At 36.7% G+C, this 72,089-nt stretch overlaps 1 pseudogene; it reads left to right on the top strand.

The window, feature by feature from the left end:
* Positions 1-19,329: 19,329 nt before the first annotated feature.
* LOC124238682 (ferritin heavy chain-like) lies at positions 19,330-38,291 on the top strand (annotated as a pseudogene).
* The last annotated feature ends 33,798 nt before the right edge of the window (positions 38,292-72,089 follow it).

Genomic DNA, 72,089 nt, shown 5'->3' with positions numbered 1-72,089 from the left:
ATCAATAATCCTGTAAACTTAAGAATAAAGGCACTCCGCGTCTTAACCACTACATTTCACCCTTGTTACTCAAAGTGTAGTCTGCAGACCAATAGTGTTGTCATCATAAATCTTGGGCCCATTACAGACCACCTGCTTCAGAGTATTCATTAAAACAAACAAACAAACAAAAATAAAAATCAAGTGATAGCTGGAAACATTTAATTTTGTAAAGCATTGATCTACAATCTTTTTTGTTTTTGCTGAGGAAGATTCACCCTGAGCTAACATCCATTGCCAATCTTTCTCTTTTTTTGCTTGAGGAAGATCAGCACTGAGCTAGCATCTGTGCCAATCTTCCTCTACTTTATAAGTGGGACGCTGCCACAGCATGGCTGATGAGTGGTGTAGATCTGTGTCTGGGATCCGAACCCACAAACTCTGGGCCACCAAAGCAGTGTGCGCCAAACTTAACCACGAGGCCACAGGGTTCGCCCCTCTACAGTCTTAATATACTGAAAAATGAATGGACTTAGGAGTTAGAGCTGATCTGCCATTAACAGTTTGTGTAACCTTGGATAAGTTATTCAATCTGTCTATACTCAGGCTTCTCATCTGTCATGTGGGGATAATATCTACTTCCCTAAATTGTTTTGAGGATAGAATAAATAGCACTTGTGAAGTACATCCATGTTTCCATTCATGCAACTGTTCATGAACTGCTTCAAATAATAAATTTTACAGTACACTACTGAATAACATATTTCTCATTTCCGCTGCCCATACGACAGTAATTCCTGTCACAAAGATTACAGAAAAGAAAACATAACATAGAAAATGCACACTATCGTTAACTGAATACACTGTATGTTTACCCTCAGAATCTCTGGTTTTCCTCAATATGCAAAACTTTTCTCAACTCTAGCTTCTTTCATTCTGTTCTCAGCTGTGCATGTGCTAAGCTGGGCATGTGCTAAGCTGGGCACTCATGTCTGGGTTCAGCCTTCACATTTCCCAGCACATGTCACTTCTTAGAAGTGGTCAGAAATTCCTTCTCAGATGTGTCTGAGATGGTTGTCTCTCTGCTCTGCCAGTGCTGATCCCTGCTTGCAGACATTTCTCTTCTCACCTGCAAAAATGATATGAACTTTCCACGATAGCAATCACACAGGCATTGCTAAACTTCTCTGTTGGCCATGTAGAAAGGGAAATTATTGTGCCTTATCAGTATCTGCCTCATTTCTCCTCTCCCTTGGCTTTTCATTAATCCCAAGACATTAACTTCTCATTGCCATGATCCTCCATGAGGCCCTCTGATCACTCTGTGTTGACATATCTGTATTTATAGTCTCATTGCATAATTATAATACCTGTCTTAATGCCTAACACTCATTTGGTGTTGTTTTCCTTTTTCAATCCAGGCTGCTATTGGAGGTGTCTCAGAGTAATACTATCACTAGAAATATAACTTAGGTATTTTTTTTAGTAGTTGTTTATCACAATCTTATTACAGAGACCAACTTGGCATGTTTAAATTTATAAATGTTAATTACTAGCACATGACCACTAAAGCTTTTGGACTGAAAAAATCTCCATTCATTTGCCTTCTCTGAGTCCTTGTTCTGCAATTTGAGTAGAAGATCCTTTGCACTACAAATGATTTTTTTGTGTGTGTGGAAGATTAGCCCTGAGCTGACTACCACCAATCGTCCTCTTTTTGCTGAGGAAGACTGGCCCTGAGCTAACATCCATGTCTATTGTAGGGGAGGAAGACATTTCCTCTTCCCAAATGTGGGTTCGTCTGGCTGTAGAACAAATTAAATTCACATGAGACAGAATAGCAAGAGAAAATTAAACAAAGCTTTATGAGGAACCATGGCCCAGGGCCTTTCTTCCTGAAGGAAGAAAGGACACCGAAGAAGTGGGGTGCACAGAGTGGTTATATACCCCCAAACAGGGTGTTTCACATATGATTGAAATGTCCCTTTTACAATAGTCACAAGGCTGCTCTGTCAGCACAGCACTTGATGGAAGTGGCAGATACGTCTGCTGTCTCAGTGTACGCCGTGGGGTGGCAGGTGTTGCCTGGCCTGGGGGGTCACAGATGAGTGCTGCAATCGGTTCCCAGCCTAAAGAAAGATGCTTCATCTTTAAGGAGATGCCAACGTTGGGAGGGGGAGGGAAGTCAGTTACAGGAGGTTACCAGAGAAGCACAATAAAATGCAGATTTAAGTCCATGCCTTTGGTATTATTAAGAGTTTATAGAGAGAAGGTCATCCCCTTTCTTCTTCCTGGTACAAAGAGGGAGGCATCTTGTACAGATAGAGATTTACCTTACAAACGTAAATGTGTCCTAACAAAGGGCAAGTTCCATTCCTCAGAGTCTCCTTCCCTGTCCCAGTTTATCAAAAGCAATCAGCCTCAAATAATCCTGATGCCAAAGAGACATATCTTGGGGTGGCCAATTTCAGGTCCCTACACTATCTTCTCCTACTTTATACATGGGATGCCTACCACAGCATGGCTTTTGCCAAGCAGTGCCATGTCTGCACCCGGGATCTGAACCGGACAACCTGGGCCGCTGAGAAGTGGAATGTGAGAACTTAACCGCTGCTCCACCAGGCCAGCCCACAACTACAGGTGATTTTTATGCATTTATTCTCATTAGGAGTGCAAAGATATTCATTACACATAATTCAAATAGTATTTCTGCCTAAAATACTAAATCTGTCCTTCAAGTCTCATGAGTTTATTCCCATTCAACTTAACACATTGGCTATTGACATAGTGACACTCAAATACGGAGACTCTTGAGAATACAACCAGGTGCTGTTAATAATTACCTGGGGATAACAAGCTTAAAGCAGAACTGTCTTGGCAATGCAGCTGGTGTGATCACCCTTGGTATTGATAATTTGACCACTGGAATACTTATGGGCCATCCTTGATGCAAAGTTATTCCAAGGATGGAAGAGTCCTCCATCCAGGCAACAGTACAATGAGGTGCTGGATATGATCTAAAGAACTGTCTTGGGACACATACAACTAAAAGCCTAAATATGAGACCCTGGAGAGGAGTCTTCAATCTAAAGGGAGAGGCAGCAAACAGTGCCAAGGGGATGAAAACCAGGGAGACTTGATAGGAGAAGGAGGGAAGGATTGACAAGGATGACGATGGGTGTTTTCAAGAGCAACTGATGAGAGGAAGATTACTGTAGTGCTTAGACAATATGAGTGGCTTTGGGAAGAATAAGAAAGAAAGACTTCAAGGGTGTTCATCTACACAGACAAATGCCATCTTTGTATCAATTCTCTATTTTCCATTTTTTTAATTAACAAGAAAAGCTATGTGATTTTCATATAGCTAATTAATAGTTTTTATTATGGATTATGAATAGATTTCTGACATTGAAAAGACATGATATCAAGGAAAACTTTAGAATATGAAGGAATTTGAATATCTATTTAATATGTATTATACATAATATATATATGCATTTGTGCATATATATATTTCCGACACTGATGGTTAGAAGTGAGCTTTAAATGGATATAATCCGGTATTCAATAGTAAAGAGAACTAGGGTCTGAGTGGTCATATCATTAAATCCTTTCTTTTAGAAATAAATATGTGTTAAAAAGTAATGACATGAACTACTTTTTAAAGTGATGCTACATATTTTATACATGCCCCTGGTAGGATTCTTTATGTGCCTGTGTTTTGAAATGAACTGGAGCTAAGCAGATAGATAAACAGGATGGCTGAGCTGGGAACACCTTTCTTGGCTGCCCTGCATTTTTTTCAGGCCAGCAAAACCCCTAAGGAGAGTATTTAAAGTTAAGTAAGAAACATTTGTAAGTTTAAAGTTTTGTAAGGAGGGAAAAGAGAATTTCTTTTGCCTGTTTAAAAGTGCAAATTCTAGCGTTTTGGGCATCAAGGGTGCAAAAAGCAAATGTAATTGTTTTGTGAATTTAGCCCTCGGGTTTTTTATTCAAACCTAAGCACTGCAACCAGATCAGAAATTTCAACAATGTGGCATCTCCATGACTTTCTCTGTGAAATCTAATGCTCTCTTTCACAGACATAATATAAAACACTCTGTAGGTCTGCATTATGTAAACTCCAACCATATAATTCCTTACTTGGCTCAAAATCTGAAATTTTCTCTGGGAAAAAATATAAAGAAATAATAATAATGTTAAATTTGAAGTCATTCACATTTAAATATATGAGAACATTACCTTAAAAGCTGAATACTTTTGACTATCTGCTTTAAATAATACCTAATCTGGACCAGCTTAATACAGTTTTTGATACTGTTCACTTCATATTCAATTTTGTAAGTCTCTGGTTTTGCATATTCTTTGAATTTTGTTCTTTTGATATTAAATAAAATTTAGAGAAATGAATTTACCCAATTTAGCAAGGCAAATATTGATTTTGTTATAAAATCGATGCCATTTGTTAGGCTTCTTCAAATTAAATATGCTAGAGAACACATGATTTTATTAACCCACCACTAAAATCGTATTTTACATAATCAAACCCTTTTCTGAGTTCTGAATTCTCTCAAGGATTCAGAAAAATGTTTAAATGAAGAACTAATAAAAACATCTCCAATTTTGAAATTTAACTTCCTCTTGGAATAGAGTGTTGATTGTGCTGATTATATGTATATCTAACTTATTAGTTCTCAAAAGACAACGATTTCTTAGGAAACTGTTCCCATTTCAATGGGAGGGGAAAGATTTTGTTCTGAAAGGTCATGAACTCTAAAAACCTTGGCTCCATTTTGACACTAAAATGAAATAAATTTAAGTATGCCATGAGATTAATGAGAATTATTTTATTCAAACTAGTTGCCTTTTGGAGTTGTATACTTAGATGTTGTCATTAGAGACAATTATAAAGTTATTTTATGAGTCAGTGATGTTAACCTCAGATTAGCAAAAATAACACATTAGATCAGAGGTCTGAAGAGATCTTTGTAGTCTCAACTAGCTTAGTCTATCTTCTCTAGCAGGAAGAACACGTTTCTTACCAAAACAATAGCTATTTTTAGACAGATGAAAACCTCAGCTCTTATAGTAAACAAGCAAACAAACAAGAATGATAATATGAACAAAATCTCTTTTTTCCTCCCTGGTAACTTTTCATTAAGACCTTGCAAAGTGTCTTAATGTGTCATCCTCGCTCTTTCTCCTCTATCTTTGATTCATTTTTACAATTCCTACAAAATTTTACATCATGGAGTTAGTATACATCAACATTTACATTTTGAAGTTAATAGATATTTCACCAAAGAGAAAATTTAATTTCATATTATCCTTTAAAAAAAATTGGTAATGGATATTTTGGTTAGGAAGTCCTTTAGTATTTTCGAGAATAAAATATATTAATTTATTAGTACCTCAAAGATAAATGCAATAATTCCCATAGTTGACTAATTGAGCCAACAAACCGTACTAGAATTACTTGAGATCAAGGGTATTATGTAGATAATGCTCTACTATGTGCATGTTAACTCACTGATGTAAAATCATAGCCTTTGGAGTTACATGGACTTGGATTTGAATCCCAGCTTTATCATGTATGATCTCTGAGACAATAAAAACAAGTCTGCCATCTAACAGTAACACCAAACTTGCAGAGTATGTAAAGTTCACAGCTCATTGCTTAGAACAGAGGTCCCCCAAATCCTCATCCTCTTCCTCTTCTTTCTCCCTCCCTTTTCCTCCTCTCCCTTCTCTTTCTACTCTTTCCTCCTCCTCTTCTTCTTTATATATGTATGTATGTGTGTGTATATGTGTGTATAAATATATACACACACACACACTTTTTTTAGTTTTACTATTTTGCTTTTAGATATTTAACCTATTATATCAAACCTAAAAATTCTTTTATGTTGTTCCCAATTTTCAAATTCTTATGTTGTTTCCCTCATTTTCAAAGTGCATATTATTCCTATATTTCATATTATCAACAATATAGTATTTTTAAATGATTTGCAACATTCTTACATGTTACCACCTTGTCTTAAATTAAACATTTCTCCAAAGTCTTCACACCAATTTTATAATAACACCTCACAAATATAGCCTATCAGCATAGTGAAGAGCAAGTTTGTTAAGCCTAATCTTTAGAACCCAATACCAAAGGGATGAAGATCATGGATAGCCCAGTATCAATGGAGTCAAGGTCATGGATTTCCCCATCGAACTTCATGTAGGCAATGACTTTTTTGAGATGGCATACTTAAACCTCTAGTGGACATCATGTGTGTTTCATGGTGTAACTAATTCTTACCCTATTAAGAGTGAACATAAAGCATCCCCATAAGGATCAACACATACCTTCAGGCCAAATGATATTTCCTCCATTTATCTTTTAATTGCTTTTTTTAATATAAAAACACTTTTTTGAGAGAATAGTTTTAGATTTACAGAAAAGTTGCAAAGAATCCCCATGTACCCTACACTCAATTTCGTGCTATTGTTAACATCTTAACATTACTTCAGTACGTGTCATAATTAATGAGCCAGCATCAATACATTACTATTAACTAAACTCCATGCTTTATTTGGATTTCACTAGTTTCTCCATGTCCTTTATCTGTTTCAAGATCCCATAGAATACTACATTACATTTAGTCATCATGTCTCTGGAGTCCCATTTGGTCTGTATCACAGACATTCCTTGTTTTTGATGACCTTGACAAATTTTGAGGAGTACTGATCAGATAATTTGTAGAATGCCCCTTAATTTTGTTTTTTCTAAGACTTTTCTCATGGTTAGACTACGGTTATCAGTTTGGGGGATGTCTTCTGTTTGCTTTTATATTCTGATTGTATTTTGTCTGGCTGAGAGTTCAAAAAAAGCTTTTCCATGTGAGGCAACGTTTAGGACTATCCTGCTTTATTTAGCTCTCCTTGTTCAATTTTACTTAGTGGTTGAGATGAAAGCTAGTCAGATAACTATCAGAGGAAAAGAGATGATGCTAGCAAATAACCATGCAAAACAAAAGAAAGTAGTTTCCCCTATTTCTCCAAATATACCAAATCCTTCCCCAAGTATATTTTCTTGAAACTTCTTTCGCACCAAAGACAACTGCTCACCATATATTATTCTTCAGTATGTACGTTTCATTTTGCACACGAAAAGGTCAATCTGAAAATATACATCAAACCTGAACGAAAACATCCTCTATTCCAATGCGGCATACCAGTGCTTGAAGTTTGCTCTTCCAGCATTATTTGTTTAATAGAAATATTTTCCATACCACCTGGTTATGGCAGAAAGTCAAAATTTGCATTTATATGAGGTAGTTTATCAAATATAACATACAGAAGTCTGTTAAGTACACATTGCATTTTGTTTGTGAGAAAATCTGTTTGTATTTAATGTAGTTTTTAAATTAACCTTAATGAAAGCTTCTGAAAATTGTTGTTCTAAGCATTTGAAATATGCAACAAGAACTAGTGGAAGACATAAACATGTTTTCCATTATATGTTATCAGATAGCCCAAAATTACTACAAAGAAGAATGTGGGGCTATGTTAAATTAGAAAGATAAGCAAGCATTTAGTTAAAAGCAAAGGTCTTTAGAAGAGAAAAGCATCTAACATAGTTAACCCCAAACATTTTATAACAATCTTCAGTCAGAGGTATTTTGACATTCTTAAGTTAGAATGTTACTTACTATATACAGAAACTAAGATTATTTGCATCAAAACTTACCATTTCATTTCTCTTAGTCTAAGATTTGCTGAATACTCACAGACTTGCCCAAGGTTTTCTGAAATGCTGAAAAAGGTCATTTGAACATGAACTTACCTGAACGTGTCTTTTAAGATAATAATTCAATCTCTTCTTGTTTTTCCACTGTCTTTTCATTCCTTACAATATTGTCCTTAATATCTTTTTGAATTTCAATATATCCCAATGATTTTCACATAGAAGGCTCCCCTGTAGCAGATGTAGCATTAATATTTATTTCTGGTAGACTCTGTTTTTTATCAGTTGTGGCAAACTCAAGTGTCTTTAGGTCTTAGACAAGTTATTTACGTGAGTGAAGGAGGCTAGACAGGTGCCAAGGTGAACAGGGAAGTACAGAGCAAGTGTTTAAAGACATTTCTACCCAACCTCATCCCATCTTTGCTAAGTAAAAAAATTGTTCAGTATTTAAGGATAGTGGATTTTTTTCTTTTTTTCTTTTTTTTTTTTTTTGAGGAAGATTAGCCCGGAGCTAACTACTGCCAGTCCTCCTCTTTTTGCTGAGGAAGACTGGCCCTGAGCTAACATTCATGCCCATCTTCCTCCACTTTATATGTGGGATGCCTACCACAGCACGGCGTGCCAAGCAGTGCCGTGTCTGCACCCAGGATCTGAACCAGTGAACCCTGGGCCACCAAGAAGCAGAACGTGAGAACTTAACCACTGTGCCACTGGGCTGGCCCCGGATTTTTTCAATTAAAGCTAGATATCCATATATTTGTATAAAATCACATGATTTTTAAATGCTAGAAACTAACTTTGAAATCTTTTAAAATATTATATAAGCCAAACAAAATATGGTAGGGCCAGTTTGCTACCTGTCTTATAGAGTACAATAAATAAAGAATGTTAATGATCCCCTAATTCAAGCAAAAGCTGGGAAAATGTCTATTTCATTTAGCAAATATTATATTCCTTTGGCTGGAAAGCCATGGGACATTTAGAAGTAAATCCCCGATGTTATTTGGAGGTATTGCTCTTCAATGCTTATAGCATTTGACAAAGTCGGGATTACAGTCCTTAATCATAGAATTTACTACACCTTTGATCACAAATTTCTTTGAAGCCATTGCAGTGTTGTTTTGATAGTTTTAAAAAAGTCTTGCAACAAAATTTTTAGGCAATAAATTCCATCTTTGATTAAACGATTGAACAGTTCTGGTTTCCTAAGCCACTCATCTCCTAACCTTAAATTTGTTTATTCATAATTTTTATCATATGCAACCCTGATCTAAAAATATTTAATTTACTAAAACTATACACAGAGGGTCTGATCCTTCATATACTTCTCCTCTGATTTGCCATTCGTACAAGGCATGTTTTGCTCTAAACCATCATATGTAGCAGTTACCTCTTAGATTAGTGTCCACATGGCTTTGGTTGGGATAGAGAGAATATGAGAACCTGTGAACTTCTACGCTGACATCTGTCAAGAAAAGCAGTGCTCCCTTCATTCTTTCCTTACAGTCCCAAAGATGGAGAAAACTTTATGCAGGTTTTACTTTTCCCTTCCATCTTCATCAGGATGCTCTGAGAAGTTAGAAAGAAACTGATACAGCTGGATGTGAACCTTATGCCTCTTTTCTCCTCAACCTCAGCCAAACACAATTCTAATGCGGGATAAGCTTTGAATTCTTTGCTACCTTTACTACGTCCTCCAACCTTTCCATGTAGCAAAATCAACATCTTCAATATAAGAATGATCCCATACACTGATTATTATTATTATTTCTAGAATGCATTTGAAATGTCAAATGAGATGTCAAAGGATAAAAGATTTGTTTAGCAGGAACTTAGGAGTTTGATTTTGTTTTTCTGCTTTATCTCCCCAAATCCCTCCAAGACATAGTTGTATATCTTAGTTGCACGTCCTTCTAGTTGTGGCTAGAGTTTGATATTTTTTAATGTAAACAATTTTCTTTCCTAAATCTTTTCACCCTAAATTACATTTACCAGAAATTCAATCTCAAAATATAATGTAGAACTCCTACACCCACATGCTGGCAGGTCTAGGAGAAACTGTACCTTTGCACTTATGCAAATATGTGGTCTGTCTATCAAAATTTGTAAGATGACACATGGAACATATGTTCGTGTATTATTGCAGAACCTGGAATATCTCAAAAATTCATGTAAATAACTTCATAAACTCCAGCACATTTTTAGAACAATTTCAGGGGTAGAAATCTTTTCCTTTGTCTACACATAATAATTTTTTTGAAAATAGCCACATCTGGTAAATAAAATGGATAAACTTAAAGTGAGTCTCATACTGGCTTACAGGATAAAAGATTAAAGTCCAATTTCCCCATTTAACAAACATCCATTAAGTGCCTGTAATACGCAAAGAAAACAATACAAATGGCAGCCTTACCATAAAATCTTTACAGGTTTACAGTTTTGAAGAGGACAATACTAATTTGAAGGTATATTTTGAAATGCCCTAATTATATAATTAATTAAATTTTTTTAGTCATTATATAACACATAAAATATTATTAATACTGAAATTATTAAACCAACATACTAATTTGTATGGCTATTTTATAGATAGATTATTGGCACTTTGACTAGTAAAAATTTTATGAATTGAAATGTATTTTAAAGTCTCATAAAATCTGAGTTTGTTATTAATCTTATGTTTAAGGTGTGTGGTCTATGAACTATGTGCATTAGAATCACCTAACATGGGGTTGGCCCGGTAGCACAGCGGTTATGTGCACACATTCTGCTTCAGCGGCCCCGGGTTCCCTGGTTCGGATCCCAGGTGCAGACATGGAAGCACTTGGGCACGCCATGCTGTGGTAGGCGTCCCACATATAAAGTAGAGGAAGATGGGCATGGTTGTTAGCTCAGGACCAGTCTTCCTCAGAGAAAAGAGGAGGATTGGCAGCAATTAGCTCAGGGCTAATCTTCCTAAAAAAAAAAAAGAGTCAGCTAACAGTACTTGTGAGAAACATAAACGCTTGGGCACCATGCTAGAATTCATATTTTTCCATCATCAGGTAATTTTCTTGTATACAAAGAATTAAGAACTATTGGTTTACATTCAAGAACCCATTATGACAAGTTCATCACCTCTTCAATGGGTCCCAGACATCCTTCACAGCAAGGGAGAACTTCACCATTAACTTGTTTGTTGTATTGAGATGTTCCCATTTGCTAACAATTATATTACAGCCACTAAATTTTCTCTAAAAAATTCATTTGATGTATTTCCATTTTCTGTGAAGCACCAATTTACATCAGTTCGTGAATTCTGCTTTTTTTAAATGTATGTTTAACTGTAATATCTCTTCCATAGCCCATATCTTTAAAATAATGTCAGGTGGCTCGATACAGTATACATGATTACAAAATTGCAATTTTGGCAAATTCCCTTCTCTGAAAGTTTACGGAAAAAATATACCATATGATCCTTTGCCTTTCTGGTTTTCGATTCAGCTTTTGACCTAGTTTGACGGTCCCTAATACGCACATCGCTATGGTTATGTTAAAGATACAAACAGTAATTTTCCACTTCAGATATGTCCTTACAGTACATTTTGTCTTCTTACAAAATAAACTTTCATAAAATGAAGGAGTTAATATTTCCACACTTGATCTTTTCTGGTTACAAAAAGAAATGCAAATAATTTAATAACACTATTTGCTTATACCCCTCAAGGTTCAAATAACTAGTTCTTATATAGGAACAGCTAGGTGTAATCTGCCTTAGAAGAAACACACTCTGTTAGTGTACAATAGCTAATATCAGATCACTAATATATTTAACCTTGTAAGTTCATAGATATTTAAAAGTGTTATGGTTTGAAGGTCAACTTGTCTGTCTTACTGTAAAAGAAAGGGAAAGAAATGAATAAAAATTAGAAAGAATTAATTCTTCAAAAAGTTTTTACAAATCAAAACCCTGCAGTTTCACACTGAGAACAAAAGAAGCATATTAAACACCAAAGTTTATCAAGACAAATTAGGTCCCAGTTTCAAATTTTCTTTAATCTTTTGCATCTGAACGGTTTTTTTGCCTCATGCTGTTTTCCCTAGTTAAATGTTAAAATGAATTCTAGCCAATACCATTGACTTCCTCCCTTAAAAATATGGAGACACATAATAAAAAATTAATTACTTCCCCTAATTTCCGTGTGATTCTTTAAAAAGATGTAAAATTCATTTAAAGTAAGTGGTGACTTTGTCTTTGAAGATCACGACAATTAACATGGATCAAAGCTTAGGTTCTGTAACGATGATAGCTTATTAGCATAATGAAATTAACTTAGAGACAAGAATCTTTAATAGGTACAACAAAAACGCTTTAATAATACTTGAAGAAAATTATGTATTTGCTAGAAGTACAACAGTTTCAGATTTTCTATCCAATTAATAAGTTGTTAATTAACTCCTTTTCCAAACAATGCGCACTTTAAGTTAACATCTGCCCATTGGAATATTCTATCGTGCTTCATTTTTTGGAAGGATATTGCAGCTTTGCCAATGATACTTTGTATTTTTTTATTGTTAAGAAAATTCAAGTTTACCCTTCTATACCACAGATCCAGTATTTTCATCATTAAAATAAAAGAAGGCTTAATTTCATAGCTTGAGAAGGAAATGAAGATGTCAATAGATGATTGCATAATGTCCAGTAATTCACGCTTCAGGTCTTCTGCATTTCAAGGGTAAATACTGTTTTGGACAGCTTTGGGGTATCTATAAAATTCGATCCACTGTTTCAACGCAAGAGGAAAAAACTTATTAATTAAAAATAATAGTAATAATTTTGGTCTGAGTATACCTATTGGAGATCACTTAGATTTGAGGATAAATAAAAGAATGCTTTATTTCCAGCATTGTCTTAAAAAATGTTTTACCCAAGTGCTGTTAAAAGATTCACTTTGTCATTTATTTAACCATTCATTCATTAAGCCAATATTTATTGAGCACTAATATTTATTGAGTGTGCCATGCACTATGAGTCTCCTAAGACCAAAAAGAAGAGGCGCTGTGTTGTTATAGCTGGTGTTTTCACTGTTGCGGCTGTCATTGTTTCAGTTAAATGGTTGATTTCTCTTTGTTCATGTGGCAGAAATGGGCACTCTGTCTAGGTCCTCTTCCTCTTTTATTCCTGATTGCACACTATCTTTCTGACTGACATTACATGAGCATCATCTAAAGACAAAATCAAAACTCCACAATAGAACGATTTATTTTTTCATATCAAAATTTAACAGGGAATTTCTCCCTATTGCATCTATCTCCAAAAAAACCTTCCTCTTCCACATCCATATAGGAAATCTGCAGGGTTTCCAGTTCATATATGTTGGTAATAGTTTTTCTAAGTATTTTCTTCTCTGGATCCAGAAATTAATGGATAGCCTCTGATCCCAAAGTTATTATGCTGCTTCCAATCCACGTCATCAGTTCTGTTACCCCTGGTAAATATCAGGTCTGCTGGCCGTCCCTCTTACCATCTGATGACCTGTCTCTCTCTGCTCACACAGCTGTACTACAAGCTCGTTTCTATCAGATAAAGGCCAAAACAGGAAGCATAGAAATAGGACTCATAGCAGACATACAGAGAGAAGTACCAGGAGGTTAGGAATCTTATGAAGGTCAGTGATGCAATGGGGACATAACTCTGAGATGCTTTCAGCTGTAGCCCTCAGAATACATTAAATTATGAGTTGAGTGAATTCAAACAAACCAGCATATGAAACCCATTTCTCCTTTTTTGATCAGCTTAAAGCTCTCACTCTCTGCTTAAGCCCTAAGAATATTTTTCCCCTTTATTTTGAAACTTATCAAATTCTATCTTGCATATTTTTGGAGATATCTTACTACACTACTCAACTATGCTTGGGGCCCTATCTATTAAAAAAGAAAGACAGAAAGCATGTTGGGTCCTAAACTATAGTAAAAAAAAATTTTTTTGAGGAAGGTTAGCCCTAAGCTAACTGCTGCCAATCCTCCTCTTTTTGCTGAAGAAGACTGGACCTAAGCTAACATCCATGCCCATCTTCCTCTACTTTATATGTGGGATGCCTACCACAGCATGGCTTTTTGCCAAATCAGTGACATGTCCTCACCTGGGATCCAAACTGGCAAACCCCCAGCTGCCGAAGCAGAACTTGAGCACTTAAGCGCTGCACCACCAGGCCAGCCCCTAAACTGTAATAAAATTAAATAGTGTTTGGAGAAATACCCTGACTTCTCTCCTGCAATCTCACACGAGTAACTCCAATTGGCTAAACCTTACTGGAAGTCTAATGGACAAAGGAGTCTGGGAAATGTAGTTTGCAGGGATCAGCCACTTTGATTACAGAGCAGAGAAGGAGAAAGTCACAAAATGAATAGGAGAATGACTGACCATTTTGTAAATAACTTCTTATTAACCACAGATATTAGATACAAGAGAACATTACTGAAATAGAATCCTCACTGATTTTCTCACTACTCCTTTGGTTCTCTAAAGTCTACCACCATTCAACTTGAGTATGGGGATATCTTTGTGGAATTCATATCAGACCATATCATCCCTCTCATTTTAACATCCTTCAATTCATTCTCATGCTTTATAAGTCTTGATTTATATGGTTTATCACACAGACCCTTTGTTATTTAGTTATACAGTTTATCAGACAGACTCTTTGTGCATTGTGTCCCTTTCACATCTAGCACCTTCTTCTGGTCACCAAAATACACCCTCTGGCTCAACCCAAATACTCTCAATTTTAGAATGCTTCAAGGGTTTGCAGACCACCGTGTCTTACATGGGTTCTTCTGCTTAGAATGCCAGCAACCTGTCTCCACCCATCCCCACCATAGCTGTCACCATCTTTTTCTTTTTATTTCCATTAGAATAACTCTTCTAGTCCTTCAAAACTTAATTTAATCTTTATGTCCCTGGTATGACTCAGGGGCCCCTTTGAGCTCCCCTTGAACTCTAGGTATATCTCCAGTGATCCATTTCACTGTAATAATTGTTTCTATTTGATATCCAGCATCCCCTACAGGATTTTAAGTGCATGAAAATTGAGGACTGTATCTTCTTAATTTTGAACCATTAATGCCCATAACATAGCAGGGAACCATTAAAAGATTGTTGAATTAGTAAATGAATGAAGAATTTCTTCTTTGACCACATTAGGTAACAGCATATTCCTTTTAGACATCCTATAGCTATAAAGACACTCAACAAAATGAAGCAAAATTCCATTTTATCTTTAATGTAAGTGGAAGTTGTTCCATAAAGGTATTTTTAAACAGTAATTAAAATATCTTGCAATGGTCTCCTCTAAATAAAAATAGATTTAGTCCATTTCTTTTTCATTGAGCATTCTCTTTTATGTAATCCTTTCCTTGTTTACATGAGTGTTGCTACTCTTCACTGTCTAAGGTTTTACACAGCTGTGTCCTGGATTTGAATTTCCCTTGATGACTCTGTTCTTTTAATGTTGCTGTCCTTGTTAGTTTTCAGAATAATTTACATTTCACACTTAATTTGCATCGCTTTTTTTTTTCCAACTTCAGGAGTTTGAACAAGAGTATAGTTTTCTGGTCTCATATGACAACTCTGAAGGATAATGTACTGTACTTAAAAAAAATGTTTTGTTTTATTTTGTTTTCTTCCTGATCAAGTGCAAAAGATATTTGCCCTGGGTAACTGGATTTTTGTTGTTGTTGTTTTTAATGTATATTACTCAACTAATACCAAGGGAATCCCTAAGAAGGAAGGAAGGAAGGCAGGAAGAAAGGGGAAGATAGGGAAAAGCCAAAGCAGATAATCTCTCTTCCCATTTATGTTTACTTACTTTTTGACCATGAGAATCTTCAAAGCAATACCTTTAACTGTGTTACCATTAAACCTCAGAAATTAATTGAAGTCAGGATTCTTCAGAGGATAGATATACAATAGAGTGTCCAAGGGCAGATATAGTGAAAAAAACAGGGGTATGTTAATGTCTCAGCCTCTGGATGACAAATGCTATTGGAGAAGGATATTAGAAAAAATACAAGGGCATTCACTTTGTATGACTGACACAGTTTCAGCCAGTGTCTAAATAATACACTAATCCGGAAATAGAACACTTCAGCTGTTTTAAAATATTCTATGAAAAGCTGACAATCGGTTCTGATCTCTCTTTGTTTTTGCATGTCATAAATTAGTATATATGTGCATTTTTTTTGGTGGAAGATTTTCAAACATATGCAAAAGTATGAAGGATGATATAATGATCATTTATATGCCCATCTTCCAAATTCAACAATTACAAACATTGGCCAATATTACTCTATTATCTCCATTCTCCCACTTTGGTTGTCATTGATGATGTTATTTAGCTGGAGTGTTTTAAAGCAAATTCCAGACATCATATAATTTTACTCACAAGAAGTGCAATATATATTTCTAAAAATTAAGGGCCATTTTAAACATAACCACAATAACATCAAACACAAATAATAAAACAATTACTTCTTAATATCATCATTATTCAGTCTCTACTTAATTTTTGCTAAAACAGTGTGTTCCAATCAAATACAAACAAGATCTTCACTTTTCATTTGGTTAAAATGTCTCATTTCATTTAATCTTTAACAGTTGCTCCTTTCCGTGTTGAAGAAACTGGGTCATTTCTCATGTTGAATTGTTCTTATGCTTCATGTAACTATTTGTTTCCTTAAATCATCACTTAACCTCTTCCTCGGCTCCAGGTTTCCTATAAACTGGTGGATAGCATTATAGTTTTGAATAAATTCATATTGATGTTTTTGGTAGTATTTGCGAGGCAAAATCACTTCATAGCTGTGCTCTATGTTCTCTATTTTACCATATCAGGATCCACTTAACATCCAATGAACGATTTGTACTGTTTAGTTTGATAAACTGATGTTTAGGGAAGTCTTATCAATAGATTCAGGTGGTGTCAGCCTAATATATCCATTATAAAATTCCCCATCAAAATAGTCATGCAAATTTTGGTATAAAAATTACCTAGATAATTATTTTATTGGAGGTTGCGAACCAGTGATTTAAAAAATTATTTCTTTCTTTGTGGGATTTTTCTTTCTTATGATAAAAATCTTGGTTTCTTTGAAACTCACACTGGGATAAATTGGAACGAACCTAGGGGGCATCCATATTGGGCTTTGTGAAAATATTTAATCATATTTTTCTTTATGTTATACACCTGTGCTAAGAACAAATTTAAAATATTGGAGGATGGGGCCAGCCCCAATGGCCTAGTGGTTAATGTTTGACATGCTCCACTTTGGAGACCCAGGTTCACTTCCTGGGTGCAGAACCACACCACTTGTCTATCAGTGGCTATGCTGTGGCAGAGGCCCACTTAAAAAAACAAAAAAAAAGGAAAATTGGCAACATATGTTAGCTCAGGGTGAATCTTCCCCTGGAGGCAACAACAACAACAAAAATATTAGAGGGTGTATTAAATATTGAATTTTTTTAAATTTCTGTATAAAATCTTATAAAATGTTTATGAGAAAGTTGAGCTTCTTTCTATAAGTTTTTTTTAATTAATTTTTTTTGAGTTGAAGAAAATTGTAGATACACATGAAATTGTAAGTAATAATACATAAAGATCCCATGTTCCCTTTACTCAGTTTTCCTCAAGGGTATCATCTTGTAAAAGTGGAGTACCATATCACAGCCAGCGTCTTGACACTGATACAGCCAAGATACAGGACATTTCTATCACTACAAAAATTACTCATGTTTCGCTTGTAGTCTCCATCTGCTCATTCTTAAACTGTGGCAACCACTAATCTGTGCTCTATTTGTATAATTTTGTCATTTCAAGAATATTATATAAATGGAATCATTCAGTAAGTAACTAATCGGGATTGGCTTTTTTCATTCAGTATAATACTCTGGAGATTCACCAAAGTTGTTCTGTGTGTGAATAGTTAATTCCTTTTTAATTGCAGAGTAGTGTTCCATCCATGTAGCTCAGATTGTTTAACCATTCACCCACTGAAGGATATCTGGGTTGGTTCCAGCATTTGGCTATTATGAATAAAGATGCTCTGAAAGTTTGTATTCAGGTTTTTTCATGAATGTAAGTTTTCATATCTCTGAGATAAATGCCCAGAAGTGAAATTACTAGGTTGTATGGTATTTTATGTTTAATTTCCTTAAGAAACTGCCAAAATTTTTCCAGATTAGTTGTACCATTTTACATTCCCACCAGCAATGCATGAGTGAACGAATTTCTCCTTGTCTTTATAAGCATTTAGTTTTATCACTATTTTTTGTTTCAGTCATTCTGATAGGTGTGTCGTGATATCTCGTGTGTTTAGTTTGCATTTCCCTAATGACTAATTATACTGAACATTACTGAATGTACTTATTTGCCATCTATATATCCTCTTGAATGAAATATCTGATCATGTCTTTTGCCTATTTTTTAAGTTGATTGCTTGGTTTCTTACTGTTGAATATTAACAGCTCTCTCTATGTTCTACATGTTATTCTTTTGTAAGATATGTGGTTTTCAAATACTTTCTCCAAGTCTGTAGCTCATCTTTTTATCCTCTTCAAAGCATTTTTTGCAGAGCAAAAGTTTTTAATTTTGATGAAATCTAATTAATCTACTATTCCATCTATGGATCATGCTTTTAGCTCCCAAGTATTTTATCCCATGATTTTTTTCTAAAAGTTTTATAAATTTATGTTTTACATTTGTTTATGATGTATTTTGAGATAATTTTTATATAAGATGTGAGGTTTAGGTAAAGGTTATATTTTTGCCTGCGGATATCCAGTTGCTCCGGCACCATTGTGAAAAGGCTATCCTTCCTCCATTGAATTGCTTTCTTTTTTTCATTTTTGTCAAAAATCAGTTGAGCATATTTGTGTGGACTTAATTCTAGGCTCTTTATTATGTTTCATTGATCTCTGTGTCTGTATCTCCACCAGCACCACACAGTCTTGAATACTGTAGCTGTATAATCAGTTTTGAAGCTGGGTGGACCTATTCCTGCTTTTTCATTCTCCTTTTTTGAATTTTGTTAATTATTCCAGTTCCTTTGCTTTTCTATACAAATTATACAGTAATTTCTATATGTAAGAAATAATTTTGTTGGCATTTTAATAAGAATTGTATTAAACATATATCAATTTGGGGACAATTGAAATTTTTACAATGTTGGGTCTTCAAATCCATGAACATAGTATGTCTGTCTATTTATTTAGATCTTTGATTTCTTTCATTAGTATGGTTGTACTTTTCAGCATGTAAGTCCTGTACATATTGTTTTAGGGTCACACCTAAGCATTTCTCTCTTTTTTGAGCAATTATAAATGTCATTGCATTTTTAATTTTGGTCTCCACATGTTCATTGTTAACATATAGAACTACAATCACTTTTAGGATGTTTATCTTGTACCCTGCAGAATTGCAAAACTCAGTTTCGAGGAGTTTTTTAGTACACACCTTGGAATTTTCTAGGTTAGACAGTCATATCATCTGCAAATATGAAAAGTTTCATTTCTTTTTGTCCGATTAGATGATATTTATTTCCTTTTTACTCTTGTTGCACTGGCTAGGACTTCCAGCACTATGTCGGGTAAGTGTGGTTAGACCAGATATCTTTGCTTTCTTCCTGATCTTAGTGGGGAGGTATTCAAATTCTTCACCATTAAGTCACCATTAAGTATTGGCTGCAGGTTTTCTTATAGATCTTCTTTATCAAATTGAGAAAGTTTCCCTCTACTCCCATTTTTCTTGGAATTTTTGTCATAAATGCATTTTGTCAAATGCTTTTTGTATACCAGTTGATATGACCATATGGTTTTTCTCTTTAGCCTATTAATATGGTGGATTACATTAATAGCTTTTGAATATTGAACCAATCTTGTGTCACTGTAATAACCACATTTGTCATGGCATACAATTCTTTTTATATATTGCTGAATTCTATTATTATAATAAAGATTTCTGTGTTTAATTTCATGAGGGATATTAGACGTTAGTTCTCCTTTTCTTTACTGTCATTATCTAGTTTTGGCATTAGTGTATACTAGCTTCATAAAATGAATTGAGATGTATTCCCTTTTCTTGTCTTTTCTGGGAGACATTGTGTATAATTTGTTTTAATTTTTTTTTAAAATTCGGTAGATTTTCCCAGTGAAATTACTTGGGCCTGGCAATTCCTCTTTCATGAGTTTTTAAATTATGAATTCAATTTTCTTAACAGCTATAGGACTATTCAAATAATTTATTTCATATTTGGTAATTTGTGGCAGTTTATGCTTTTCAAGAAATTAGTCCATTTCATTTAAGTTGTCAAATTTGTCTGAGTAGAGTTGTTCAAATTATTCTATTATTTTCCTTTTATATCTGCAGGGTCTGTAGTGATATCCCCTGTTTACAAATGGTATTGGTAATTTTTGCCTTCTCCCTTTTATCTTTGTCAGTTGGTAAATTTTACTGATCTTTGCAAAAAAACAAGTTTTTGTTTCATTGTTTTACTCCTTTCCATTTCATTGATTTCTGTTCGTATCTTCATGATCTCCTTCCATCTGCATGCTTTAGGTTTCTTTGGTCTTTTTCTAGATTCTTAAGGTAGGACTTCAAATTATTGATTTGACATTTTCCCTCTTTTCTCATGTATTTAGTGCTATAAATTTCCCTCTTAGTCCTATTTAAAAGTGTCATACAAATTTTATGTTGTATTTTTATTCAGTGCAATACAGTTTTCATTTCCCTTGAGACTGTCCCTTTGACTCATAAATTATTTAAAAATCTGCTGTTTAAATTCCAAGTATTTGTAGATTTTCCTGATATTTATATGTTCTTGACTTATAGTTTGATTTCATTTTGGTCAGAAAACACACTTTGTATGATTTCAATCCATTTAACTTTGCTGAGGTTTGTTCTATGGCCCAAGATATGGTATAACTTTTAGCCCTGAGCTATTTCCCCTGTCCCTGCAGGACTCCAGTGACATGAATGCTAGATTTTTACAGTCCCAGAGGTCCTGAAGTCTATTTTATTTTTTTTCGGTCTATTTTCTCCTCATTGTTCAGATTGGGAAATTTTTATTGTCTATATTCAACTTCACTGATTCTTTACTCTATCCCCTCCATTCTGCTCTTGACCCATTCACTGTTTTTAATTTAATTTTATTTTTCAATTCTAAGTTTCCATCTGTTTCTTTCATTTATATTCTATTTATATGCTAAAACTTTCTATTTCTTTGCTGAGATTTTTTAAAATTTGTTTTAATCATGTTTTTAATCGGACATTGAAACATTTTTATGATGGCTCCTTAGAAATCTTTGTCAAATGACTCTAATGTCTCTGTCTTCTTGGTGTTGGCATCTATTTATTGTCTTTTTTCATTCTAGTTGAGATTTGTCTGGTCCTTGGTAGGACTAGTTATTTTTTATTGAACTTGGACTTTTGGGGTATCCTGTTATGAGGCACTGGATCTTATGTACATCTTCTATTTTTGTCAGCTTCCTCTCATGCCACTCCAGCAGGAGGAATATGGGGCACCACTGCATTACTGCAAGTTTGGGATAGCAGTCCAGATTCCCCACTCAGTCTCTTTTCACTCTCAAAAGGGGTTGAAATGACATGGTGCCCAGGTGCTATCAATAGAGTCCCAGCAGGTAGCCAGAACTCCCACTTATGCCCAGCAATACTGGAGGGCACTTCTATAACTTTTTATATCACATCTATACCTAAAATGATACAAGCACATCCCAAACCATTAATAGTCACCATTAACAAAACATATTACAAACAAGTGACATAATTTTAAAACCAACTTTTACAACCATTCAAAAATCAAAAAAGTTAAAATTATAATTAGAGAACCGAATAGCTCTTCCATTTATTGATAAATGTAATGCTGAATTTTCTTTTAATAATTTTGAATCCAACAGACTTTTTTTCCACCAAGATCCACTTTATGAACATACATATTATTAGAGCAGCTATTGTGCAGGTAGCATGGACATCATTAAAAGAGCACAACTGGTCCACAACAAGATAGATGAATTCAATATATGTAAATTAATGATGTAGGGCCACCCCACCTCAGCTCTGATACCAGGAGTCTCCACCTCGCTGCCAGTCAACCCACTGAGTTTCTACCTGAGGCACAATTCAAGCTACATAACTTTCCCCTTGGAAACCTAAAAAAGGATTCCTCCAGAAGTTCTGAAAGACAATTATTCAAAATGGATACAATGATCTTTGGAGCTGGCCACTGAAGCAGTTGTCTAGAACCTTCACTGCTGAGCCTAGAGCACCACAGTAAAGTGGTAAATACTGGACATTACTCACCCTGCTCACCATCTGTAGGTTTATACTATAAGACCCAGCTTGACATGGCTGCCTAAGGCCAAAGATATACAGCCTGGGGGCAACTGCCCATGAAGTCCAGCTACCCTGGTCCTGAAGAGAGGTCCACCAATCTGTGATGCACTGTGTACGTAGGGTTCCACTAGATTCTGTAACTTTTTGTGCACATATGGTTCCACTAGATTATGTAACTTTTTGTGCCAAAATCCATATACCATCTGAAAACATGCCTTTGTTTCTTCTGACATCACAGAATGCTCATATCATATGAGAGAATACAAGAAAACATTTACAACAAAGTGTATTTTTTAAAATACAAATCTTGTTTTCCTACTGATATTATGATAACGCACAGGGCAGAAAATGCTCAAAATGATCATGATGATGAATTACAAATCTTTCAAGATTTGATGAGGAAAAGACAAAGCTATTGGCCAGATCCATGCACACTAGTTAGTCAATATCAAGGGATGCATTGAGATTTTTAGTAGTCTTACTCACTGAGGACATCACTTTTTTCCAAGTGATCTGAAATACTGCTTCCTTAGTTACAAAATCATCACTTTAGCATGTCCATCAGGTCCCCCCTCCTGAATTGAACAGATAATTGACCCTCTCTCCTTCACACAGTGGTTCCTGAAATTTCTAGGTCGTCAACAAAGTTTGCAAGGGTGCATCTTGAAGAAAAAACTAAAGAGGACCTCACAGGCCTGAAACAATCAGAGAGACAGTTCTAGGCAGGCTGCCACTCCCAGGGCACTGCACAGACAGCAGAATGAAACACATCGTCAGTCTTCCTGTGAAAAAGGTCTATTTACTGGTCCTGGAGATTCAGTCTGTGGGGCAGGCTTCAGGGTTCCCACACATCTAGAAGCTACAGAATTGCTCTAAAGAAACATAGGCAAGGGGATGCCGTCTGGGCCTTCTCCTTTGGCCTTGCTGCAGCTTGTTGGCACTTTTCAGAAAGGAGCTCATACCCTTGTCTGAAAGACCAAGTTTTGCAAATGTTGCCAAGCCATCACCTGATCTGGAGCCCAGCAAGGTTTATGATTGCAGTCAAACAGGACTGTATATACTTGGATACCTTAAAAGTTATCCCCCATAAGACCATCAGCTGATTGTTCAACAGAAACATTGCAGTTCAGAAGAACGGAATGACATATTCAAAGTGCTGTGAGAAAAAAACTTTCAAATAAGAATACTCTACCCAGCAAGGTTATCATTCATAGTTGAAAGAGAGATAAAGAGTTTTCTAAACATGCAAAAAGTAAAGGAATTCATCACTACTAAACCAGTCTTACAAGAAGTCTTAAAGGGACTTCTTTAAGCTGAAAAGAACAGGCACTAACTAGTAACAAGAAAATATATGAAAATTAAAATCTCACTGATAAAGGCAAATATACAGTAAAGGTAGCAGATTAACAATTTATAAAGCTAGCATGAAGGTTAAAAGACAAAAGTAGCAAAATTAACTATAGCTACAATAATCAATTAAAGGATACACAAAATAAAAAGGTGTAAAATATAACTTTAAAAACATAAAATGTAGATGGCTTAAAAATGCAAAATTTTTAGAATGCATTCAAACTTAAGTTTCTATAAACTTAAAATCGACTGTTCTATACATATAAACTGTTATATGTGAACTGTATGGTAACCAAAAAGCAAAAGCCTACAGTAGATACACGAAAGAGGACAAGAATGAAATCTAAACATAACACTAAAGAAAGTCATGAAATCAAAAGGGAAGAGAGCAGGAGAATAAGATAAGAACAGAGAGGAACTACAAAAACAGCCAGAAAACAACTAAAATAATGACAATAAGTGTATACCTATCAATAATTACTTTGAGTGTAAATGGACTAAATTAGCCAATTGAAAGACATAGAGTGGCTGAATAAATAAAAAAACAAAACCCATCTACATGTTTCCTACAAGATACTCACTTTAGATATAAGCACACATACAGACTAAAAGTGAAGGGATGGATAAAGATATTCCACGAAGATGGAACTGAAAAGAAAGCTGTTGCATCTATACTTATCTAAGACAAAATAGACTTTAAAACAAAGACTTCAATAAAAGACAAAGAAGAGCAATTCCTAATGATAAAGGTTAATCCAAGAAGAGGATATAATATTTGTAAATATTTATGCACCCAACATAGGAGCACCTAGCTATATAAAGCAAATATTAACAGACATAAAGGAAGAAATTGATAGCAATGTAATAATAGTAGGGAACATTAATACCTCATTTACATCAATGGATAGATCATCCAGACAGAAGATCAATAAGGAAACATTGACCTTAAATGAAACATTAGACCAGGTGAACTTAATAGGTGTATATAGAATATTCTATCCAAAAGCAGTGGAATAGACATTCTTCTCAAGTGCACATGGAACATTTGCCAAGATAGATCATATGTTAGACCATGAAGCAAATCTCAATAAACTTAAGAAGACTGAAATCATATCAATCATCTTTACTGAACAAAATGGTACAAAACTAAAAATCATTTACAGGAAGAATACTGTAAAAATTACAAATAAGTGGCAATTAAACAACATGATACTGAACCACCAATGGGTCAATGGAGAAACAAAAACATACCTTGAGACAAATGAAAATGGAGATACAACAGTCCAAAATCTATGGGATGCAGAAAAAGTCGTTTGAAGAGAGAAGTTTATAGCTATACTTGCTTACCTCAAGAAACAAGAAAAGTGTCAAATAAACAATCTCAATTTACACCTAAAGGAACCAGGAAAAAGGAGAACAAAGATAGCCCAAAGTTAGTCGAAGGCAAGAAATAATAAAGATCATGGTGGAAATAAATGAAATAGAGACTGAAAAAACAATAAAAAAGATCAATGAAACAAAGAGCTGGTTCTTTGAAAAGATAAAGAAAATTGACAAATCTTTAACTAGACTCACCAAAATAAAGAGAGACAGTACTCAAATAAATGAAATCAGAAATTAAAGAGAAGTTACAACTGATGTCACAGATATATAAAGGATCATGAGACTACTATGAACAATTATATGCCAACAAATCAGATAACCTAGAAGAAATGGATAAATTCCTAGAAACATACAATCTACCAAGACTAAATCATAAAGAAACAGAAAATCTGAATAGACCAATTAGCAGTAATGAGATTGAATCAGTAATCAAAAGTCCAGACCAGACAGTTTCACTGGTGAATTCTACCAAACGTTCAAAGAAGATTTAATATGTATCCTTCTCAAACTTCCAAAAAATTGAAGAGGAGGGAGCACTTCCAAACTCATTCTATTAGGCCAGCATTACCCTGATACCAGAACCAGACAAAAATACCACACACACACCACAAATTGTATGCCAATATGCCTGATGAATGCAGATGCAAAAATTCTCCACAAAATATTAGCAAACCAAATTCAACAATACGTTAAAAGAATCATATACCATGATCAAGTGGAATTTATTCCAGGGATGCAAGGATGGTTCAACATCCACAAATCAATCAACATGATACAAAACATTAACAAAATGAAGGATAAAAATTATGTGATCATCTCAATAAATGTAGAAAAAGCTTTTGACAAAAGTCAAGATCCATTTATGATAAAAGCTCTCAACAAAGGGGTATAGAGGTAATGTACCTCAACATAATAAAGTCCATATATGACAAACCTACAGCTGACATCATACTCAATGGTGAAAAGCTGAAAGCTATTCCTCTAAGATCAGGAACATGACAAGGATGCCCACTCTCACTGCTTTTATTCAACATATTATTGGAAGTCCTAATCACAGCAATTGTGCAAGAAAAAGAAATAAAAGGCATCCAAATTGGAAGGGAAGTATTAAAACTGTCACTATTTTCAGATGACATGATACTATACATAGAAAACCCTAAAGAATCCACCAAAAACTGTTAGAACTAATGAACAAATTCGGTAAAGTTTCAGGATACAATATCAATATGTAAAAATCTGTTGCATTTCTATATACCAATAACAAACTATCAGAAAGTTAAATTTTAAAAAAAAATCCCATTTACAATTGCATCAAAAAGAATAAAATGTTTAGGAATAAATTTAACCAAAGGAGTGAAAGACCTGTATACTGAAAACTATGAAGCTCTGATAAAAGAAATTGAAGAAGATACAAAAAAATGGCAAGTTATTCTGTGCTCATGCATTGGAAGAATTAACATTGTTAAAATGTCTGTACTACCCAAAGCAATCTACAGATTCAATGAAATTCCTATATAAATTCCAATAGCATTTTTTACAGAACTAGAAAAAATATTTCTAAAATTTGTATGGAACCACAAAAGGCAGATTTGAGAAAGAAGAATAAAGCTGAAGGTATCACACTGTCTGACTTAAAACTACTACAAAGCTACAGTAATCAAAACAGTATGATATTGGCATTAAAACAAACACATAATCAATGGAACAGAATAGAGAGCCCAGAAAGAAACCCCATATATGGTCAATTAATTTACAACACAGGAACCAAGAATATACAATGGGTAAAGGACAATCTCTTCAATAAATGGTGTTGAGAAAACTGGTCAGCCACAAGCGAAAGAATGAAACTTGACCACTATCTTACATCATAGACAAAAATTAACTCAAAATGAATTAAAAACTTGAATGTAAGACCTGAAACCATACAACTCATAGATTAAACACAGACACTAAGCTCCTTGAAATCAGTCTTGGTGTAGAACTTTTGGCTTCAACTCCAAAAGCAAAGCAATAAAAGCAAAAGCAAACAAGTGGGACTGCATCAAATTAAAAAGCTTCTGGAAAGCAAAGGAAACCATCAACAAAATGAAAAGGCAACCTTCTGAATGGAAGAATATATTTATAAATCTCATATCTGATGAGAGATTAATACTAAAAGATATAAAGAATTCAAACAAATCAATAGTATAAGAAACAAATAATCTGATTTAAAAATGGGCAGAGGATCAAAATAGACAATTTTCCAAGGAAGACATAGAGATGGCCAACAGGCACATGAGAAGATGTTCAACATCACTAATTATCAGGAAAATGCAAATCAAAACTACAGTGAGATGTCACCTCACACCTGCTAGGGTGACTATTATCAAAAAGACAAGAAATAAGTGTTGGAGAGGACATGGAGAAAAGGGAACCCTTGTAAATTATTGGAGGGCATGTAATTTGGTGCAGTTACTATGGAAAACAGTGTGGATATTCCTTAAACAATTAAAGGTAAAACTTCCAGATGTTCCACTTTTGGGTGTTTATCTGAAGAAAATGAAAACTAATTTGAAAAGATATATGCACCCCTACGTTCGTTGCAGCATTATTTACAATTGCCAAAATATGAAAATGACCCGAGTGTTCATCAATGGGTGACTGGATAAAGAAGATGTGATAAATATACACAATGGAATACTACTCAGCCATAAAAAAGAAGGAAATCTTTCTGTTTGTGACAACATGGATGGACCTTGAGGGTATTATGCTAAGTGCAATAAGTCAGACAGAGAAGGACAAATTCTGTACGATTTCACTTACATGTGGAATCTAAAAACAAAACAATGGACAAATAAAACAGAATAAAACTCATAGCTACAGAAAACAGATTGGTGGTTATCAGAAGGGAAAGAGGTCAGAGGGTGAGTGAAATGGGTGAAGGGGATGAATTGTATGGTGACAGATGGTAACTAGACTTATTGTGGTGATCACTTTGTAGTATGTACGAAGATCTAATTATTATGATGTATACCTGAAATGAAAGTGTTACATGGCAATTTTACCTCAATAAAAAAAATGCAAAAAAAAGGACTATGAAGATATAGACAAACTATTAACAATGGTTATCTTTGGATGACGGGACTTGGGGCAAGTTTTTCTTCCTTCTATTTTCTTTTGTTTTCCAAATTTTCCAAAATGATAATTTAAAAGAAACACTAAAGACATTATATTGTATTTTTCATAAAGCTAATTTTTAAAATTTTGACATTATATTTTTTCTGCTTTCTTGTTTTTTAAAAGTTCATACTGACGATAAACGATAGAATTGTAATAGGAGGCATTATATTTTCAATGCTCTTTTTATTAAATAGAAAATTGCTAACTCTATGTTAGTCCTTATTTTTATTTAATTTTACTGATCTAAAAACTGCAAGTCAGGAAGCCACATTACAAAATGAGTATCATCATTTATTTGACCTTGCATAACTTTCAGAAATATATTTCAAAATTAATTTCCCAAACTTAAGGTTAAAAAGAATGGGCTAAAAGATGCAACAACTAAAAGAATGGAGGTCAAATAATATCATTTGTAGGTTGTTTCAATATTTAAGAGTAGCAGTGCTGTCATGTGAAAGTGTTTGTAAAAATATACCTGAAAACTAAAAACACAAAGTCACCATGAGGTCCAACCTATCGGATGGCCTGAAATCCCATTGTATGTGAAATGGCTGGTGTTCACCCGAGATGCACAAGCTGATGGAATCCCTGTTAGCACAATACAGCAACTGGAGCTATATACTAGCATTCCCTCGGAGGATCTCCATTGACAGCTATAGAAACAAATTAATTCTCACTTTGCTTTTAATTTTCGTTGTCATTAACGATGCCTCCACCTTCTGGCTTAGCATCTCAATATTAACTTGCAAGCATGAAACAAGAACTTAATCAAGGAATGTTTGGGGATTTACTTTCCAGCAGCTGAGATACCGAAGGTGAGGTAAGAGCACACATTTGTTGGTGTGGGACAGCAATTAGGTTCAGACAGAAGGTACAGAAATGCAATGTGAGCTACATCTGTTTGTAATTGATGTCTCATCTCAATTAATGAAATATATATATATATATATATTGCACCACAACAGTGAATAGAGAGTTCTTACATAAGCGTCCTGACTGACGCTCTCTTTTAGCATTGTTGATATCTTCAAAGATGACAAGTGGCTTGTTCCATAAAATGCTATTTCTTTTGTGCTTTGCTGCTTCTGTTGCTTTTTCTTCTCTTTCTCCTTCTTTTTTTAAACTATTACCTGCCTCTGCTAAAAAGGTATGTTCAAGGGGCGTGTGTGATCCAAGTAAGACAGAATCCTCTTCCTAAATACCATGAATGAATAAAGATTGTAAATGGGTTGTTTTTCACTTATATACGTATAAACAAAAGAAAATAGGACTCTGAGTTGAGAGACAATATTAGTCCTAACTCTCCTGCTATCCAGCTGGATAATTTTAGACATGTAAATACACAATGCTTCTATTTCCACACCTGGACAAGGGTGCCAATATTCATCCTATATTTCTCACAAGGTGCTTGTGAGAGTTAATTAAAATTTTATTGATATTTTAAAGTATACAACTTCTAAACTGAAATCTTTTTCCTTTTAATAAGTGGAAATGGTTGTCTCCTACTTTTTAGGGCTATAATGGATAGGCCTAATTGAATTCCTACATTATAAAGATGAGAAAAACTGAGGTTTAGATCAATGGTTTTTCAAGGATCAGCGCATTAGTCCCACTGGGAATGTAAATGCACGGTGCCCAACTCAGACCTGCTGAATCAGAAACTCTTGGGGTGGGGTCCACCCAGGAATCTGTATTTTTAACAAGCTCTACCAATGATTCCAATAGTCACTCAAGTCTGAGAAGCGTTGGTCTAGACCTATTGGCAGGGAATAGAGTAGAGAGGCAGAGCCAGGACTAAATCCCAAAGCCCCTGAATTCTAAATCCAGCCTCTTTAAACTACAAAAATGTAAAAAATTCTATTATCTAAACCACAATTTAATTTTTTATGTTGGCTCTTTGGTTTTGTAAAGTGTTGCCATTAGAGATTACTCTTACAGAAAGGACCCTGGAGGAGACCATAGGGAAGGACTTTTGTTTGCTTGTTGTTTATAGCTTTTATACATGTAATCTGTATGCTTCCTCAAATAAAATAAACACTTTTTCACTCTTGCGGGCATTACCCTCAACCATAACTTTTTAGGTTTGTGCATTCTTACACAAAGTCAGAGGTCCTACTTGCTGCATTTGTATTGGACAAAAGACTAAATCAAGGAAAGAAGAGACTTATATTTCAAGTTTTCTAAAAACAAATTCTAAACCATTGAAGTATACGGTGTAGCTATCCTTAATAGAAAAAAAATGCCTAAGCAAGGTAATTCCATAGAACAAACTTATCCTTATCTCAGCAAGCAGTTTGCCATAACTAAAATGATGTTCTCTCTCTCTCTTTATGTTTGAAATGGAATTAAGTGGGAAAATAAGCAACAGTTCTATGCCCCTTGGAGCCATTTGTTTGTTCTTAAAAGTGACCAAGCTTCAGAACAATTAGCTTTGGTGATGGCTTTAAGTTACGAGGAAGTCCAGAATATTGCTTCCTTCTACCCTGAGACAAGTTAGGTAAGACTAGAGGAGCTGGAACCCTGGGCCAGTCACCTCTCATTGCTGGTAATCTTATTTTTTAACCTCAGTATTCAGAATAAGTGCCATTGTTTTCTATACACGCCTTTCTATTTTAAAAATCAAGAAGCACTGCAATCAGAAAAACAAGAGATAATGGTTTCCTTTCTTCACTATTTCAAAAAAGTAGAGTACCTAGGCTTTTTTTCTCAATAATCAAAAGTGAGAGTGGCCAGCCTGGTGGTGCATAGGTTAAGTTTGCACATTCTGCTTTGGCAGCCTGGCGTCCACTGGTTTGGATGCGGGTGCGGACACAGCACTGCTTGGCTTGACAGGCATCCCACATATAAAGTAGAGGAAGATGGACATGGATGTTAGCTCAGGGCCAGTCTTCCTCAGCAAAAAGAGGAGGATTGGCACCAGATGTTAGCTCAGGGTTAATCTTCCTCAAAAAAAAAAAAGTGAGAAATTGAAAAACCTATGGCATTTTCCTACCTTAAGACATTGGCGTCCTAAATTCTAATTTTCTTACTTCCCTAACTTCCTTATCATGCTGTCTCCTGTCTCTGGGAAGCATACTCTTTCAGAAACAAAATAGAAAAACAACTGCTTAAGGATTCATCATGTATTAGAAATTATATATAATCAAATTATATTAAATTCCTTTGCAAATACAAATGATATATACCAGGCACCTGGCCAAAGTACTTTAAGGACAATTTAAAAATTACAAGTAAAATGTCAAAATAGAAATAAAATGATTTTATAAATACTACATCATTCTAACCATTCATAACTTAATTCCTTTTCTTTCTAGAGTATTCAAATGAAACACAAATATAATACATAATTCAATAATAATAATAACTCAATACTAGAATAAAGAAATGGAGAAGGGTAGAATCCAGTAAGACAATAACAGGTGAGCATTTTCAATCAATTTAATTATCAGCATTTTTCGTTGCACCAAATTACACCCGTGTACTTAGGTCTGTAAAAAGTAAGATGACCTGAAGTCTAGAATAACTGAAATCAGATGTGATTGGTTTGGAAAGGCTATGAGGAAACTAAATTATTTAGCAGAGGTTGAGAGAAAAAAACTTAAGATTCAGTCAGTGATATGAGGAGAGAATCTGGTTAAGGTCAACAGAGTATAATATTCAGGGCCAGCTTCCCAGAAACATCATGAGATGGCCAAATTTGCCATTGCTTTTCTCCTGGCCCTTGGTGACTGTTGGCACTTCATACTATTGCTCTCACTGGCCATCCATGCAGTAATCAGGACACTTTGGTTGCATGTGACAAAAACCAACTCAAATAAGCTTAAATACAACAGTTAAATGGAGGGATGGGGGCTCAAAGAATAAACAATCTAGCGGTAAAGTTAGTTTTAAGCATGATTAGTTTCAAGAGCTTGCACGCTCCCATCGCACTCTGCTTTATTCTGAGTTGCCTTTATTTTCACATTAGGCTTTTCCCTCCTGATGACAAGAGGACTTCTAAAAGCTCTAGGCTTTTGTTGCGGGCTCTCAACAACTCTAGCAAAGAGACTCCCCATTAGGTTTCATTAGCCCTAACTGGCTGGTTTTGAATCATACACTCATTGCTTAACCAATCACTGTGGCCAGGAATGTAATGATTTTATTGAGCGAATCCATGTAAAGATTTCCCCTAGTAGTGGAGGATGTGAACCCCAAACGAATGAATTAAGAATAAGGGAGAGCTGGTCTTCCTAGAAAACTCAGTGTGATTTTAGCCAAAATAAAGAGAGAGAATGAATGCTGGATCAAAACAAATGTCCACTAAAGCCAGTTCTGGACAACATCCAGGATTCAGACCCTTCCTTACCTCTCACTCTTTAAAGAAAAGAGTCTTATATTTCATTCTCCATGGTGCTCCTAGGTGAATAAACTTCCTCAAGTACAAACTCGACCATCATAGCTCAATATCATAGCCTGGGAAATTCAGGAAGGATGGCAGGGAATCCTTTGGTCTTCCTTACTACATTCTTTGCTTGAGAACTCCCAGTGACGGTGGTCATGATTACTGTTGAATATATGTAGTTATAATTTTCTTTCTTATTTTGAGCTATCTGCCTCTCTATGGTTTATCCATTGGTTCTAATTTTTCCCCCTGGGGAAATTATGTCTATTATGTGTTCTACATAATAGATCTTCACATGTCCAAAGGCAGGTTTATTCAACTGCTGTGCATAGAAGTGATTTCCAGAGATCTGACACCCAATTATTTCTTTATTTATGCCCATTTTGTCTCCAACATTATGTTCTTTTCTCTTGGATTTCATTTTGGTTGGACCTTAGATTAGACAATCTTTTATTGTTGCTGTTGTTTTTCTTTTGCTTGTGTGTTTGTTTCTTTTCTTCACATAGTCAATTAAGGAAGTAAAAGTTCAAACAATGTTAAGCAAAGAATTATCTCTTTAAATCTTTTCTTATCACCTATAGGCTTTCTATGCTAAAGAGCAATAGAAATATACCAATTTCATCTGTGAAACAAAAATATTCTGCATTCCTGTATACTTTTCTCTCTTGTTTCATTTATCAGGTTGTTTTACTCCAAAACAAACAAACAGGCAATTTGAGTCTTATAGAGAGTGTATACTTTATAATCTTGGAGTCTACAAAAAATTTATTTATTGCTGCAAATGGTTGGATTCCTGCTTGTGTGCCATGGGAACTGAATTTCTGCCCTAATGTTTTGGCACATCTTCAGTATACTTACCTCTGTAGGAGTGGTGTGTATCCACAATTATGTTATTTGAAAAGAATCTTTGTACTGGAAAATCCCATTGAGATGTAGCATCGCGTTTCCAAGGGTGTCTTGGGACAAGAAAGAATGGGGCAGTAATACACAACCACTTGGTTACATCATTCATACCAGAGAAATTATCATCCTACTGCTGACGGGGAACACTTGTACTTCTCTATTATCAAAGATTTTGCAGAACTGCTCAGCCCCCTCTATTCATTTCATTCCAGCTGTTCTAACACAAGGAATGAAACAGATTGTTTCTTTCTCTAAGCATACATTAAAAAGGACAATGGCATCATTTGGGGGGCTTTGCAAGGGGTTTTTGCTCAATTTGGACTGTGTGTGGAGCAAGCTCACTGACTTATAACAAAAGCATAAAACTCAGTGGTGACAGGCAAGTCAAAGGCTAAAGAATTCATTAAAACGAAGAAGCCCTAAATGTTCAGCCATAAACAACAAGAGACATCAGAAAGAAAGCAGGGAAAAGGTAAAGGAGACCATGAGAAGGAATGTGCACTGGCTCAGCACTGCATCCTTTACAATCCTTTGGGAAAACTCACTCAGGGCTCCAACAGTTCTTTCCTGAATTTGTCCTACATCAAAGAGCCACAGACTTGTTCTTCCTTTGAACTTATTTTTAGGATCTTTTAAGTGTGCATAGATTTAAGGGATTTTTTGATACCAAAATACTCAAATTGTTTTAAATCAAGTATCTGATCCTTCTGGTCATGTGCTCTGGAAGCATAAGCCTTGCCCTCTCCTTGGGAACCTTCATTTCTTCATATGGTATTCCTGCTGTATCTTACTTTCTGTAAACACCACAAATTTCTACCCACCTTTCTTATTCTCTTCCTTTCTTTTCACTTCCTACTCCTATTCTTCCTGAATGTCAAATACATGAATACATAGTTCCAGTCCCTTTTTCCACACCAATGGCAGACACTGCAAGTTAATCACGGAAATCTTATGGTGTATGAATCATTTTCAATATATATTCCAGGAAGTCATCACCAAGAGAGCAGAACTGAAAAGTGAGATGAACCATATTTTCACATCCTGGATCAGGAATGTGAAAACTTAGAAATCTAGAAAGCACGCAAAATACTTCTCTGATGTGAATTTTGTGAAGAACATCTCTCTCTACTCAGCCCAATAATGATAGTAAAATCGATTCTCAATTCAAGATCACTGTAGGAGGCAATATCTTATCTTCAGTTTGGCTCATCATTTACTCCTCAAATATATATGGGTTTGGTACTTGAAGATTCTCCTTAATTTTTGAAACTGGTAATGTTCAGACAATTTTTTTTAAAAAGTACTATACTTTATTGTAAGCTATAAAAAGGAAGATAGTCTCTGTACGGGTCCCTTCTTCCTTCTACCCACATTCCATCCTCAAGACCTGTACTGGTAGTTAGCAGGGGGATTTGGTTTCACCTGTGAAAGAGGAGACCCTATTAGAAGCTCTTACCTCTATCTGGAAAGTTCCCTTTTGGGTGGCCTGTCTATTGGATCACATCCTACCTCAATCTTTCCATCCACAATACTAATGAGGTCTGTGGTCTTCTTCCTTCTAATCTAATAACAGACAAAAGGGATCCTTGAGGCCCACACATGGTCAAGTTTGGTTCAGGATGAATAAACTACACAGGGCATTGGTTTGCATCTGACATTACTGATAGGAATATACTTCTCTAGCATGTTCTCTTTCCTATGTATACTCCTGAATATCATGCAGTGGAGATAGGTAGTTATACTCAAAGATATAGTGATCCTGATCTTGGCCATATAACCACAACAAACATGACAATGTTTGTCTAATTAAGGTGCGTACATATAAGGTATGTGTGGGAGGACATGGGGTAGAAGAGTTTGAATATCTTGATTCTGGCCATAAACTAAGATAAACATCAGACAGTAAACTTAGGCAAGTCATTATTCAAGGAGGATCTTCAGTCTGAAAATAGATACCTAGGCAAGGCTCTTGATTTGCTGACTTGGGTTTCACGGTTATAAATAAACTATTGGTGTGCTATACTCTCTCCATGAGAGGTTAAGTCCCCAGCCTAAAGAACCTGGCTGGTTCTTTTTTTCTAGACCTGAGTTAATATTTCTTTTACTTTATTTCCTTCAACAAAATCACTTCCTCGGTGTCTCTGGCCCATGCTGCACACATCCACACCCAAATGAAAACACCATTTAACAGAAACAGCAACCCAAAAACCTACACAAGTTTTTTCCAAATGATTATGAGTCATTTCTGCCTCCAATTTCTAGTATTGCCTAAATTCTTGTGCACTGAATTGCTAGATAAAGTTATTTCTTTAAACCTGCCTTGGGTTCATCAAAACCCTTCCCTTTAACTTCCTACCTTCCCAATGCACTCTCAAACACATTGCTAATTTTGTTTTATGTTTTGTTTATAGAACTGTGGGTTTTTGAGTCATGGGGCAAGGGGTATTGTGTTAGCCAGATAAGTTTGGACATTCCTTTTCTTACATTCCATGGTGACCATTCTACCACTAAAAGAAGCTTCGTTGAGTCCTGAAGGAATTTGGTGAGAAAGCATCAGGATGGGGAAAGAACGAATCTTACACTATTAGTCAGTAGCGGGTTCGGCATATCCAAATACCTATTAGCCATCAAAAACTGCAGTCTTTACATGTCTATCTGGATCACTGATGCTTGAGGACATAGTGAGCAGATCTATCCTTCCTTCCCCTCCGTAACCGCTAACGCCTTTTCACCTTGGTCTAAACTAGGAACTTCACAGTGAGGAGATCAAGACAGACCAATGGGTAGTGTGAAGAAAATATCAGCAATTCTATTTGCTGATTTTCATCCTTTAAATTCTATTGTCTGTGTTTAACTGTACATTTATGAAAGTCGTAAAAAATAAACACCCAAATAAAATTACATTGTGAGAGTGTAACCCCAATAATTTTATCGACTCAAAATAGTTGGAAGTCTCAGTTCCTAAATTGCTTTCTGATGACACGCCTTTGGGAATGTGCTCAGGAGAGCGACAGCTTCTTCCCGACCTTATTAAAACCTCCCCAACAGTAATGACACTGGCCTGGGGGCCTTCAGAGGGTTTTTTCACACGATCTACTTTGCACACAGCACCGACATTTCTGCCTCCTTTTTGTGGTATCTCTCCTTCTTCCACCATCCTGCCTCCAGTTTCTCTCTCCTCAAAGAGCTGAGCAGAACAAAAAGCTATTACTCTCCTTTCTGAGAGAGACCTTGCGACTAAATAAATATTATGTTCCCTCTCTCTTTCCCTCTCCTGCTCTCATTAAGAGAAATTGGGTGTTCTGAGGTATTTTCCTGATCTGTGATGCTAGTAGGAAAGACAAACACCTCCTATCAAGACCTGATTCCTGGGCATGTGGGATAAGTCTCAAATGTTATGTAACAGAGATATCCTTGTATCCTGAATTGAATTACTTGCCATTTCTAACCCAGTTGAACTGGATTTTAAACTTAATGTTTGTATTACTTAACACAGTCCTTTCCCCTTTCTTATTTCTATTTAAACACTATCGACCGTCAGAAGGAGGAATCATGAGATCTGCTTTATTCTTTTAATTCTCTATTCACTGTGCACAGTATCTTGCACTTAGTAGCCATTCAACCAACATTTGTGGAGCTGGCAGGACTTTAAGAGAGTGCTTCATACTAATCTAAGGCATTGATTCTCCAACCTTACCATGAGTCAGAATCACCTGGAGAACTTCTTAAAACACAGATTACTGGACCTCAAGGACCTCAACCCAGAGTTTCTGATTCAGAAGGTCTGGGGAGGAACCTTACAATCTACAGTTCTATCAAATTCCCAGGTGATAATGATGCTGCTGGTTAGGGACCACACTCTAAGAACTACTGATTGGAGAAGCTATATATTCTTTGTAAGCAGAGAAGAGAAGGCAAGATCTAGGAATAGAGAAACAAGGTTAATTTCTTAATGTTCATTTTCCTTATGATAACATGGCCACGTTATATTTATAATTACTAAAAATAAACTACATCAAAACTAAAAGAAATAATGAGTAGATTTGGAATTATTTAAATTATATACGCTGCTATTTTTTGACAAAAATATCGATAACTAAAGATTTGGCTCTATAGTCAAAATAAAAAGGTAATATTTATACAGTATACAATTTTAAAGTTATTTTCAAAGAGGTAAAATTATTTATTTTGGACAACACCTTCCAAGTTATGGGTAATCATCCACATTTTACAAGCAAAGAAAAAGTCCAGAAAGGTTGCTTTAAGAGTTCAGAGAGGTTGAGTAAGTTCGGCTCAAAGCCAAACAGTTAAGCAGTGCCGTTCTCATTAGCACTCAGAGCTAATGGTTTTAATTCTAGTCTCTGTCTTCTATCCCACATCTCTATCTTATATCTGATGTTTCAGTTTTGTGATGTCCCCAAGACTACTTAGAGGACAAAACTGAATATTATGCAGGCCAAAATCAAAGGAGTAAGGGAATTAGAATTCCCTACTGGAATTAGAGTTCCCGGGTTCTAGACTCATCTTTTTACTAGTTAACTACCACCCCAACTGTGAGTCCTCTGTCAACAGCCAGATCAACCTGGAGCTCTACCCTCCTACCTGTATCCATCCGCTGCCCACTTCGACCCCAATGACGTGGCGTTGAAGCGCTTCACCCAGGCCTTCTTGTCGCAGTCGCGGGAGGAGAGGGAGCACGCGGAAAAGCTGAGGCGGCTGCAGAACTAATGCAGGGGCTGCATGAGTGTCCACAACACCGAGAAGCCAGACTGCTGGGAATGGGGGAGCAGCCTGAAGGCTATAGGGTTGTGCCTTCCACCTGGAGAAGAGCGTGAAGCAGAGCCTGCTGGATCTGCACCAGATGGCCACCCACAAGAGGGACACCCACCTGTGTGAATTCCTGGGGATTCACTACCTGCAGGTGCAGGTCAAGTCTAGAGTTCGGGGGCTGTGCAAGATGGGGGCCCCGGAAGCCGGCAGAAAGTACCTCTTTGACAAGTTCACCCTGAACGACTAATGATAAGAACTGAGCTTGGACTGCCTTCCCCATGGAAACGGAGTGACTTCTCCTGGTCACCATGCTGGGCATGCCTATTGCAATATTGCCCTTCAGAAGCCTTCACCTAAGTTTTTTTCTTCCAGTTTTACCATCTCTTCCAATAAACTTACATGGTTCGTAACGTAAAAAAACAAAAAGCAAAACAACAACAACAACAACAAAAAAACCTGAGGCAAGTGTGTGAACGTCTCTGTGCCTCAGGTTCATCACCTATAAATGAAAATAAAATCTGCTTTACCTTCTTCATAAGATTGTGTGAAAATCAAGTTTCATAATGTATTGTAACTCAATCTATTTATTCATACCAACCTCATTGCATAAAGAAGCCAGAGAGGTTTTGGTATATAGAAAATAACTTAGAAATCTGTGAAGTATACTAGAGATTTAAGGTCTGATTTAGGCAGAGTGTGATTATAACAGATTATTTTAGTTAGCAGTCTCTGTATTGAATACAAGATAGATTAGATTAATTGTTACTATTAAGGTACTTAGAGCAAGTTATAAAATAAACAAACAAAGAATATGGCATGACCTAGCTAGGGATGTGATTTACTTGTTGGAACTAGTAAGAGTGGGGAAAAAAATGCTACAAGTGGTTCCATATCCTGAAATAAGTACACAATTCTGGTATGAGGAAAGGAACATCAGTAATGCAGCTGTTTCCCCAAAGGGGGGAAAACTTTGATTCAACCTTTCTCCTACCGACTTCTCTTCTTTCTTCTCTTCCAGAGCTTTCCAAAAAGTTTTGAAATATCTGTCTTCTGAATTTCATATTGTTCAATATCCTCATGTAATTTATTTTGCATCTACTAATGTGATCTTCTAAATGGAATATAAATTTAAAGCGTTTCTCTTAATGACCCTAACAACCCTTACTTGCTAGAGTATGCTAATGTATTATTGCTAGAAGCCCAGTCCTCATCTAGTTATGTTCGCTTTCATTTAACTCAATTGAACCACAGGATGTTGGAGCTAAAAGCCACCTTAAAACAACACTGAGTTACCACTCCATCATTTCAAAGAGGAGGAAGAAAGGAGCCTAAACTAGTGGTTAAAAGTACGTAGCTAGTTAGTGACAAGGCTTCTACTAGAACTAAGGGATCCATCTCTCCCAAAACAACTTCCTCTTCACCATACCGTGCTACTCCCTCTGGAGTTTCCATCTTTACTTAGGAAACTGAAGAACAATGTTAAAGTCAAATCGAAGGCCCTCATTGAGAGGCAGACGATTCAGAAAAGAAGTGCAGAAGGTACTGAAAAAATTTAGATGGGACCAGACAATGTGCATTGGAATCCTGGACCTGTTTTTACTCAACACTGACATGAGGCATCTGGCTTCACCTCAGTGAGCTGTAACTTACTCTTTTTTGAAATGGGGACCAAAAACGCCTACACTGGAGGATTGATGATTTGATAGAACATGGCCTGGATGTAGTAGGTAAATAATAAATATATCCCCACTCCGTTCCTTATTTCTCACATTGTTCCATCTTACTGCAGGTAATACCTTCCAGTGAGCATTATTCCTCTCTCTTGCGTCTGGTAGAATTAAATTCTTGAATCTTTCCCTCTCCTCTGTGACTGTTCCCTTTTCACCTCCTATGCTGCTTCCCCTTCTGTTCAGTCCTTACCCTTTCAGCATGAGTGAGCCCAAGGTCCCCTTCTCTTTCTCCTCTACATTTCTTTTACACACTTCTTTCAGGGCATCTACAATGAGTGAAGGTAGCCTACAATGAAGAGGGGATGCCAGCTGTATCCTTCGTCCCCCTCTATTACCTTCCTCTGTAGTTTGAGGACCCTTTCAACAGTGCCTTAACTCTGCTCTTAGTAACCAACAGCCATTATCCAGGCATTTGGAAAACCGGTAATGACATATTCCCAACCTGGCTAAATAATGCTTCAACTGTGTGAACAGTAAATTTCAGAGTCTTCTGTCAATTCTCGTTTCATCCATTGTATTTTCAGCTTTAGGAAGTCTTCATTATATACCTGTTGCCTCAGTGAGATATGTGACACTTGTGTGAGTTCTGCTTTGACCTTCCACCCGTGTTGAAATATCAAGTTTGAAAGAACAAGTAGAAATAAAGGATATTCTTAATAGAGCCAGAGAATCATTCCCTTGAAAATTTCTCCATTATTTTGCAACTCTGAGAAGTCGCCAACATCATTGCGAGATTTGGCTTGTGTACACCTGGAAAATATGAGACTTGAATATTTCATGTTGACACTCTAGATTTACTTCCCCTGGGCTCGGGAGAGAGGTAAACTGCATGTGTTAAACCTATTGCTAAACTATAACTCAGCCTATGCCACAGAGGGCTTCCTGGGGCCCTCTTAGTCTTTCAATATTTACCCCCTACCTTTTCATCCTAAATGAGTTTATTTAGCCGTTTATATATTGGAACAAATACTCTTTAGGGTCAGCTTTAGTCCCAGGTAGAGAAGGCAGATGTTTATAGGTTATGATTTTTACAAAGTCCAAAAGCCTCCTACAAAAAATACTTTTCCTAAAACCCATATTGAAATCCCCATATTAGTCACTTCCTTGGAATGAAGCAGTGAGAAAAAAATTCTCTGATAAAATTTACAAGTTATCTTAAAGTCATGACACATAAAGCCCCTTTCACTTACTGATCAAACTAGATAATTAGTCACTGAGAAGGACTAAAGAGAGGAAACTTGTGATAGGAAAGGGGAGGAAAAACAACATTTGGAGTATGTCCAAGCTTGGAGAGGCAACACAATCTGAAGAGTTGAAGGAAATGATAGAAAGGAGATATCACTAGAGACACCCTTCATGATCTTAAAATACTTGCTTAGGACCATCCCCAGTGTTACCCATCCGTACTTTCATCTGTCCATCCATTCATCCATCCATCCATCCACCCATGTAATAAGTGTTTATTGAGTAACTTTGTACAGGGCACTGCACTGCTGCATGAAGGACACATAAATGAAAAGAACTCAAATCTTTATTCTTAAAGAGCTTGTAGAGAAATAAAAGCATCTAAATGAAATTTGCAAGTCAGAGTCTTACACATTGTAATAGATATCAGCTCATGGTGCTGTGATAAGAACTGACGTTTATTATCTTGTGGCAGACACTGTTCTTTAGAAGTATTGTTCATTTAATTCTTCCAACAATGCTCTAAGGTAGATGTTATTATCAAATCCACTTTACAGATGAGAAAATGGTAATAGACCTTAAGGAACTTGCCCAAAAGAGACAGGCTTAGGATCTGACCCCAGATTATCTAGCTCCAAAACCCATTTTCTTAACTCTCTGTTGCATAGCTCTTAGGAGCCCACAGGAGTTAGAGACAAACTAAATAAAGTCCTGCAGAAATAAACATGAGCAATATTACCCAGATTCTAATGGTCATCTCTATTTGAATCTTCAGCTCGTCAGGAAAGAAATAGAGCTCGTCAGCTGAAATTGGGAAGAATACAGGGTTATTATAGCCATTGCTTCATTCTCTAGAGCCTCAGTGTAATCAACATGACTGGTTACGAGCTTAAACATCAAGGCTATTATTCATTGGCAAACTGGATCCTCAAGGATTAAAAAGGGTTAGTAGGACACCTTTGAATTTTTATGATTTGGCCATTTTCCTTGTGAATAGAGACAGGCATTGGACATCTTTCAGGCTCCAAAAGAAGATAGATGACAAAAAAGAAAATCTAGGGAGGCCAGTGAAGATTTGTGAGCAAGACAAATTTTGTCAGTATAGGGAGGAGACCTAGGAGACTATAGCATCTAATTTGATACACTTATAAGCCACAAACATGTCTGAATGACCAAGAGCCAGCCACCACCACAAAATAACCAGGATAGGTCTGGAGTCAGCAGGGAAGAGCTGGGAAGAAGGCCAGGCCGATAATGAAAGGGGGCATTAAGGTACACATTAAACTCTCTAAAGGGAAAAAAAAATAAGCAAAATTTCCAAGACATCCCTAACAAAAAGTTGAAGTATTAACATTTTTGCTAAAGTAGCAAAAATAGCAAATTTGCTGCTTTTACTAAGTACATTATATTGCTTTTTTTTTTCTTGAAGTGGGGAGGTGGTAAAGCTCCACTGAGCAATAGTGAGGATGTAAGAGACTTTTCAAAAGTAGTACTTCAACCAATTATTTGGAGTTTGAAGGGAGCAGTTAATTTTTCTGGCATTGAGAGCTCAGCATATTTGGAGCTGGCATCCAATGGCTTAGTCCAGTTCCCTGAGCGACTTGGGATCCCAGATGGGAGAGAGGCTGTCTTATTTCAAGGAGTAAAACTGCCATTGGAACCCAGGGTGCTTGATTGAAATTTCAGACATCTGATTTTGTCAGAGTTCGGATCCCTTTCCTTTGAAATGCCCTGCCTTAATAACCACTTTAACCCATTGCCAATCTTTCCGGCAAACATGTCTCCCTATGATTGGGAAAATTAATGAACAGGCACTAGCTAATATAATTAAACCCAAACACTCCTGATTTCAGTCTTAAGAAAAAGCCACTGCCCTGATTTTCTCTTGACAACACAAAAGTCTTGCCATCCCTGCACTGTTTAATTATTGAAATGAACTGTAACAGTACACCGGATGGGGGCAGAGGTCGCTGAGCAGTGCTGGAAGTCAGAAAGCGGGCAGGGGTGACAGAGGGCCTGCCAACGCCTCAGGCTGCAGCTACAAACCCACACACTTGTTCTCAGGCAGCCAGCCTCTGATAGGTAGCCTGATAGCGGGACTAATTTGCTAGTATTCCAAAGGTCCAACGGTGCTTGCTTGTTTTAAGACAAGCCAAAATATGCTCTGGTGACCACCACGACATTGCAATTCCCATGCCCTACCACATTCCTCTTTTCAGATCCCAGGCATTTTTTTTTGTCTCTCTACGTGCAGTCCAGGATGTAGACAAAATGAATTCCAAGTGACCTATGTGGGGGTGGATTTTTTTTAGAAACAAACAGCAAATTAAGAGGAAAAAAAATCCTGTTCTCACTTTTTTTTTTTTATGGAGGGGGTGTATATGTTTATTTTCTCAGAGATACTTTCTGGCAGTGACAACAGAACTCAGTTCTATGGAAGTATCTTTTTTTTTCCCCAAATTTTAAAATGCTAGATATTAGCCCCCTATTTTTGTTTTCTTCTCTGCCTCCCAGACCTAACAGAATTATGAGAACTGCTTTCTTTCAACAAAGATGTCCAATGTCCAATTTTCTATGATTCTAGAATAACAACATCTCTTGAAAAGGTAGGAAGTTTTTTTCTAACATGTCGTTAGTAACATTTAGACTATTACCAAAGAAGATGGGGAAGAAAAAAGCTGGAAAAGGTTGTTAGAAGTGTTAACACTGGGTAAATCGGAGGAAAAGTGTGACTTTTCAAATATATTATTATTTAATTTTCAAGATTATTATTTAATAACTAAGAAAAATTATAAAAATAAATACATTCAATGCTTTGATAAAAAGATAATTTCTAAACATTTTGAGTGCTCTGAATTACAAACATAACTTTTTTTTTTAAAGAAAAAATAACTATCAGAAGTGATGGGATTTTTTTGTAGTATCAAATATGGCCTGAAACAAACTTGTCCTCAATCTTTCTATTCTACCCCATTCTCTTGGATGCTACCCTTCCTCCACTCCACACTTAGTACCACTGGGACTTGTTATTTCTCTCATCTTATTAAGGCTCTAAGCAACAATAAAGTCTTAAAGGGACTTGATAACCTTTCAATAATAAAATGTGGGTATACGGTCTCTTTTTTGTTTTTTGTGAGGAAGATTGGCCCTGAGCTAACATCTGTTACCAATCTTCCTCTTTTTTGTATGTGGGATGCCACTACAGCATGGTTTGATGAGCGGTGTGGAGGTCTGCACCAGGGATCCGAACCCACTAACCCCAGGCCGCCTGAGTGGATCACATGAACTTAACCACTACACCACTGGTCTGGCCCCTGTAGTCTCTCTTTAAGACCAGCAAAGATGACAGGAGGACCAGATATCACTGTATTTGCACATCATTTTTGTCCCAACTGTACACCTTCGAGAGCGAAAGGGGAGCAATTAATGATTGTACCAGTTCAAGAGGCCTAAACCAGAACTATCCCAGGAACAACAGGAGACCTTATGTCTCTATCTACATATTTGGTAATAAAGAAACTCATGTTTAGACATACATTAGATGGCTTTATCTTGTCTTGGGGTAGCCAGACTACCCCCCTCTCCTTTTGTCTTTCATTTACTGCCCCCATCCCTCAAGCTGAACTCCTGAATCAAGGCTGCTGGCTTTCTAGGGTCTCAACTCAACCTTTGCCATCACCAGATAGTCTCCAGTCTTACTAGATAGGTTTTGTGGGACCAGGCCAGACTTCCGGAGTGAGAGTGCTCTACCGTCACCCAGCCCCTTTGTCCCAGTCTAGCTGTCTGGGAACCAAGAATCCCCATGTGAGAAAAGCTTCACCGATTGTGCATCCTTCCTTGGGTGAAACAATAAGGACGTGTGAAAATGCAACAGGACTCTATTATAAGGTGATAGAGTAGTACACGAATTTAGCCAGGGGAAGAAATCCTATTCTCCATGATATTATAGTGCATGTAACAAGAACTTGGCACAGCCATGATGAATTTAGTTCTAGATGTCTCCACTTACAAATATGATACACAAAGTCCCTAGCAGTCCGTTTGGATAAGTTTTGTGAGAATGACTAACAGTGGTTTTCAAACTTTAGTATTTAAAAGAATCACATGGGGCCACTATTTAAATGGTTTCTGAGTTCCACTCCTCCGCAAGTTTAATTAGATGCCCAATAATCAGCATATTTAATAAGCTCATCAGGTGATTTGGATATAAGGGGTTTATGCAGCCAAAAGCCCTGGTAAAGGACTCATCTTTCTCAGTCATTCTCTTGCCAACACGCTGGATGCTGTGGGCCTATACGTAGCCTCTTCTGACAGCCTAGAAGTCCTCATATACTGGGAGGGATGTGCGGACCTACCTAAGACTGGAAAACAGACTTCCTCCTTCCTGTAAAAGTAGCATGGTGTACGTCCTGGGAAAATAGACCAATTTTGGCATAGGCTTAAAATTAAGGACTAAGGGACCTGGCCCCGTGGCCGAGTGGTTAAGTTCGCGCGCTCCGCTGTAGGCGGCCCAGTGTTTCGTTGGTTCGAATCCTGGGTGCGGACATGGCACTGCTCATCGAACCATGCTGAGGCAGCATCCCACATGCCACAACTAGAAGGACCCACAACGAAGAATATACAACTATGTATCGGGGGTGTTGGGGAAAAAAAGGAAAAAAATAAAATCTTTAAAAAAAAAAATTAAGGACTAAGATCAGTCTCCAGAGAAATAATGTTAAGTGTAGCCTAAACCCAATTCTGGAAGAAACTGTGATTCCCTTTATGATCCAGCCTTGGCAAAGAGAAGTTAAAATGTGGCTCAGCCACCTCAGTGATGTACGGGAACAGACTACAAGGAACAAGAATGGAAATTACTGTTAGGGGAGCATCTGAATTTTTCAAGCAAGGTGAGCTTTCCTCCTCAGTTGTCTAAGTTAACATTCGAATATGAGAAGAAATCCGGCCTCTGAAAACTGTACTTAATCCATTCTTTAAATAGCATCAGAGCCTTTTTCATTTCTCTCCACACTGCATTTTGTTGTTTTTGTCTCGGAGGCTTTAACGCAGGGCCAGGGCTTGTACTGGGAGGCCCGCGGCTTACAGGAAATAATGACCTGTATATATTTAGTTGTTCAAAGGAAATTAGAGTAGCCTGATTTTTATTATTCCCCATTGCCCCACGTTCTCTGGTGTAATAACTTGCCCTGTTCTCTAATTTACTTTTACATCATCGGAAATGTATACCATTTAGCCCAGATTCTCCCATGACCAATCAGGACCTGCTGCTAGCTAGGTTAACAAAACCTTCCAGGGAATGGGGAGCCCTCCTAATGCAGACCAGCCAGAGACACTGAAGAGCTGATCTTTCTGGAAAGTATGTAAGCTGGAGAAAGTAATTTCCCAACTTCTCTTAGGTAGCCGGTGACCACCATATGCCCCTGCTATTAAATGTGACAGCTAACCTTTTCAAGACTTTTCAAGTCCACTTAGATTAACCTTCTCCTGTAAAAATTTGTAGGCGATTTCCTTCTATTTCTTTTTTTAATTGTTAATCTATCAGTGTATTTCCAGTGGCGCTGCCTCCCTGTCCTGCCTTTCCTTCTTTCTTATCCCATCTCTTACCAGCAAACTCGTATATTCTCTTTAATGTTAATATCTCAAATGTAAAATTCATGTGTTTGTAGTTTTAATTTAGATGAAGAAACTTATCTGTCTGGGTTTTTTTTTGAAGTATGAGTAGATATTTAGATTATAAATGCATTGGAATTTTCCTGTTCCATAGCACCTATCATTTGTATTTGCTAGAATACTTGGTGATAGGAAGGCTACAGTGGGAAATATATCTTTTTTGGAGATAAATATCACAATATCTTCAGGACAATGGCAAGTTAGGTTTTTTTTTTTTCATTACAACATTACATATGGTTTACTGACTCAAGATGAAAGTAACATTTGAAAGGTAGGCAAAACTGATTTTTGTTGCCTTCGGTGTGTTTTGGGGGAACATTTAATAAAGTTTGGTGGATTCTCTGGATTCTGTTACAATAGTTTAAGTTGTGTGTTCTTTAACTGGCAGGATTTAGCAGGATAAAAATGAAGAGACATAGTAAGTAGTTTTAATAATCACAACTTTTGAAATTCACTCCAACATGATCATATTTTAAGAGCTCAATAAATTTGGCCTTTATAAACTTTTCTTCATCCCTTCCCAAACATTTCTTTTCGGTCTGGGCAGTTGCCTCATTATTAAATAGGTTCTCTGTTCCAAAACAAACTCAAGTCACTCATATTCATTTACTTTAATCTCCCTCAGCCTCAGATATTGTAAGATTAATTATTGGTGTTGTTGTGTCCCCTCCCTGCCCCTTCTGAAACAGCAGCAATCCACCTCATTTTCCTACTTACAATTTCTTAAAAAGAACATTTTTCTTTTTTAATACTCTCTCAAATTTGATACCTCTGAATGTTCCTCATTTCTTCCTAAATCTTAACTAAATCCTCCCAACCCTCCTAAAATACTAATCTCTGGTTCTGGTTCAGGGGACAATTTTTAAAACAGTTGCTACTTTATAGTGACTTTAATGACTGAACCATAGTTTTATGATGGGAGCTTAGGCAGTTTTTCTTACCAAATCACCTGCCTTGCTCTCAACCCTAATCCTGGGTAATATGGTAACTTGGCTGGATCTGTCTTCAGAGGTCACAGAAATTCTTTTGTGATACTCTGGCTCACTAACCCTCTGAGGACCTTTGAGCTTCAGGAAAATTTGGGATATGAATAGTTTATACCTCAGATGTATTTAAATCAGCTAATACTTGTCCTTTCCAGAGAGTTCACCAGGTGGTTGACAATGGAGCCAGGGGTTAGGGAGGTGGATAGGGAATAATGTAGTGGAGTGGAGAAGAGAAATACTGATTGTTTTCTCTGCAGTGACAAAAATATTCAATTGCCAAAAGTCAATTTGACAATATTCATTCCAATTAATTATATTCATTCCAAAATAATTTTGTAGAGAATCATTAAAAAAATATTATGGCATGATAGACAGATAATATATGGAATTATTTCTCTTAAGATAGATATAATGGGTTTTGCTCTATATGTATTTCCCTTCACCTTTTTCCTAAAGGTTTATGCATGGAATTTAATTCTATTCCACTTACCTATATGTTTATCTTTATGCCAATACCAAGCTGTCTTGATTACTGTAGTTTTGTAGTAAGTTTTTAAAACAGTATGTACGAGTCCTTCAACTTTGTTCTTCTTTTTCAAGACTGTTTTGACTCTTCTGGGTCCCTTGAATGAATTTAGGACCAGCTTGTCAACTTCTGCAGGAAAACCAAGTGGGATTTTGATAAGGGTTGTGCTGAATCTGTAGATCAATTTGGGGAGTATTGCCATCTTAACAATGTTAAATCTTCTGATCCATGAACATCACGTATCTTCCCATTTTAAGTAACTCATCTTTAATTTCTTTCAGCAATATATTTTAGTCTTCAGAGTATAAATTTTGCACTTCTTTTGCTAAATTTATTCCTAAGTATTTTATTCTTTTTCATGGAATTGTTTTCTTAACTTTGTTTTCACAACGTTTGTTGCTAGTGTATAGAAATACAATTAAATTTTGTATTTTGATGTGTACCCTGTACCTTTGCTGAACTCATTTATTTGCTCTAAGTTTTTTAATGTATTCTTTAGGATTTTCTATATACAAGACCATATTTTCTACAAATACAGATATTTAATATTTCTTTTCCAGTAAAGATGTCTTTCATTTCTTTTGCTTACCTAAATACTCTTGCTAGAATCTCCAGTAAAATGTTAAATATAAGTGCCAAGAGTAATATCTTTGTCCTTTTCTTGATCTTATGGGGAAAGCATTCAGTCTTTCACCATTAAGTGTGATGGGTAGCTACAGGTTTTCGTAGATGCCCTTTGTCAAGTTGAGGAAGATTCCTTCAAGTCCTAGTTTATTAAGTACTTTTATCATGACAGTGTTGGATTTTATCAAATGTTTTTTCTACATCTGTTGAGATGATCATGTAGTTTTTGTCCTTTATTCTACCGGCATATGTATTACATTAATTGATTGCTAGATGCAAACCAACCTTGTATTCCTGGGATAAATCCCACTAGTTTGTGGTATATAATCCTTTTTATAAGCTACTGGATCTGGTTTGCTAGTATTTTATAGAGGATTTTTGCATCTATATCTATAAGAGATATTGTTCTGTAGTTTGCCTGTGATGCTTTTTTCTGGTTTGGGTATCAGGGTAATACTGACCTCTTAGAGTGAGTTGGGAAGTATTCTCTCCAATTCTAACTTATTGAAAAGTTCATGAAGAATTGGTGCTAACTCTTATTAAGCATTTGGTAGAATTCATCATTGACGTCATCTGGGTTTGGAGTTTCCTTTGTAGGGAGGCTTTAAATTACTGAGTCAATCTCTTCACTTGGTATATGTTGCATGTTGCCCTGAACTGTATGTTTGCAGTTCCAAAAGTGGAGGCACTTTCTTCTTATTTGCAAAAGGAAAAACTCATTGAAAAATTATCTTTGGTGTTATGATGAGAGAAGGGAAGAAGGAGAAGTCCTCCAAAGGCGGCAGCAAGTAGAGAAGAGGGAGAGACTTCCCTGGACTGGGGAGGAATTAAGTGTATCAGGCACTGTTTGTGGCATAGTCCTGTGGAGGGGCTAACATACTATAGCAGGGATGTGATGCAAGTAAAGACAGTGGACATGAAGTTTGGACTTCTAGAATCTCCAACTTTCCCCTGCCACTAGGAAACCTGAGAGGTGCAGAGACCTGAAGGCGTCTATGTAGCCTGACACAGATGGAGCCTCAGCAATGCATAACATGGACTTTTGACTAATGGCTGGAGGAGTCCCCCAACAATTTGGCTTTACCTAAAACCTATGGTAGAATGAGGGCTTTGTTAGATTTGAATGTATTTAAATAGAATAAAGATAAACATGTTAGTTTGTTGACTAAAATTTGTATCTAATTCAGTAGGAAGTCATTGACATGCTACTTCTTCATAGTTCTCCACAGTAGACCAGCTAGACCTGACCAGTCTTGAAGGACTGAAATATTCAAAGCTAAGTCATCTAGAAATTGTTCTAGGATTCTAATTCCTTTTAGTATAACACAGAGATTATGCTCCCTGATTCTGGAGCCAGAAATACGGCATTATATGGCAATTGTTATTTATTTCTCAGTTACTGTTATAATTGATATTATTTCCAGACATAACTAGCTGAAGAGCTAAATTCTATGTGATGTGTGCTTCTTATTGAAATTACCAAATATCTTCCTTCTTCACTACTCCTGCCTCTGATATGGCATCTTCATCCTTGCTGTCACCAATTGTCAACATATCTGACATCTTTTATTTTTTCTTTTCCACATTTTTAAAGATCTAGAGACTCTTCTTTGACATTATCTTTCATAATCCTTTCTTTTTCTCCAAACCCTTATGGTTTTTACTCATACTATGGAGAAACCCTCTTAAATCTTTGTGCCTCCAATGTTGCCTTTTCTAGTGAACATTTACTGAGTGCCTATATCCACCAGGCTTAGTAGTGGACTTTAAAATGCACTGTCTCAAATCCACATTAGAGCCCTACAGGATAAGTGTTGCCATACCCATTTTACAAATGAAGAAACTGGTGAGGAAAGATTCGATGACCTACCCCAGTTCACTCAGCTAATGCATGGCAGTTCTAGCACACAGATTTGGTCTTCTAAGTCTTAAGTCCATGCTGCCTTTTATTCTTCAAGCTGCTGCCAAAGTAATTTTGCTATGGTGCAGCTTTGATTATAGCACACTCAGCTCAATGGGTCCCTATTGCCCATAAAATAAACCCTAATCTCTTAACTTTAAAATTCAAAGCCTGCTTTAATCTGGCCCAAATCTACATTTCCAGCTTCTCTACTCATTGATCCTTCTCAAACCCACTACATGCCAATCAAAACATATAGCTTTTCATTTCCAAGCATGATGTACTTTACTTCCCTGCAAGGATGCCCTTGCCCATGCCCCTCCCTTCTACTAGAGTATTCCACCCAGTGCCACGTCCACCATAAGTGCTTTAAGTTTCAGATACATGCAAAATCTCCTGCTCTGTGCTCCCATAGTAGTTTGTGTATAGCTGCCTTATAACTTCCATCTTTATGCTTAATGAAGAAAAAATACCAGAGCTTCTTTGTTGATGAACATGTACCAGTGCTAGGAGGATTGGCGCACCATTCTGCATTCCCCACAAAGGAGACAGCTCTGACCTGGAGCCCATTGAGTGAAGAATTGTGTTGCTACTTTTCTGCCCAATCATCCATCATTTCAGTAAATCCAAATGAGTATGCCCAGCCTGTGGGTATCATTGATGTGACCCCGTGGGGCTTTATTACCATCTTGCCCATTTCTTGGGCTTATATTAAGACAATGGGAGGCAAGAGCCTTAAACAGACCAAGGAAATAGCTACATTAAATGTCAACTGCATAGCCAAGTGATTAGAAAAACACTACAGAGTTTTTTTCAAGGGTTCAAGAGGGCATGCATCTCTTGAGTTTATTTTGGACACCAGGCCCTTCAAAACGTCTGCAAATGTTAAGGCTGTGGATGTAGCCAAAAGGCTCCAGTATCACAGTACCGTAACCTGTTAGTACAACTCCTTTCTCTTAACTCAATCTCCTGGCTAGTGGCTGAGTGATGGACCATTCAGGATAAGACTTCACTTCTTGGATGCGTTGGCTACATTACACATCTGACTGCAGCAGCATTTGCAGGAGGGAGAGAAGGGGCTTGGAGGGAGGTGGTGATTGAAGTTACCACCCAATATTTCCAAGTCATATTCCAGCTCCAACCTTGATATTATTTTGACATTTGATAGATGATTTTCACACTTGCCCAAAGCCCAGAATTGTCCAAGTGCCTGACACATAGTAGGCACTCAGCACATATGTGTTTAATAAATGAGAGAATGAATAGCTAGGTAAAAACAACAACAAAAATGAAACGATACAAACTCTGAGTCCTACAACTACTGAATCCAAATTTCCAGGGGAAAAGCCTAGTAATCTGTGCATTTGACAAGCACCCCCTGGATGAATGCCATCAGGCAAGTTTGAGGCACACTAGCCTAGGACAGAGGTTTCCAAACTTTAATCATCAGAATCACCTGGGCAGTTTTTAAGACTTACAGATTGTTGGGGCCCTACCTTTAACTTTGTGAATCAAGGTTGAATTAGAGGAATCTGTGTTTCTAAAATAACTCCTCGGACAGTTTCAGATATAGGAATCACTGGAGCAGAATATATTGTTTTGAATTTGCTCACATGCTGAGCTGAGATCAGACTTAATAGGTAATAAAACCAGCTTTGTTCTTTAAAAGAGAACTCTCTGGTTTGGGTGACACAGGTGTATGTATTTGTCAAAACATTAAACAGTACACTTAAAATTTGTGCATTTCACTGTATGTAAATTTTATCACAAAAAATATGTGAAGAAACATTAAATTCTAGTAATAAGATGCATGCTGAAGTGTTTAAGGTGAGGTATATTGACGACTGGCACATACTTTGAAATGCATCGAAAATTAAGGTGGATAGATGGATTAATGGATATGTGATAAAGCAAACAAAGCATCATTGTAGCATCTGGGTGGTGGATATGTAGGTTTTCACTCTATAGTCCTTTCAAGGTATCTTTATGTTTGAAATTGTTATAGTAAAATATTGAGGAGACAAAACATAGAAAAAAAAATGAATACCAGAAAGAGGTGAAATTGAAAGGATAGCAGGGGAAGAGAGTTTGAGGGAAAAGCTCAGAACTGGCTGGGAAGATAAGGCTGTGTGGGTTCAGCTGAAGCAGGTAAGTAAAGGAAAAACTAAGAGCAATGAGGAAGATGATGGCAATGGAAAGTAAAAATGCATTGCCCTGAGAATGGAAGCAAAGTGTTTCATATTCCAATTCATTAAACGTATGAATTATTAAGTGAGGTGAAGGATATGACTAGATAAGAATTTTGGCATCACGAGGACTTTGGCTTCCACATGAAATTACTGGCTTGGTGTGTTTTATACATTATTTCTGGATCTTAGTTATTTATTTAACTTTTTTTTAGGGGAGTGCCTATCCAAAATTGAAGATATTCCTTGGAATTAGGAAGGAGGGACGAGGCCAGCAGTAGCCATTTTCCATGTAATTAATTAGTTGGACAGATTCATGTCAGAGTAACTGATATGGATGTTATGTAGTCATCTGGGAACACATTTTATTTTCCATGTTATCCTAAAAGTACTGGAGCACAGAAAATATGTCTTTTTCCATGCCTAGCTTAGTGCCTTTCATATACTGATGCGGGGTTCAGGATTCTTTGGCGAGGCCTGGCAGTTGATTTTCAGTGCAGAGTATTCAGGGTGCAGCATTATATGCACCCACTAGTGGTGAGTTAGGCAGGTGAAGGGGTGTTGAGTGTCTCTTCAAGAGTCATAGAGAAAGGGGAGGCACAGCTTGCATTGAGGCAGAGTTGGGTGTGGCCCCATACGCTTATGGGCCATGATATGGACAGCATAAAGCAAAGTTTTTCAAACTTGGCACAATTTGCTTTTTGGAACAGTTAATTCTTTGTCATGTGGGCCAGTTCTGTGCCTTGTAGAATGTTTAGCAGCATCCCTGGCCTCTCCTGACTAGATGCCAGCACTCCCTCAGTTATGATAATAAAACATATTTCCAGACATTGCTAAATGTTCCCTGTGGGGCAAAATCACGCCCAATTGAGAACCACTGGCTTAAGGCAATGAACCAAGAAGAAGCATCTTGGGAGATTCGAATCCCAAAAGTCATATGAACCACCTGGATGAAACATCACTTTGAAGGAGCTCCCCAAAGAGGAAGAATCTCAGTATCAAAGAAACTAGTTGCAGGTAAAGTTTTGAAGGGAATGGTAAAAAGAGAAGCCTAGGGCAATTCTTTAACCCAACTAACATTGCTACTGAAGCCATGGCAAGTCTGTTTCTGCAGGATTTAGGAGCCGACGATGGTAGAAGGCCTGGCTGAGGTTAACAGCTAAGAAAAAAAGAAGTGTGCCCGTGGAATACAGCTACACATATTCATGATACAAGCTTAGTACCAGGGTCCAAGACACAGTGAAACTTGCTTAGAGATAGTCATAATACAGCATCAGGGAAGCAGGGAGGGATGGGATGGAATCTATGCAAAAGGTACTCAGATGTCGAGGCAAAACAGCATTCCTCTCTAGATTCTGGAAGGAAAGGTGCACAGAAAAGAGATCTAGGGAGGTATTATACCTGGCAAGAGCAAAGCCTGGTCCTTAGTACTGTACAAAGACAGAGTTCTGAATGATGACTCAGGAAGAATGCAAGTTCCAGGAACGATGGCACCTAGAGCAGGAATGGATCTGAGATTTCATGCGACTGGAGGCACTTCAGGGCTTGAGAGGAAAGCTAGATTCTGGGCTCAACCCTGGAGCTTAGAGGTAAGCAGGAGATGCCATGTCATGGGTGAGATAAGCACCACTGGTGATTCACAATGGGTGGGCTCACCCCTAGGGCTCCAGCACACACCCCTGCGCAGCCCTATGAACCCAAGAGAGTGAGTCAGGAGAGGCTAACACTCCTTGTCTGCCCCAAGCATCATGTACTGGAAGGTTTTGCAATGACCTCGTTAAAACATTCAAGGAAAGAGTGGATATGGTTAGATGTGGGATAGGAGGTAATCATGTGTGATTTTTCTTTCTTCATACTTTTCTTTATCTATGTTTTGGGTAAGGAGGATGAAACACTTTTATAATAATTTCTCAGTTATTCTAAAAAAATGAACTTCCTGTCTCAAACCAGATTGGTCTAGGAATTAGGAATGGCTGATTCTTTAAGGAGGACAAATATTAGATTTTGTGCAGAGGCTTGAGGAAGACACAGCCTGAGGAAAGTGTGGGAAATGTGGAAAATGTGGTTTGCTCGATGGAAATGAACACACTCCTACATAAACTTAACAAGAATTTAGCATGTGTCATCAGAGTACTTTCTTCCTAACAGACAACAGTTTTGTCGTTTTGTAATAGGAAGTAACACATTCTCTTTCTGCCCCCACTCCACCACCAACTGCTCTCTGAGAAAAAAATAAATCCTCAACACTTTGGCCACATGTAACTGTATATTGGACTATGGAGTGCAGGGTTTGTTTGGAATGATGGATGTTTTGACAATGTAGCACAATCAGACAAGACCAGCCATCAATCACTTTAAATCAATGATAGACCTTGGGTGTGTTTTGTGCCATTTTCATTCATTCTTGTGCCCAGAGAGTTGCACAGAGCAACCTCATGACCTCACATGAGCAAAGAAAATGGCTTTTAGAGTTGTTTCCAGCCTCTATTCATCACTCATTCCTGGGGGAGATGCCAGGAAATATTTTCATGGGTTTTTTTCCAACTTATCTTCTCACCTCAAAGTTTGGATGAAGGATAAGCACATAGACAAAAAGAAGGAAAGAGAATCCATCTGAATGGGCTAGGTATTCTGTCATGTGAATGAAATTTAGTCTTTAGCTTTGTTTTTTTTTTTAATTTCTCTTAATCATCAAACAATCTTCTCAGAATTCCCTCCTGTCTTTCTGGAAGGATGTTGTGAGTTAGTCATGATTTCTTCTTGGGTCATTCCAGAACATTTGGAGCAGGGCACTCTGGTCATCAGTGCACACTGAACATTGCTGTTATGTTCATCTGACAAAACCATCAGGAGCCTTCTCTGCTGGGCACGGGTACTTGCCACTGTGACCCCCACAGCTGTACTTATTAATGCTGAGCCCCCACCTTCAGAAGCCCTGAACCACCTCATGAGCGATAACGGCATCTCTCAAGGTTAAGAGTATCTACACTGGAGAGGCTGAGGAGATATGAAGTCTACTTCCCAGCCTCAGGAAGACTTTCAACACCCTAAAAACACATCTCTTCTCTAAATGCTCTTGTAACATAGACTGACTAACTCAAAGCACTAGCTCAGCTCTGGCGCTCTCATTAACCCTCTTCAATGATCCTGAAACATAGAAGTCTTTTACTTCTCCTCACCCTCCCCTGTCCTAGTCGCAGAGGTGAATGGGGAGGTAACCGCAACTTAGTGCTACAGAGGTTAAGTCCACCAATTTAGGGTGAAGCTACAGAAAGGATGGACAAAGCTAGCTTTTGTCTCATCTAGCTACACATATTTTAAATACAGAGGCTTGCCAAAATTAGTAATCCTTTGTTTATTCCTGAAACCCACTAAGAGATTCTTTAGGTTTCCCATCTATCAGGAAAATATTTTAATATCGATCTTGTGATACTGTCTTATGAATGCATACTGCACACAAAATCATATGATGTTGATACAATTCTATGTAATGATGGAAACAATTTTGCACAGGGTTTTAGAGTGTGAAGGTTCTATTAGTATATACACACTACTCAATAAAAAGGGCAATGGAATGGAACAATACAGACGTAAGAAACCGGTAGGTTTACACCTCAGGTTACGAGGCAACCTGGGATCCAAACACCTCATGTTACAAGGCAACCTGGAATGAACAGAACTCGCTGGTCTCAGAACCAAATCCCCGGTTTGACTCCAGAGCACTTACCAGATAAAGAACTATTGGCCACGGATCAAGTCTCTCTTTGGAGCTTCAGATTCCCAGCGTTTTGATGGAATGATTTGTGCTTTGGGGACTTCTTGTGGATTAAAAGCTATTTTTCTTACAACTGTGTCAAATTCCCCTTTCCCCACTTATCTATGAGAAAAATCTTGTCTTCGATGACGGAGAATAACACTGTCTTCATGTTTTTCATAGCTATTGTTGTAGAGACCAAGACAAATATAAATATTCCCAGTTAAATGATATACATATATGTATATATTCACATATGTGTGTCTATTTATGTGTGTAGGTGTGTGTATGTGTGTGTATATACTAATAGGTCTAAATATGATATTACCTTTCTCAAAAGGGTTACTATGTATCCGTGGTATTGATAAGACAAGGACTGTCATCAATCTCCCTTTTATTGAATTGTAGACTGAACTAGGAAAATCTGTCCTTTCTGTCACTAAGCAAGTTGTAGTCAATCACAGATGTGAGGAACTCTGATTACTTCTATAGTGTGGTAACTATGTTTTAGAGTAATTGTGTTAGAGTAATTAAACAAGGAGGCCATTAGACTGAGGTGGCTCTAATGCCTTGTAGCCTATGTGAGCAAACAAAACCCTAAGTTAGAGACGATGCACTGGAATTCACAAAATGACAGTTAGGAACAACCAATCACAGACAGCCAAATGGGTTTTCCCACCTAAAGCAACTGCTATGCTATAGCCAATCAAATGATTTCTTTACTTCGCTTCTTGCCTTCTCTATAAAAACTTTTCCCCTAGCTCATGTCAGTGGAGCACTTCTAACCAGCTTTGGAGCTGCCAAATTCAAATTGATAAGTGTTCAAATAACTCTTGAAAATTTTAATGTGCTTCAGTTTATCTTTTATCACTTACTTAAAGAGAAAAAATATACAGCCTAAAACAGTTCAATCCTAAAGTGCACCTAAGAGGAAGTGTGTGCATCAGCAGAGGAAGGCCTGACATGTGACAGAGCAAACACACGCCATATCCTCCTTAATCTCAGTCCTCGGAATGGGAACAAACATTGAAATCCCCATGTGCACAAGCTTCTTTAATTGGAATCTAGTGGCAGACAAGAACATTGTTCTGGAAGCAAGAAAATCAAGCAAAGTTTCACTCCTCCTCCAGGGCAGATCAGCCAAGAATACCAAAGTAGAGCTATATTTTTATTTTTCCTGTTACAGCACAAATCTGTTGTTTGGCTACCAAATTACAGGTTGGGTCTGGTTCTCACATTCTTCTGCTTTTCATGTGCTGAACAGGAAGAGTAATAACAGGCTGCTTCTTTTACTTGTGGGATTTAGGTATTCTTCATCATAGAATGGGTCATTTTTCTAAGAAAACCTGCCAGTTTAAAGGCTGGAGGTGTATGCCATTCATGTGGGGGTGGAAAACCCATAAAAATGAGAGGTTTTTGGCTAGAGAGTGGGTTCTAGTTACTTGTTCCCATGTTTAAATGACATGTTTATGAGTCATACCCTTATTATCTAATCCTAACAGCATCGTCCAAAGATCACTATCATTTAAATGACTACTTCAGAGAAGGGTCTCTGGGAAATTTTACCGAGGACAAAATTATACACAACCATTCAGTTATGGAGCAGCACTCTGCACACACTTTGTATTCATTTTTTAAAATGCTCTATTGATAATCTATAAAAGATAATTAAACAAAGTATAACAAATATTGTCCAAATGCATAATGTCTGATATCCTAGACAGGAGTCTAGTTAAGTATAATATAACATATATTGAAGGAAACTACTGCACACAGATATTACCAATTAGTATTTGAGTCAATCGTCATTCTTGCAAATATTGTTCCCTTCATTGTCTAGTTTATGGCTCTGTTCAGGCATCAGCGGGAAATAAAAAACAACTTATTGGGGTAAGATTTTGGAGAAATTCGGAATTCAGGGAATTGTCTGACAACCGAGAGGACTGTAGGAACATTTTAGTGAGAGACGCCTTATCGCTCTGACCTAACTCGAAGCAATATTAGGGAACCACACAAGCCAACATGGGAAAGAACCTTGGAATTTTGACTCATCAGAGAATTTCTAAAGAACTCTTTTGGCACACAGGACCTATTTGAGGACATCTGTGTTTCTTCAAACGAAATTAATTCTTTCTTTTTTTCTCAAAAAAAAAAGAAAGCAAAAAATAGGTGTTTCCTTGTCCTCAAGTCATTTATCTTGTCCAGAGATTAAAAAATAAAACATTGTCATTTGTATCACCCTTCATATTTGTGGAAGAAGATGGTATTATTCTATTTTATTAGAAGAGGAAATGGAAGAGCACAGGGTCCAAGTGATGTCTGCTAAAGGAAGGAGAGAAGTTCAGCAGAGCCGAGTATTCTTCTCAGGACTCATAGCTGCATCAAGAGGAGACGGACAGCACTGAAGAGCACTCTAATTTTCATATCTTAAGAGAATGCATATTCTATAATCCCCATTTACAGCTCTTTTCTATATGGGCGTGTTTTCCCCTGTGGCCTATAGCTTCTTTGGGACCTATCACTTTCATTGCCAAAATATTCTTGGGTTATTGATTAAAAGGAGGAAGTCCAAGTTCACCCTGACCAAGAGAAAAAGAACTCAAATTGCCTGCCTTACTAGGTGCATAAATAACTCCACCTTGGACATTGTATGCTTTATATGAAATTGCAATTTCTTTATACAAAAGAACCAATAATGATAAAAAACGGGTGATGGGTTAACAAAATCTTTATTAATAAAATATTATTTGAAGCAAAATTTTGAATTATAATCTAAATGCATTGATTTGAATGGACATAACTAAAACCTGAAAAAATCAGAGTTTAAGGTGGGATGGAGTTATTGCCAATATCCTCAATAATTAGTAGACATTTAATACTTAAGAAGAATGTTCTAACTATGCATATTTCACCAGTTATAAAGTAAAGTTCCACTCAGCTCTTTAGCAGCAAAACAAGGAAATTTTAAAAATCAACAAAAACCCTTTTGATGTAAGAAGTGTCTAGTGCTTCGTTTGGCTATGGTTTGGGATTATTCTCATAAATAATTTAAACCCCAAGATTTCAATCCTTTTCTTTGACTATTTGTTGATTTAATAAAGCCATTTTTCTTTATCTCTGTTTTAAGTGTCTTACATACATGATCCTGTTTAGAGTGAAAGCCTTTATTTCTTGACTTATGGGGAGAGCAGAGCAAGGTGATATTTTACTCACAACCTTTCAAATCTTCCTCCCTGTTCTTACATTTTCTGCATCTATATTTTCACAAATAACTAGAAGCGATTGTTTCAAGCTCACTATAAAGCAAGCAGGTCATGTTAAACACTAGGTGGGGTTTAGTGACCTCTTATAGGAAGACGCCATTCCCTGATTCTCTGGGCTTTGCAATGAGGTGATTAGATGACCTTATTGACCCAGAGTTCCTCTACTTAATCAACAAGAGAGGATTTGGGAAGCTGAGGCTTCCCTTAAGCAGCTGACGTCAAAGCTACAGCAGAAGCAGCACACAGCAGCAAGAACTGCAGGTGTGTACTCTAAATCAATGTATCTTTACTTTCTCAGGACAACCTCCCGAGCGTACTCTGGCTCACTGCACATCTGGTTTATATTAATTTGTTGCTGAAAAGAACATATGAAGATGCTGCATGTATAATTACATATTTACCAAGATGTCACAGAGTTTGATACAAGGCTTTCCCTGTGGCCATTTCTGTGCTGGGGGAGAATGTGAAGAATGGAGTCAGGTGGAGAGCCCTGGGTGCCTTCTCAACGCTTGACCATAATTTTCTCTATGAGGGTAGTGAACTGAAGTTCTCAACTGTGATAAATGGAGAAACATTAAAGACAATTGATAAAATTCCCTCTTTGTGCCTGGACCATTGCACTAGCCTCATAAATGATCCCTCAACCTCCAGCTTGCCCTGCTCCACTCGTCACTACTCAATAGAATGCTCTTCTCAGGTCAGAAGTGAGATTCGAACGTTCCCCTGCTTAGCACCTCCCCTCCTATCTCCTGGAGAGTAAAATTCAAAATCATTCTGAGGGTCTAGAAGGCCCTCTAAGATTCATCCCCTCTTTTCACTCTGCCCTCATTTCCTTGTGTGCTTCCCTTGGCTTGCTCCTCTTATACTGAAGTGGCTTTGTTCTCCTATGAAGACACCAGGAGCACTCCTACCCCTGGGCTTTTGCACCTGCAGTTGTCTTTATCTATAGTGCTTTCCCCCACATATCCCTATGGCTCACTTCCTTCAAATTTTTGTTCAAGTATCATCTTCTCAGTAAAGCCTCCCTATTTAAAATTGCAATTCTTACACCTACCTGCACTTCTATTCTCCATTTCACTTTTTCCTCATGCCGTTTACTGCCTTCTAATACTCCACTTAATTTTCTTATTTGTTCTATTTATAATCTATCTTCTCCCACTAGAATAGAAGCCCCTTGTGGACAGGAGGCTTTGTCTTATGTTCACTATTGTGAACAACGCCTGCCATGTAGTAGGTGCTCAGAAAATTTGCACCCTGCAAGGAGTCCAGCAGAATTTAGGGATCTGACATGTTTAATGTAGCTGACTGCTTTTTAGAGTGGAAAAAACCCTAACCATCCGTTTAATTTGTGAACCAATTAGCTCTACAGAAAGAAAAATCTCTGTTCTACAGCCAAAGGCAACACCCTATTACCCCTTCACCTAAACATTGTATACAGTAAGTCCCAACAATAAGAAAACATGGACAACACAGTGCAATTCGGGATAGGATCTGGAGAGGGAAAATCCTTATAGCATATACCTACCAATAGGGGGTATCGGTAAAAACACGTTTGTATGTAACGTGTTTATTTGGTTGCTATAGTACATTTGTCCAGAAAGTTATGATAGTTACAAGAAAATGGAGATATAAGGTATATTTTAAAGCCAAATAGAACCACAAATGTTTGTTAATGTTTTGTTAAATATGTTAGCAGCATCCTCTTGCCAAAAACAAGACATTTTATTTTGCTAATGTTATTAGTAAATATGTATTTTTCTGGTTTTAAAAATATGTACTTTATTGTAAAAAAATCAAAAGACAAGCAGTTTTATACAATTAGGCAGGTTTGGGAATTTTCTTTAAAAAATGTGTAACCATGGTACTCTTGTCATTAGCAATCAAGTAATTTTGATTTTTCTAAAAAAGCAATTAGCCTTTAAGAAAAACAAAAGCTAATTAAAAATGACAACTTAGTCATCTAAGCAAACAACAGCTCAGAATCAGTCTGTACTACCTACTAGAAACTGATAATGCAGTAAAACTATGGTTTAAAATGACCTCTTTTCAATTATATATTTTTAAAAGCCCTCACAGCTACAGAGAATTCACATGTCCTTTCTGCCCATACTTAGTTGATTTATTCTCTGAAGTTGGTTAAATTTTTATGTATGAAAAGCTACATCCATACAAACCTTTATTTAGAAACTCATTAGTGCTTAAGTTAATGAATCTTCAGTTATCCATGCTTTGAAACCTTGGAGATTCAAAAAACCTGAAAAATAAAACAAAGGCATTTGTAGAAAAAGTGTAGGATCAGGCCAGTAGTGAGCGTTATGTCCTATGAAGCATTAATTTAGCAACTAGACAGATGGAAAATCTATAGTGAACCAAGGTAATGGACAAGAAAAGAAGAGTAAAAGAACCTCATTCCAATGAGTTCGCTCATGTAAAATTAAAGAAATTCTGTAAAACATTCAAATACTCTTTAGGAGGTAAAAATGAAAGAGCAGCTTGTAATTGAGCATACATTTTTCCTAATTCTTTCCTATTTATTGATTCCTATACTCTCATAGTTTTCTCTTCCTCATATTTTCTGTTCTTTACTCCTGTGTATTTTGCAACAAACTCTGTGTGTTTTGTCTTCCGTTCTCTTCTTCACTTGCTTTATTGTTCATGTTCCTTCAATTTTTACAAAGAGAAGTTGCAGATTCAATTGGACTAACAGAGGCAGGGTACAATCTCAAAATCTGCCAGATTTCACGTAAATAAGCCTGCTCGAACACAGGCTCCCAGGAAAAGTAAAGGGCGAGGGGTGGAAGCAGAGTGGACTCCATTTCTTCTTCGAGCCAGGCGCATGAGCTCTTGGTCCTGTCGTGTCTGTGTTAACTGGCAGGGCTGGCTACTGGGGAGTTAAGGTCCGGAACAGAACTACTGATATGTCAGGAAGTTCTGGATGACTGTATTTTGCTGAATGATGAAGTAGCAACTGCTGGAAATAATAATAGGCCTTAAAATAGCAAAAATTCCTGAATGACTGTATCAGGGAGTGACCAATTTCTATCATGTGTTGATGTCAATTTAGAGCATAGATGATCCCTAGAGAAAAAAAGATATGAGATTCCAGACCTGCTTTCTTTTTTTGCAAGTGATTTCAACTACATGCAAAGCCCCTTCCAGGCTCAGCTATAGAGGATACTGGAAATGTCAAGAGGCCAAATAAGAGGAAATGCATTCTATATAGTCGTGCTGCTCTCATGTTTAATGTGGGAATAGAAAAATCCTCAATAGCACGGCATTCTTGGATGGATTTGAAACCACAAAATGCCACAACTATAGAGTTAAGGAGCACTTTCTACAGTCTAAAGCCTGGGAAGAAGTTATAGAGATCTCCTGAAAGGAAAGTTCATGAAATGTTAGTAACATTTAAGGTAGAATTGAAATGTATTTTAGGAGAAATCCAAAACCATGAACACCTGAATATTGTCCTGCCACCAGCCATTCTCTCTCACGTCCTATCTCCATCTTGACTCCACATGAGGTCATTGGAGGAGACATATGCATGCAGTGGTTATGGCAAAGCAAATAAATGATCTTCATCCCTCTGATGCAGTAGGAAAAGCCATTTTTGAAAACCTATGCTGGAGCAGAAGACGACTCGTCTTCCCTGAGCTATAGACAGACTTATGTAACCTACAGCCTAAGTGTACTGACAGCTGTCTTTACCCATTCCTTACAGACCTGAGATTACAAGTAGACAAGCATTAGCTAGAACAGGCTTATATGAGTTTTGATCATCAGTATATTCTTGAAAATATGGACTTATTTGAAAACATTTAAAAATCAGAAGATTTCATATTTTAAAAGCCAGATTGCTGTTTTTTCTGGAGGGAAAAAAAAAAAAAAGATTTGCACCACTGGAAATATATTTCCTGGTTACATTTTTCCAGGGTTAAAGCTTGGCTACTCTGTCCATCAGGCAAAATTTCCAGTCTCTACCACTCATGGTTGTGTCTCTTATCCCAGATATGCTTTGCTCATTTTTATCACCTGCCTGGCTTTGGATCTGAGACATTTCACCTATGTCTACCCGGGAGTCTTAGCTCTCTATATCTGAAAACAGCAGTGGCAAGGAAGAATGTGTTCAGAGAAAAGTACTTCAAGAGAGAGGGGGAAACTAAGGGTTTCTTACTCAATAAGAACAATGTGATTGTTTCACCCAGGTCTTATCAAGACTTGTCCCAATCTAAAAATGTGTAAAAAAGAAGAGATGACAAAAATTTCCAAAATGACCCAACACAGAGTTTGAGAGAGAGAGAGAATGAGTAAGAAGTTGTGAAAGAATGAGGGAGAGAGAGACAGAGAAAGACAGAGAGAGACAGAGAGACTAGTACCTTAGCATATTAATATCATAAATGCCATGAACTGTCAACATTAACACTTCTCCTTGGGAATCAAGTGCAGAAGAGGACAAGAAAATTAGAAAGAGGTCTGAAGTTTCACACAGAGGCCTCAATCTACACTCCTAAATTCGCTGAAATATTTTTGAGATGCTAATGAAGCATAAGATTTGGACACTTCACTAGCCAGTTTCCTTCCAAGATCTTGTATCTATTTTTATATTTGTAATTTTGCATTCTTTTGCTCAAGGAGGTTCCTTCAAATTGAATATGTTTCAGGCCTCAAAACCTACATCCATCTCTGCCCATAACCCACATTTTGAATGCCTTGACCAAATTTACCAGTCAAGGGAATAAAATGAAAAATACTCACATATATTTTATAAGGCTCCAAGTTTGTGTGTGTGTGTGTCTGTGTGTGTGTGTGTATCTATATTAAGCGAAACCATTCAAGAAAGGAAGAAAATCCAGTAATTACTAAAACTGTGTTTTATAGAAGGAGAATGTCTCAGAAATTACTTATTTTGTGGAGCACCTTCTGAGTCGTTATACCAGAGAACAACCTATTTTCAAAGATTTACAAATAAATTAAAACCTGTTTTTTATTAACAAAATCAGAAGCACTGATATATTTTTTTTCCTGTAATTTAATATTCTATGTCATCTAAGACTTGAGAAGTATAATCGGACTTGAGGTCTCCCCTGATCCCTGGAATATGGAAATATTTAGAGTTTTACCGTAACTAGATTTCAGAGGCTTATCCCAAAAATAATTATTAGAAAAGAAATCTAATAAGTATCAGCAAAGTCACAGGTATAATAAGTGTTGCGTCTGTTCTATAATGTCTGCTATAATCACTTATTCTTTTCATCTTTATAGTATTATACAAAAAGTGTAGGTAATAAGATATTGAAAGGTTTCACTTTATATAAGAATATCTAAAAATATGATCTTTCCATCCATTAAAATTAGAGCCTTGCATTTGACATAGAATGAATGTGTGAGCTATTAGTGTTCAAATTATGTTCAATTGCACCCAAAAAATTGTGTCCTAGAATTTTGACCATCTCCTGCTTCTCAGAGGCTCAGTGTTTTTCATTGAGAAGTCAATTGTTCTGGATTGAAATAGAGGAATTCACTTTATTTCAACATGGAAATTTAAAATTAGGCCTAGAGCAACAGGCTGGCATAAAGGGATTCCATCTGTCATTAGGAAATTAAAATATAATTAAATAATAATATACTGGAATTTGACAATATGCTTCCCTTACACCCCTGCTATGGATTTGTCAGATGGCTGACATGGATTAAAAGCAAGGACATTCTGAAACCATCAGTAATGAAGACCCTTGAACTGGGTCCCAAAGAAGCAACCTTAAATCAAATGCCCCAGCATTACAGGCAAAGACCTAATAAGATTCCTTTTGTAAAATACATTAGTACTTTCTTTTTCTTTTCTCTACTTTTTAAAGTCATATTTTGGAAAATTTGTCAATAAAGACATTGAAGCCAGATTGATATGCCAGTAGGTGAAATAAATAAGAAACGAAAAATGTGTTTTGCTAAAGATGATTTGTCTATTTCTTGCCAGATAAACCAGACAATATATTTTCAGTAGTAAAACAAGACCTTAACTTCAATCTACTTAGATTTCTACTAAGTTTAAAGACCAGAATGTTTAAGTCTATGACTCTGCACCAAAAGCAAAGTTGCATTTTGCAGCAATTAAACAAACAAAAAATTTTAGCACGTACAAAATAGTTAATTTCTACATAGGATCTCTGGTTTAGCTCACAGTCTTTGCTTTTATAGACACACACACACATACACCCCCAAGCTCTTCTTATGACTACTGTCCCCTCAAATCTTTTTAGTTAGAATTATATGTGTAGCAAGAAAATGGCAAGAGGCATTGAGATCAATGAAATGCATTTGTAAGTGTTTGTGTGTGTATTTTCTTCATCTTAATGTTTAGATTAAGTATATTTAGATTAGTACCTTATTATAATATTGGTGCTTTTTGTTATTCTGTTTTGTTTTGGTTTTGTGAGAAAAAGTCCTTTTTTGATACTAAAATATTTCCTACTTAGAAAGCTATGTCTTCAATTGTCAACATTGGAATTAATTTAACAGTACGCATATCCTCAGAAATTTTAAAAAGGAATTTTAAAAATTCTAATGTTGTTTTAAAGAAAGGGCAGAAACTCAGTCTTCGGATAAATCAGGACTTTGTCTTTGTCCAATTGTCTTAGATAAGCTATTTTTTTATGTCTTCTTTTTTATTTTGTGAGGTAATGAAATATTTAAATAACTGATACTTGGCAGAAACACTTATTCCCACAGTATTTCTTGCCAAACTGAAATAAAAAAGATCCAAATATCAAACAAGGGATGCTGTATTTGTGAGATTAAAAGCCTGATTTTCTACATGAACTCTCATTTAAAATAAAATAAGATAAAACACAATAAAATAAAATAAAACAAAATAAGATAATTGGAGGAGTGAAAATCCAGAAGGCTCTTTTTGAAGTAATATACCTATCCTGAATTGATGACAGAAATTGAAAATAAGAAAAGATATGGCAAGAAACAATCTCACTCTGACAGTGCCTGGATCAGATAACCAAATCATTTTTCCAGTTTCAATATTAGTTCAATTTTTAAAAGGAGCACAAAAGTTAGGACAACATGACCCATAACTTGTTATTATCTAAATAAAAATTAAATGTCTTTAAAAAGTTTTCCGCTGGGGGAAAAAAAAACCCAAACTAGGTCAGAAATAACATGTGTTCACTGGGCCTCGTTTTGTAAAAGAAAATGCTGTATCAGGAAAAGAAGTAATTCCATCTACGCAGGTTTCATTTTTGTAAACATCAAATTGGCAAATATACATTTACTTTCTTCCCCAAGTTTGCCTTACAAAATTTAAGGCAGAACTCACTTTAGTGAAGCTCCTCCATTTAACGATTGCATCCAAAATTTGTTAAAGCAAGAAAACAAAAACATTTGTGAGCCGTGGGGACTGGTGGTAACGCAGGTACAGTGAAACCAGGAAGATCTGCTGATTCCAGATGGAGTGGATATATTCCCATGGCACCTATTACTTGCCAAATGTTTTGTAAAGCAAACACATGACCTAAAAGATTTTGCAAGTGTGGGGTCTTCAAAAAAGAAAAAGAAAAAAAAAAGTCCACACTTGCAAAAAAAAAAAAATTCTGTTCTTATTTAAAAGTCATTTCTTAATTCCTAACCATAAGTTGTTTTTAAAAACACACACACTTTTAATATTTTTCAGCTGTCATGCCCACTTTAGTGCGTCTACATGTGTGGGTACTCCATAAAATCTCCGTGGTGGTGGCAGATGTCCCCTTTGAAATATTTCATCTGCTGCTGGGGGTGGGGGGAGTGTCACTTTGGTGCCATGAACACCAGTCCTTCTGAAGGCTCTGATTTGGGACAGCCCCACTAGAGCAAATGCAGAGTAGCTTGATGTCACTCAAATGGGTGGTATGAAAAGCAGGGAAACATATGACTAAGTCAAGATGAAAAAAGGAATTTTAAATAATAACACATTTATGAGGCCCTTTACAACAGCAAAAGAACTGCTGTTAAAAAATCAATAATTGGTATAATTAAGGCTTGGCTATGGGAGAGGAAAAATTTCTATCTATTGTTTGAAGCGACCAAATCCTATGCTCATAGAAGTTCTAGCCACTCCAAAGAAGACTCATGGAGTTGCTGGAGCCCCAGATGTGCTCTTTCTTCCTTGCATTCCTCCAGCAGTTTCACACTGCACCGCACATTTTCACACTTAATTGTATGCTATCTTCCTTTGTCCTCTAATTGTTTAGAGGTTTGGTGGTTTAGGAGTTTTTACTTGTTTTGAATTAATTTGTATTCTTCCTTCTTTGAAATGATTATCATGCTCAATAGAAGATACTCAATAAATATTTAATTGACTCATTAATTCATTCAGCAAGTTTTAGTGAGCACCTACCATGGGCCAGAATACAAAAATGTCACAGTCCCTTGCCCTTAGGTAGCATAGGTATCTCCAGTGGAGAAAGAGATATTAAGCCAATAATCACAAAAATGTGAGTACAATTACAGCCAGCGCTGAGTGCTGTGAAGGAAGATGAGGTGCTGTCGAAGAGTCTATCAGGGGATCTGATGTTGATGGGGGAACGGGGTGAGGCAAAGTTTTCTGAGGAGCTGACACTTTATTTTAAGCCCAAAGGGTAAGTAGGAATTATCAAAGGAAGATGGGATGAGACCATCTTGGAAAGAGGAAAGTTCAGGCTAGGTTGAAGAATTGGAATAAGACCGGTGTAATGGGAGATTAATAAATATAGAAGAAGATGGAAGAAGATTCTGGAAAGGTTAGCAGGAGCCTGATCATGTAGATCCTTTTGGTCTTTGGTGAGGATTTTGACCTTTTCTGCTGCATAAACTGTGAGGTCATTTAGAATTTTGAGCTAGAGAGTGGCATGATAAGATTTACTTTTTAGGAAGATGATTCTGCCTGTGCAGTGAATAATGGATTAGAAAGAACAAGTGTAGAGGTAGGGAGACCAGGGAGAAAATGTTTCATTAATATAAGGGAAACATGACAAAGCCTTGAATGAGGGCAATTGACAACAGTGGACGTGGATAGAGGTGGACAGACTTGAGGTATATTTGGAAAGTCAAATTTTTAGGACTCGATGAATTTGATATGGAGTTTGAGAGAGAAAAGAGTCAAAAATAATATTCAGGCTTCTGGCTTGAACAACTAGGTGGGGGTGGTACCCTTTACCAAGATTGGAAAATAAAAGGGAGCGTGGGACTAGACTAAGGAGGAGTGGAAATCAGCAGTTAGCTTCAGACATTGTTTCAACTGCCCCTGAGGTATCAAAGCGGGGATAGAGAATAAGCAGCTGGATAGAAGATCTGGGGCTCAGAAGAGATCTTTTGGGAAAAAGTTTGAAAGTCATCAGCCTACAGAGAGTATTTGGAAAATGAGACTGGAAGAGTTCACTTAGGGAGAGAGAAGGCAGGGAGAAGAGAAGAGAGTCCAGGACAGAACCTGGAAGAATGCCAAATGGCACAAGAAAGAAACACAGAAAAACAGACCAAGAAAGAGGAAATAGGAGGACAGCAGTGAGTGGAGTGTGAAGAAACTGAGGGAAGAGTCCAGAAGGCCCCACCTGTGGACTGTCCCTTCTAAGCAGCTGTTCAATCACCAATCAATGCCTCCCATTCAAAGTGTGTGCCTTGGGTCATTCCAGTTGAGTTTGTGCTTAAAACACAGTTTGTTTTCTCTATCACTAATGTCTGCATTTATATGCCATTTTTCTTTCAATTGGCATCGCAAGAGCTGCTCTGAAAAATACTTACATATCTCTTTTAGAAACTGTATGACTTACAAAAAGAATTCTTTGTATGTTGAGTAATCTCTATTTTTAGTTCAGGCCCTCTTAAACGTAGACTCCAAATTTGGTGAAAATATATCCAGCAATTTTCGTATGATGTAGTTAACAAATAGGCAAAATTTAATTTATTATTCCATTAACAAATATTCTTTGCAGACAGATGTTCAATGAGTTATAATTTATCTAATGAGCCCTTATTCTACCTTCTTATGTCAAAAAATGATATTTTAAAAAATTGCCAAATATACGTGATACATGAAAATTAAAAACAATAATATTTTATTGGTAAAATTACTGATAAATTTATATTTTCTTTTAAAATTTCCTTTAAAGATCTGTGTTAAATACACTGCTGGTGAGCACATAAATTGGTGCAATCACTTTGAAAAACAATTTGACATTATCTTTTGTAACTCTTTATTTAATAATAATTTAATGCTGAAATTGCACACAGTGTAAGCTCTCTGAATTTTCACAAACTTAATACATCTCTATAATCAGCACTCACATCAAGAAACAGAAATATCAGTACCCCAGAAAGTCCATTGATATTATATTTTTTAAGTTGAACATTCACTAACCCTACAGCAATTCTACTCACACACACACACGTGCTATATATATACATACATGAACTACAGCAATTCTATTTGTAATATGTGTATACATATATATACACATATCTCCAATATAAATTATTACACACAGCTTCTAGAATTTTACTAGAATGTTCAGAATAAAACTGGGTGTAATGGCTTAAAATTGCAAATAATCCATATAATAATTACCTGTAAATAATAAATTGTAGTATATTCACACAGTAGAATATAATACAGCAAAGAAAATTAAAGTGAATGAGCTATTTGTAAGCATAACAATATGGATAAATCTTAGAAACATAATGTTGACTGGAAAAAGCAAATTCCAGAAGAGAAGACTTGTATGACATCTTTCTTCTAAAGTTTTAAAAAAAACAATGTAATATTTTGGCATATGTATGACAAAAACAAACAAGCAAATAAATACCATACAACAATAAACACAATGTTAAGGATAGCATTTTCCTCTGAGGGGAGGCAGAGGGATGGGCCAGGAAGAAACACAGGGCTGAGTTATAATGTAATATATCATTAAGACCAGGAGAATTTTGAGAGCGAAAGGGGACACTATTAGTAATTATACCAGGAGAATCATAGTAAACAAAGATTGTCTCAGGCAAACTGGGACAGGGGTTCACTCTAGTTATTGATAACCCTCCAGTTCTTAGGTTGAGTGGTGAGTTCATGGGTATTCCTTCTATTTTAATTAATGAATTAATTAATAGAAATTAAAGACAGCCATTTATGACAAATGATTTTAATGTGTCGTGAACCAAGGATTTATGATTGATTCAATTCAGGAACCATTGAGGTCCAAATATAAATAATTCCTTGTCAAATTAAAAACGTTAATTATTTCATTGTACAGGCCTTAAAATTAATCCTTGGGGGCAGGATTGAGAAGGATGGAAGAAAACAACCATTTCCTAAACCATAGGTCTAATTAGGAAAGGAGATGAAAGGGAGAAGATTTAGCCATTATGCAGTCTCACTTCTTCTCCCTCTCCCCCAAGATCCTGAGAGTCAAAGGTTACAATGTAACAAGTTCAGTGAATCAAATGGTGATTTGATTCTATACCTGACTCAGGTTGGCCTGATTACTTGGGAAACTCTCGGCATTCAGGTGGGTTCAAGTTTGACCCATTTATCAAGCCAAAGTAACTGGATCCTCACAAAATAGTTGACATTGCTTTGCAAGTGTCCCTCAATAGCTATGGGAGTTTTGAAATTCAGTTGAATCTTCAGGTTTGCAAGGGATGATATTCAAAATATTTAACCATTGATAATAGCACAAGACACAACCAATGCAAACAGGCCCTACCATGGCTCTGGAGCAGTGTGCTGCAGTCTACCTGTTGTACTGGCATAACCTTTCAGTGGCTGGATTAGAAAGAGAGCAAGGTGATTTCCATGGAGAAGCCACTGTAGCTAGAGTGGAGGAGGGACCCCTAGGGCCTTGGGGCGTGGCTAGTAACTAACCAGTATGTGAGCCAGTCAATATTTCGAAAATTGGTACAACTAGTGGTGGGTAAAGGATTTGTTCTCACTAAAATTTATATAATTTGGAATATATTCATGAAGAAAGTGAATACAAATTGCCTTGCTTTCGCAAATGAAGAGAAAGAGGAAAATAAAACGATGATTACTGGGGTCTCTTCCCAGGACTTTGGAAGCTTAAACATTAGTTTTATGAAAATCCACCTCTGGCTATGGCCACACTGGAGCATGTCAGCTTCGTGTTTGCTGTATATTCCACATTGAATATTACAGGCCCTCCATATTCTCAGAGTGAAGCAGACTACATCGAGACCTTGTTATTTTTGATGACAAC

Source organism: Equus quagga, chromosome 4 (genome assembly GCF_021613505.1).
Source record: "Equus quagga isolate Etosha38 chromosome 4, UCLA_HA_Equagga_1.0, whole genome shotgun sequence".
Classification (NCBI taxonomy): domain Eukaryota; kingdom Metazoa; phylum Chordata; class Mammalia; order Perissodactyla; family Equidae; genus Equus; species Equus quagga.
Note: the sequence above shows the minus strand (reverse complement) of the source record. Positions and strands in the feature narration are given on the sequence as shown.